Source organism: Scomber scombrus, chromosome 1 (assembly GCF_963691925.1).
Source record: "Scomber scombrus chromosome 1, fScoSco1.1, whole genome shotgun sequence".
In the NCBI taxonomy this organism is placed as follows: Eukaryota; Metazoa; Chordata; class Actinopteri; order Scombriformes; family Scombridae; genus Scomber; species Scomber scombrus.
In genome coordinates, this window is record NC_084970.1 from 15,777,417 (window position 1) to 15,829,981 (window position 52,565).

General features: G+C 40.8%; 3 protein-coding genes across 4 annotated transcripts; 1 reads left to right on the forward strand and 2 right to left on the reverse strand.

The window, feature by feature from the left end:
- Positions 1 to 7,724: 7,724 nt before the first annotated feature.
- On the reverse strand, positions 7,725 to 16,551 carry ppm1g (protein phosphatase, Mg2+/Mn2+ dependent, 1G). 2 transcript variants are annotated; one of them, XM_062421671.1, is made up of 14 exons: positions 16,450 to 16,551; positions 16,084 to 16,222; positions 15,418 to 15,487; positions 14,896 to 14,981; positions 14,479 to 14,608; positions 14,109 to 14,220; positions 13,729 to 13,922; positions 12,572 to 12,750; positions 12,319 to 12,450; positions 11,621 to 11,723; positions 10,947 to 11,078; positions 10,467 to 10,596; positions 10,101 to 10,200; positions 7,725 to 9,746 (listed from the first exon to the last, which is right to left on the reverse strand). In XM_062421671.1, the coding sequence occupies exons 2-14, from the start codon at positions 16,192 to 16,194 to the stop codon at positions 9,540 to 9,542; spliced, it is 1,686 nt and encodes a 561-aa protein (XP_062277655.1). In that variant the 5' UTR covers positions 16,195 to 16,222; positions 16,450 to 16,551; the 3' UTR covers positions 7,725 to 9,539. The 2 variants fall into 2 exon arrangements, with proteins under 2 accessions (XP_062277655.1, XP_062277654.1); XM_062421670.1 differs by having other exon boundaries at positions 12,572 to 12,753.
- A 4,159-nt stretch (positions 16,552 to 20,710) lies between these two features.
- Positions 20,711 to 22,778, forward strand: mis12 (MIS12 kinetochore complex component). The gene is made up of 2 exons (XM_062418483.1): positions 20,711 to 21,110; positions 21,935 to 22,778. The coding sequence occupies exons 1-2, from the start codon at positions 20,721 to 20,723 to the stop codon at positions 22,202 to 22,204; spliced, it is 660 nt and encodes a 219-aa protein (XP_062274467.1). The 5' UTR covers positions 20,711 to 20,720; the 3' UTR covers positions 22,205 to 22,778.
- A 19,992-nt stretch (positions 22,779 to 42,770) lies between these two features.
- dld (deltaD) lies at positions 42,771 to 49,449 on the reverse strand. The gene is made up of 12 exons (XM_062428071.1): positions 49,396 to 49,449; positions 48,915 to 49,217; positions 48,075 to 48,135; positions 46,900 to 47,157; positions 45,340 to 45,400; positions 45,079 to 45,209; positions 44,787 to 44,956; positions 44,454 to 44,670; positions 44,174 to 44,350; positions 43,330 to 44,065; positions 42,891 to 43,170; positions 42,771 to 42,776 (listed from the first exon to the last, which is right to left on the reverse strand). The coding sequence occupies exons 1-12, from the start codon at positions 49,447 to 49,449 to the stop codon at positions 42,771 to 42,773; spliced, it is 2,454 nt and encodes an 817-aa protein (XP_062284055.1).
- Between the last annotated feature and the right edge of the window lie 3,116 nt (positions 49,450 to 52,565).

A 52,565-nucleotide genomic window follows, 5' to 3' on the forward strand; every position in this document is an offset into this window, starting at 1 on the left:
CTGCAACATTATGGTTTGAATAAAACGTATCTTGCATTTTACTTATTTTTGTTCATTAATAGTTGTAAGTGATCTGAAAATGTGTTATTAGTTAACTTTTCTTGGTTGACTAATTATCATCGGTGGGTTTAGACCAGCCGTCATGAGATATCAGACAACAGTTCATATGATCCAGAGCTGAGTGCTACATATAGACCACTGCTGCTGTTACTTACTACAGTGTTTTTTTTAATCTAGTCACAAGATGATTCAGCTGTGAGGAGAAGCAAGATATATCACAAGATCTTTAGAGAATCTACAAAATGGTCTGCTTCTAATATTAAAATATGTTTCTCTTAGTAAGATGTTGTATGGTTTAGTCTTGTTTCAGACAGTCGTTCAGCAGTGTTTTGCAGTGCACAAAGCCTTCATTTCACATACAACACTTGATAGTAGCAGGAAGAAACAGTCCCTCTCTGCCATAATGCATGTGACAGCAGAACAGCATCTCTTTCATTGACAGACTGCAGACATATAGGTAACAGGAAGCTTTTACAGCCGCATTATCTCTGACGGCTCAATAATGAAACCTCACAGTCAAGAAATACTCTCAGCAACAGCTCTAAACGTCCTCAGTGTGGACGCTCACGCAGTAATGTTCAAATGATGTCATAGTTAAAGCTTTTGCCGTCATACACAACCAGTGTGTTATACTGAACAATAATGTCTATATTATATCCTCTAAAATCATGCTCTTCCATCCAACGTTTTTTCTAATAAATAACAAATCTCTGAATATAATTTAGAGAAAAAGTGAACAGTTTGCAGAATTTCATGCAGTTGCAGCCTAAAATGTTTGTGTGGCAGTTTTTTCACCAGCAACCCATGACCCCGTGACCTGCTCCATAACAGCCTAAATAAATGAGATAAAGAGGAGACAAAAGCTGTGACAATACCATGTGTCAAAATGATTAAAGAGTCAAAGGGAAAGAAAAAGTAGTCAAGAGTTAGAGAGAAAAAAGCAAAGGAGCACGCAAAATGATTAGTTAAAAAAAAAAAAATTCTTCAAGGGAAAGAGCTCAATTTTACTGCATTAATTTATAGAAACTTCACTGCATAATCTACTTTTGTTGTTGTCAGTTGCTATCTTTTAATATGTTTTGGCCAAATACATGAATGAATAGACTCATCTCTATCTTTGCTCTCTATGTTGCCAAGCTAAAGACAAAAGCAACATGTCGGTTTGCACATGTTGGAGCACCAGCCTTCTTTTTAAAACGTTTTCTTTGCACATTTTGATACTAATTGTGTATGTCAATATTTGCGTTGTTACTATTGTAATCATGGAGCCAAGTTGACCACTGCTGCTTTTCTCCATGAGGGATGATGTGTCTTGAAAATATATTTTTAAGGCTCAAAGGACTTCAGAAGAAGAAGAAATCAAAGGTTTCACAAATGGTTTATAAAATAGCAACAGTGTTTTTGGCTCCAGTGCAGTTGCTTCTCTTTTGATTTGATTTGATTAATTGACTTAGGGCCATGAGGTAGGGCAAGCTTCAAAAAGGCACCTAATTTACAAATACATCTGGGCTAATTCAATTGCACAAAATTAATTTCAACATAGATTGATGTTTTATTTACTTTGTCAAGTACTTATCCCCATAATTCATTATGCTTACATTCTGTGATTCTGATGTATTTGGGTTATTGTTGAAGCATAAATGAAGCATTGATTCTCTGTTAGTTGTACACCTTACAGCACTCTTTAGTAATACTGTACTTTACTCTGTGAAGGAGAACAAGAAAACACAACAGAGAAAGCAGAACAAAGCAGAGATCAAATTTATGTTTGTAGGAAAAGGGCAAATATGCAGAATAAACACAAAAATGTAGTCGCTCAGTTTGAGTCAGAAAAGAAGTAAATCTGTGGCAGAGAAAGACTGAAAGAATGAGACAGTGAAGAAATGTGAGGTGATGATGTCAGAGCAGCAGTATGTCCGCTGATCAGACAGCTGCTTGTTTCCATTTCTCTCTTATCTCTGACCGCACCCTGTGTGTGTGTGTGTGTGTGTGTGTGTGTGTGTGTGTGTGTGTGTGTGTGTGTGTGTGTGTGTGTGTGTGTGTGTGTGTGTGTGTGTGTGTGTGTGTGTGTGTGTTTGCCTACTGTACATGTCCTGATACGTGTGTATGCAGGCTCATGTTTGTGTGTACAGGTGTGTTTGTGAACGATCGTCTGTGTCTGTATTCCAGGTGTTGGAATGTGTTGCCCTGATGAACCCTCATGTAGTTGAGTTCATGCATTTATTTGAACCTACAGACTAAAAATACAGTTTTTACGTTTACTTACATTTAAAAGTTGCCCGTCCACACACACACACACACACACACACACACACACACACACACACACACACACACACACACACACACACACACACACACACACACACACACACACACACACACACACACACACACACACACACACACACACACAGCTGATAGGAAAGAAACACAAAATAATGTTAATCACAAAACTTAAAACAATGAAAGGCTATAAACTGGAGTTGTTAAAAAATGCACAAATAAATAACTATAAACAGACGTGAAAAAATACTTTTAATGGCCTGTCTTCTTTAGAAGATCACTCATTTGATTAGATGTCTCATATTTTATCCCAAATACTCTCTGTCATCTAGATCAGACCACTAAAACCAACACTAAAACAACGTATATTACAGTGGTATGATCCAGTCATTTTAACCCTATTGTATTACCTTCGTAAATTTGCCTTCTCTTTACCTCAAAGTAGAATAAACATGTTTTACAAGTATCAAGTAAACAAATAGAAAAAATATGCCAAAGAAAAAAAGTATTGTTGCAATGGTTACCAGTAGCTTACGAATACGTCTTCCACACTACAGTGAGCAGATCTGTGTCATATGACTGCAAATCAGAAAGGAGGAGGCTGTTGTCTGTGGTAATGATGTAAGCAGATTAAATCATGACAGAACATATCAGACACTGTCAAAAGACAAAACTGACAACACTGACACTGATTCAGCTGATCATATGTTTTGTAAAGGACACTTCCACCATCTCAAAATGCAACCTCAGGATCACCAACGTCCCTGAATCGCATTTATATGTAATAATTACATATAAATCAGTAAATCACGACTGACGTCTGAGATGCACCTTGGAAATGGTTGGAGGATGGAGAAGAAGGAGGAAGGACAGGAACAGAGAGGATGAGGCCAGACAAAGTGATCAGAAAAGACGGAAATAGAAAAGAAAGAAGGGAAAATATCCAAAAACAAAGAGAGATTTTGTTGTAAAAGAAGGAGGGAAAAAAAGAGAGGAAGTAGAGAGAAGAGGTGAAAGGAAGTGACAGTGGGTGGAGAAGAAAAATGGGAGGTGGAGGGGCAGAAGAGAGGAGAAAAGAAGAGAGGACGTGGGGAGTTTTCCTGTTTTTGTGCATCAGTTTATGCAACATGCTTAGTTTGATCCTGATGAACTACAGATGAAGGCAACACACACGCATGCACGCACGCACCCACGCACACACACCCACGCACGCACGCACGCACGCACACACACACACACACAAACAGAGGATGTGCCTGGAACTGACATCCTGCCAGAAACAGAACAGCTGACTGAGACATCCTCCTATTTCCAGTGTGTGTGTGTGTGTGTGTGTGTGCGCGTGCGTGAGTGTGCGTGTGTAGCAGTATATGGTCATGTTCATCTTTATGAAGTCCAATTGGACCTTTAGACCTTAACTGTGATGACATTTTTGGAAAGTGAGGATATTTCCTCACTGCTTCAAAGGACTGTTAAGACTTGGTTTTAGGCAGTGGTCCTTTACTTAAGTAAAAGTATCAATACAGCAATGTGAAAATATTCCATTACAAGTTGTGCAGGAAAAAGTGGTTTGGTCCCTCTGACTGATATATTATTATATATGACATCAATAGATTATTAATAGTGAAGCATCAGTGTTAGAGCAGCATGTTACTGTTGTAGCTGCTGGAGGTGGAGCTAGTTTGAAACTATTTTTTATACAGTCAGCTAGTTTAGTCCAGTGGTTCTGAAACTAGGGGTCGGGCCCCTCTAACGGGTCAGCAGATAAATGTGAGGGGCCGTATTATGATTAATGGGAGAGGAAAGAAGGAAAAAAAAGTTCTGGTACACAAATCTATTTTCAGTATTTGGACTTTTTCTCGTCTTTGGTTTTTAGTGTTAAGAGGGAAAAATCACTATTTGGTGGAACTGTTAACAACTCATAGACATCTGAAATGTGACCCCATCTACACACTGCTTTGTGCAAGATGTTAAAAGCCCAAAAGGTTGGAAACCAATGGTTTCATCTTTAACAATGTGTTGTATTTTAAAAGCTTGTTATATTATCCATTGTGTCAAATCTTAATCTGAAAAGTAACTAAAGCTGTCAAATAAACTGTGGAAGGAAATCCACAGAGGCACTGAGAAAACATACAAACTCTGCACAGAAAGACCTCAGCCACCTTTAACATATAGCTGTACTTAAACCTGCATTAAACTGTTTTGGTCATTTAGAGGCAGTGCTATTTACACATCTGGTACGGAGCAACATTGGCATTCATGTGAAGTCATGTTTGTGTCCACCTGACAAATTTCATAACCACTCTTGTTTTAGCTGTGTTTTGGTCTGCACCGACTCACCTCAAGGAAACATCTCTTTAGCTGCTTTTCCTCTGTGTTCACCAGTTAGTTGCTAATTTTGTCTGTTCGCAGTTTGGTACTGGGATAGGATCTTACTATATGAGCCTGTGATGTGTTGATATAATAATCCTTTATAACAACAACTACTAGTGCAAATCACAACATCAGTGACAGAAACCCAGATTAGAGGTGTGCGACTCTGAAAACAACCTTATAGTAAACCACAGCTCGTATTTAAACTGCACTACTGTGACCGCTGGAATGTGTATGTGTGTGTGTGTGTGTGTATGTGTGTGTGTGTGTGTGTGTGTGTGTGTGTGTGTGTGTGTTGGGACATTGCTGAACTTTGCAATGTGAGGGAAACGGGGCCAGTACAGTTTGAGGAACGAGAGCAGCAGAAAAAGACTGTGCGAGTCTTGATGAATGCCTACAGTGTCTGACTACAACCTGCTATTGTGGTCTAGCTTTCTATATAAGACCTGTTGACTAGACGGCACACACACACATATCAGACCATGGTCACTTTTGGGGACATTACATAGACTTTCATTCATTTACTGTAGTTTTATTGTAACTCTAACCTTAATCACTGACCCATTTTTTTTACCATTTAGGGACACGGCTTTGTCTCCAGTTGGACAACCGTCCCCACTTATCTGGTCCTAAGTGTGAAATTTGTCCCCGAAAGTAGCCTATGACAGACAGACACACACACACACACACACACACACACACACACACACACACACACACACACACACACACACACACACACACACACACACACACACACACACACACACACACACGTTCTATATGTACAATTGCAGGTCTAGCTGGACTCCTGTGGTTCTCCACAGTCATCAGTCAGATTTAAGAGCCTTGAGACAGAAGTAACTCCCCCAACACACACAGCTGGACAAGGCAGCCATTGAGTTCCATCGTAGTAGCCCTTTGGAAACATTTTTACAGCTACTGCAGTGAAAATCTGCGTGGAAGAGCTACCTGCAGTGGCCTTACTGTTTGAGAAACTGCTAAACATTTCCTCCAAGAAAACCGTTAGCTCAGAAATCAAAATATTATTGGTGATAACTGATTTTTTGGTAGCTGGAACAGGCCTTAAAGCTGTCATTCAGGACCTTGTTTAGGCTGGTAAAGAGGCAGCAGTGCTTCTTATTTTGGGGATGGTAGTCTGTCTGAGAACAGAGTAGTTTTAATCATATTCATTCCACAAGGCCAAGGACCAAACGGTCACGTTCACACAGATACAAACACAAACCAGAGTGTGTTTTGGCCTGTATTTCTGTCTCTGTTAGAATGAGAATGACCACCCAGACTAACAAACTTTGCACGCACTCACTGCGTCCACACACACCGCTGAACCACTAATCTACACTATGAGAACAAAAAACATCCTGCCCGTTAAAGACGGGGGAAATGTGTGTATGCTTCTGTGCGTGTGTCTACGGTGACATTTTTAGATTCCAAGGACAGTGTGTTTCCTCTCTCGCTTTCTATTGTTCCTGCAGCAACAGTGATCCTCAGGGAGCAGAGCAACCACCAGGACGTTAGGGCAGCAGCCAATGGCAGGGTAGCACAGAGAGGCCCGAAGCTGATGGGGACTAATGTATGTCCTCTTTTGCTTTGCTGTTTCTACGGAGATTTAAAGTACAACTAACACACTGTGGCTTTGTGAGAGGGATTTTGTGCCATGGAGGTTTTTCATTTCATTCCCTGGTTGAAGATGTGTGTGATCAGCAGTTGCACTCTCTGCTCAGGATGACTCTTTCCTTTGCTTTGCTTTATTGGGTGATAATAAACTGTATGTAAGTGGTCCAAATATCGTTGCTGCCATCTGCAGGAATGTATGTGTATATGAGCTGGGAAGAGTAACATCAACAGAGTTGTGTCGCCTTTAACCGTCATCATCTAAATTATTCTTTTCTCTTTTTTGTTCTGTAAAATGGACAACTTAATTATATCCTATAACAATCCCCTAAACAAATTGTTAAAGGTCCTGAGGCAGGATTTTGCTGACACCTCCCCTCCTGGCCTCTGAGCAGTGTGTGTGTGTGTGTGTATATTGCCATTAATCCAGCAACTATTAATCTTATGCTGGAATACTTCATTTGTGTTGATGACGCGTTGTGGTAATTTCACTCAATATTCAAGAAAACATTAAGAATATGCATGACATGAGCACAATTACAAAAAAATTAATGACTCAATAAACAATTTAGTCTTTTTTGGTTAAACATACTAACAGGCTAACAATGCTGTAGTTTATTATTATTATTATTTTTCTCAAAATTGTTCTCTTTGTAAAGGCTCTGCACACCTGTTGAACCTACACCGTACTGCCTCTTGCACACACAAACATAAACCCACCTCTGTTAAAATACATTTAAACCTCACAATAGCTCATTGTCGAGAGCACATATACACTATGTGATGTGTTGTTTTAACAGTAATTGTCTTTTCCATTCCCATTAAATCACCATTTTCAATATATAACCAAATAACAGCATGGACAGATGAACATTAATATGCTTAGTAATTGCTACAAGGACAAAAATCACACATGACTTTGGATTTCTGCATATTGTAAGAATGAGATAACATTAATAGCAACACTGTCAAAAATCAGTTAAACATAGTGTGAGATTTGCCATGTCACATTATAAAAAAGGGCCAAAAGATATATATTTATTACTTTGTTTTAAGTTGACATTTGTCCATATAATTATTCTCGTGACATTTAAACTCTTGTGTTTTGAGACTGAGGTAACCAAACACTGATAATTCAGACTTCAAACTGGTACCGTGTTCCCATTTATAGTCAAAAAGGATCCTCACTCTGATCAAGCTCAGTTGTGCCTGATAAAAAAATGTGTTGGTCAATTCAAATTATTCACCAGAAATTAATATAAAACCAGATGTTCACAGTATGTACTCTATGAAACCTTGAACACTAGTTCTGAAAGAAAGACAGAAATACAGTCATCTCATTATTTAAAAAAATGTATTTGTATGTACTTACATACTGGTGTCAAAAGAGTATGCACCAAAAATGTTACATTGACTCACAATTACAAAGAAAAAGCCTTTTCTCTTTCTTCACTTACAAGTATTGAAAAAACTATGTACAGAAAAAAGGGCATGGTGACGAGATACACTAGAAAAAAAAGTTAGTCACAATATGGTTTAAATGAGGCTTCTGCAAATAAAGAAAAAAAAAATTCAACAGTTACACTGTCTTCGTGCTCAGAACTTCAAATTGTATTTCCAATCAAAAAATCTAACTCGTTGCATCCTCTCCACAGTCCAGCGTCAGAGCGTCTCCACAATGTGCACGCAAAAAGGATTTTTAAAAAACTGCCAGAGGACTGATTCATCAAAAATGAAAGAAAAAAAAAAACCATTTGAGTGGAAATACTTTTTTTTTTTTTTTTTTTTACTTAAAACATGTCCTAGATTAAATCTTAAAAAGATGTTACGATGGAAAAAATACAGGGAGTCAATGAGGTGGAGGAAGGTTGAGTCCAGGAGACGAGCTGCATGTGGTGGGCCAGCCCGGGACCTCCTGCTGCAGCAGCAGTTACATCACAGACTCTCTGGATGGACATACTTTGCTTGTCTTGTTTTCCTGCTCTCACATCTTACAGAGATGAAAATACACTAGATCCTCAAAAACCCTGACATTGTTTGTTTTTTTTTATCCCTCTGGACATTTAAAGATATTGATCAAGACGAGACACAAAGCAGGAATGAAAAAAAGGCAGGATGATGGCGACGCATTTCATCATGTGACCAGCAAGACAGAAAAAAAAAAAATCATAATTACTTGTAAATGAGTCCTAATGGGGGAAAATAAGACCGCAAACTAGAGCAACTGGACTCTTACCCCAAACCCTTCAGTTTCCCTCTTTGGGAGAATGGAGTCTAATTGCTAACTGACTCACACAAAATCCCCTTGAAGAAACTCTGGGTGAGAAATCAGCATCAGGGCACCAACACATTCAGTGCTACACATGACGAGCACACATTCTCACTGCATCGTGAATCATAAATTTGGGTATCACAGGACAATTGTGTTTCCTCTCATTACTCAGAGAAAATACACTTCTTCTAATGTGATGTCAATCATTCTGCAGCCATTTCAGGTCCCTTCACTGGTTCAGTTAATATGAAGATGGGAAATGGTGCATACGAAAGGAATTCATGGTTTTTAATGGCACTTGGTTAAGATACAATGACTGGCTTGTAATTTGGGCACAACACCAGCAGAGCATTGTGCAACTTCATGTTGGAAATGTAACATTTCATATCGCAAAACTGCGTCAGGCTGTAAAATATGAACAGCAATCAGACACCGGTAGCTACAGCTCCCACAAAAGCAACAGTTTGACATTAACATATGAATGCAGTGCATTTCTAAAAAGTGTTTAGAAATACACACTGGTCTCTAATGACTAGTTCCTCCTCCATCTTCCTTCGAGCTACAAATAATTGGAAAATGATGAGCGTGGCATGCCTGTGAGTCTGCCCCGTCTGAATTTAGGAAATAAAAATGTGTCCAGCTTCTTTTCAACAAGACCAAACAAAATAAAGAACTGGAGGGGACTGTTAGAGTGAGAATGAGAATCCACCTAAAACAGAGGACAAAAAACCACTATCCTGATGGATCTTAGTTGAGCTAAACCTGGAGCATTATGTACAGTGTTTGTAAATTCTGTTTTAGGGTGAACTTGATGTCTGTGAGGTAAGGATTTAATTTTGAAGAGAATGTGTCTCTGATGTAGCTGGGGTAGTCTGGGACCAGCTGCTCCCTGCGGGACAGTTTCTCTTTCTCTTTAGTCACTTTTAGCCTTTTTGCTGTCGTTTCCATTCTTCTCCGGCTCGGCCTGGTCTGCCTCCTCCTCATGCTTTCTCTTCTTTGTGTCGTCTGACTGGTTGTGAGCAGCCGAGGGGTGTGCCCGCAAGGTGATGATGATGCAGGTCATGTTGTCGCATCCTGTGCCGTCTCCAGATGTGTCGGGGGCCAAACAATGTTCCAGCAGCTGTCAGTAGGACACATGGGAATTGAAATTAAAGATGCACACTGCAATCCCCCTTATCAAAGAGATGATGTATCTTAAGAGACCTCTTGGCTAACTAAAGTTGAAATAAGAAAAAGGCACTGACACACTTACGGCAGGTATTAAAAATGTACAAATAATAGATATTATAATAATATTTCTTGCACTTCAGTCTGAATAAAACATTAAGATATCATTTTTACTCCATTGATGAAAACTGTAAAAACATGTGACATTTTACTTCATGAGTGATTCCTAGGAATTAACAGAAACTTAAGTATTTTAACCTTCTGATGATGATGTTGTGTAACGTCTAAAACAGGAGCTTTCTCTCACCTCTTCCACTATGGATGAGAGGGGTCTGACTTTGCCACTCTGATCTGGTTTGATCCTCTCACTGATGAAGTCCACCACCTCCTGACTGCTTAGCACATTCCTACACACACACACACACACACACACACACACACACACACACACACACACACACACACACACACACACACACACACACACACACACACACACACACACACACACACACACACACACACACACACACACACACACACACACACACACACACACACACACACACACAGAGAGAGAGAATTGGCATGAATGAGAATAGTGCCTGAATAGTGCCTGAATATTAAATCATGACTAAATAAATAATACATTACAGTGACAAATGTTACTCACCAGATGCCATCGCAGGCAATGACCATAAAGTCGTGGTCCTCGTTGAGCGTCAGAACTTTGACGTCCGGCATCGCAGAAATCATCTGCTCCTCTGGGGGCAGAACCTTGTTCCTCTTGTAGAAGTGGTCACCTGAGAGTCAGAGTCCAAGTTAACGGCATTTCAGTCTGCTTACAAATGTGTTCATCTCAAAACAGAAGACCTCTTCAACCCACAACAGAAAATTTGTGATTTTCTGAACTCAACTGACCACAAACTCATGTTTAGTTTTGATGCATTCATGTACTCCAAACAGTTTTTTACCCGAAAATATAATCAGTCTCTTTAACTAATGCTGCAAAAAATGTATAAATGCATACAAATACATGACAAATGAGATCACTTCACAATGACTAATTACAGTGAGCTTATTTAATCCACAATCATCATGAACCAAAATCTCAAATTTTAAATAGAGTTTGATAAATAGAGTATTTAGATACCAATAGCTCTGGAGAGGTTCAGTCCACCGTTTACCCGTCCGTCCATGGTCACCTTTCCTCCAGCATTCTTAATGCGAGCCAGTTCCACCTCGTCCTCTGGCTTGTGGTCGTACGACATATCAACAGCTTTGCCTACAGTCACACACATTTCACACTTCATGATTACAGCAAAGCCCTTAAATAAAAAATCTGGGTCACTGTGCTTTTCTGTTGCAATCCTTTGAGAGCCACACATTTGCTGTAACTGGGCAACAGGCCACATCAATAACATGAATATACCACCTGGTTAAGAGGGGAAATGGGAATTATTGCAATAAAATAAAAGATTTACCTCAAAGGAGAAAGGGAAGGTAGTTTGAAAACTGTAATAGCATCTCTTCAAACTAACAATGCCAAACTTAAAATCAGCTTTTCGGTTTAAAAAAAGAAACAATCTTGAAATCTTTAGAAGAATTAGCACGTCCACATTATCTACAATCATCATGTGCTTAAAAAACTTAAGCATATGATGATATAAGGGGTCACAGACAACTAGCTGAGGGTCCTGAGTTTAACTGATTGACATTTTGATTTCACACAATAATGTCACAATTTAATATTTAGAGTTACAATTGAATGTTTTTTTTTTGTTAAAAAAAAGAAAAAAAAAAGGGTACTAAATGTTTTACACCTACCACGCTCTGACACCACGCAGCGAGAGTCTCCAGCGTTGGCCACGATGAGCTGCTTTCCTCGGATCAGAGCCACAACAGCTGTGGTGCCACTGTCCGAGCCAGGCTGGAAATACAAACATGACAGATTTCATACAATGGTAAAAACAATGTCCTACACCAACAGAAAACGACTAAAACCCATTTATATAAAAACAATCTAAAGCATTTGTGAAATTACTCCAATGTATTACACCCAATGACTAAATGTCATTGAATGAGAAGACATTCAAACATTTTTCTGCTGAGAAAAGGATTTTACTCAAGCTACTCAAGTTTCTTTTATTTACAAAAAGTTGTCACAAATCATTTCATTTGGCTTCTGCTGCAATGTGGCAGAGAATCCAATACATCCAGTATGTATGCGTGGGCACTGGGCACTACTCATTGACACTACCCATGACTGGACTGGAAAGACGACAGAGAGCTAAATGCTCAAGGCTTTAAGACAATGTGGATAGTAGTTCATCAGTACATTTAAACTGTAAGCACTGCATTATTGTTCTCACTGTCGAGGTGACTGAATCACTCTCAACACTCACATCATTTCTCTATAAATCACTGTCATAGTGGCGGTGGATTATAATTTATCCATGAAATGTTGTGTTACACTGTTGATTAGTCAGTTGCATCATGCTAGTACAACACCTCTCTGTACACACCTCCTCCTTGCCGTCCATTCCAGGTAGGCACATTTCCTCCTCTTCTTCATCCTCAGAGTCTTCCTCCCCCTCCTCTGTATCCTCCTCTTCTTCCATCTCACTGCTGTCTCCTTCCTCCTCTTCGCTGCCATCCTGATAAAAAACCCAAAACACAACAGTGCGGTATTGAAGGTCAGTCTGAGTGAATGAACCGCAACAGCCAAACAGAGTTAAGTTTACTACTAGCCAGAAATGATTGTTTCTGCTTCCTCACCTCTTCGTCGCTGCCCTCCTCCTCTTCTCCCTCCTCAGACTCCTCACTGTCATCAAAGAACCTGGACTTGGAGTCTCCTGCAGCCTTGGAGGACAAAGAAGAGCAGGAGGGACCTGCATCTCCTTCTGCCTTTCCAGCCCTTTCTTCTCCATTTGAGCTTCCTGATCCACCACAACCTGCTGCTTTTAAGGAGAAGTCACAAAATGAAGAAGATGATTAATAGGTGCTCAGATTTATCTTTTAGTGAAGCTGCATGTAAGTGATTTGAGATAATTGTTATACATAGATTAAAGAAACAAAAACTGCTTCGAATTTTGAAATGAATCCAAAATGCCAAGAACTGGTGTACTTACAAACTGTCCAATGCATCAATTTATGAGTAAAGACCCTATTTGTACTACTGTAGAAGTTTAATTACAATCTAGGCATTATTAGTGGAGTAATTTACGAGATACACTTTTGGCTATTAGCGCCTGTACTAGGCAATTCGGCTGATGGCTCTAACTCCACTAATTTGCGACCAAATGAAAAAAAGGGCTGAGGCGGTGTTTAGATAGACTTAATGGTGCATATGATGCTAGGTCAAAATTACGCCGGACCATCGCTTTAAAGGCTGATCCGAAAAACACTGCACAGCAGTTTGTAATACTCAACTCTGGAAAGTTATCATGCAGCAAATCTGTTTACTAGTGTGCACATGTGGGGTGCATCTGTGTCCATGGAGCTCCAAAAAAGTATTTCTGCAACCGTGTGCAAAGTATGAAGTGGACTTTACAGCGTCTGTGATACTATGTCACTGAGGGAAAGATGAGAGAAAGCACTCAAAACAAAAGCAGAATATTCAGTCAAAAACACTGAATTTACTTATTTTAATGAAACGAAAGTCAAAGCAAACTCTTAAAAGAATTAAGATATTTTGTTATCTAAAGATCCGACCTTTTTTTTTACCGTATTGGCATTGAAACTGGGAATTGATAAAATTCAAATGATACACAGCCCCAGTAATGCATGAAAAAAAACAATTCACATATTTTTTGGTAATTTAAAAAGCTATATCACTCTGATATTTTGCATTAAAGGAAACTCACTTCAAAATTGAAATTAGCTTGAACTAAAAAACTAAAAGGTTTTGTTGTTCCTTAATTTCAGCTCCATACCTGCATCACTACTTTCACCTCCTGTTCTCCGACAGGCTCGCAGCTTAGACCCACATGTTGCTGCTCCTTCGGCCTCCTTCACCTTTCCATTGCGCTCCTCCTCCACCTCTCCATTCAGCACCTCCTTCTCCTGTCCTTCCCCTTTCTCTCCCGAGCCCCCGGGGTGCGGGCAGGCTGCCTTCTTAGCTGCCGCACTGGGAAGAGGGGACAAAATGCTTCAAACTCAAGGACAGAAATCATCCAAGATTGTATTGGTGTACATGTAAACTGCCGCAGAGGCCACCACTGAGGATATGCCGTTTTCAATAAGTTAGATTCAGGGCTCAACGTACTTCATCACTAGCACAGAGTGTTTGTCCCTGTATGAAAAGTCAAACTACCTGAGAGCAGCAGCATGCTTCACAGCGTTGCGGTTCTGGCCGTAGCGTATGAGCAGCTCTTCTATGGTCATTGTGGCCTCCTCATGGAGCAAAGTTGCCTCTTCGTTGTCCACTGGACCAAGATCAGAGAGAGAGGAGGTCATCAGTATGATTGTATATCCATTTCTAATCTACCAGCAGTGTACACACAAAACTTAAACTGTTCTTCCTGTTTTATTACACTAATGTCAATATGGAGGTGTCCTGTCACTAAAAACAACTGTAACAACCATTCACCGATTTTAATTAATCACAATCATCCACTAAATAACTTGGACCTTAATTTCCTGATATCAAATATTGCTACATAAATAGTTTTGGGAATACTCACAATCATCCTCCTCTGCCACCTTTTCAGCAGGTGGCTCCTCTGTGGGCCGTCCAGCGATCTGGACTAGCTCCTTGATGACTTCCTCTGTGGTCATTCTGCTGTCGATGGCCAGGAAGGCATCTTCCAGAGCCTGGAAACAACACAGAGAAAGGTCTGTCAGTAAAAATCAAGATTGTTGAGATTCATGTTGCATATGTGTTCAGAGAGTGTTTCGATTTGGTCTGTGGAAGAAAGTCTGCCCCTTTAATGGAAAAGAGACCACACACACACACACACTCATGACACATGGCTTTTTACTTCAACCTAATGTGTAACTATGTTCCAGTTGTCCAGCACACATCTGTTCATGAAGATCTCTGCTCTGTCCTCTTTGTTTAACACAAATAGATCATGACCACAGCTTATGAAGTTTCTCACCTTTTGCAGTTTGCCATCTTTGTAGGTTTTCTGCTCCTTGATGATGTCAGGAAGGTACTTTGAACAGTACAGGGCCACCTCTTCACCTAAATGGGAATAGCAGGTTATATAAATTCTCTGGATAGGCGTGTACACATAGTACTCATAAAAAGTTTGATAAACAAATAATAAAAAGGAGGAAACAATGGAAAACGCATGACAATACGGGTGTGCTGTGATCCAGAAATCAGGAACAGAAACACTTATGTCTCTGGCTACTGCTTTTAAGAGCAAATGTGAGCCATGGGCATGTTTTTTTTAACATAGAAGGATTTGTGGACAGCACATGCTGTGAATTCACATTTGAAGGATTAGGTAGGACAAAAGAAATGTGAAGTGTTATAAGTGGATCCCAATAATAATAATATATAGTGCATTTTTTTGCATACACTGCAAACCAGTTTCCCTCTGGGATAATAAAGGTAATCTTAATAATAGAAATGCTGCACTGTGTGAACTTAAGACTGCATGTGTCTGTGTTACCTCCATGTCCATCATACACAGAAAACATGGCTGTGTCCTCATCAAACTCTAGGATACAGTTGTGAGCATCCTGTGACATAGCAAACACAAAAATACACATTAGCACAGAGACAACTGCTACATAACATGGCAATCTTGGGGAAAAAGGCATTACATCTTCTTGGACAGGTTAGTGAGATGGGATACAGGAGATTCTTGCACCAACATCATCTGCTGCTGATCAACTGTACATGTTCATATTGACACATTGCTTCTCTGTGGAGAGGTGATTTGTTATGGCCAATTGATTTACACCAGATTTTCGCAATCAATGTCTGATTTTCACAATAGAAGTAACCAAATGAGACAAAGACACTTGAGCTCCACATGCTGTCTGCAGCAGGGAGGTACTTTCCTCGTAGACAAGAAAGGCCACGAAAAGCAGACATAAGTTACTCAGTACGATTGAATAAAATACATTATTGATTATTCACACATCACTCCAGCTGATGCCAGAGGGAAAAGATAGTTGAGGAGTCATTGTCGACGGCACAACTCTGGAAAGAGACTAGCCACCGGCCCACTCCAAACAGCCCTGTACTTAGAGAGAGAAAAAAACTCCCATCGCGCCATTCACATCTGTAGAAACACCAGAGAGGCAACATGGTTGTCTCTGTTCCGTCTCACCTCCATGGAGACTCGCCAGCCCTGCATGGCAGAGAAGCCGTAGCTCATGTTGCTGTTGCCGCCATCGAAAGAGCTCTTGGTGGTGTTCGGTTGCGACAGATAAGCCCCCATGGTCAGTCGGTTTCTTATGGCTTTACACCTGAAGAGAAGACGTTGAGAAGTAAAAAAGAGCTTCACAGACACACGTATATCTCCGAATATATGTTACTCGGAGCTGCGTTATCTAGCTCTGACTAGTTACGGTTGCTAGCTGGCTAACATTAGCGGCACAACAACAAAGCTAACTAACGTCACCGTGCTAACAGGAGCAAACCCGGCTAAACTTCAGCCGTCACCCCTCAATGCCCCTTGTAAAAAAAAAAATACCTATTTTGGCTGCGGGATGAGCTTATGAACGGGTCCCGTAGAGAGAGAGCTTCACATAGAAGTGACCACACGTGTGGAAGAAGAAGCCGCTAACAACACAGACCGAGGAGCACCAGCAGGAGCCGCGCAGGAAGAAGCTGCGCACGCAGCCTCCCGGCCAGGGGGCGTGTCCTCCGTGTGCGTCATACGTCAAGGCCAGGTGTTTCATGTATGTAGATAATTATAATAAATAATAATTATAATACATATGTAAGACAATACAGTGTAATGACTATGACGAAGTATTAGGGCCACAATGAGAGGGGAAATAACCCTACAGATTTCAAGAATAAAGTCGTAACATTAAGATAAGATAAGATAAGATAAAATAAGATGAGATGAGATAAGATGTTTAGCCCTTTGTTGAAATTCACACAAGCAGTACAGTGGAAAAAAAGTATTAAAAAAAAGATATAAAATTAAATTAAATACTATATACAGTAAACAATCTCTGTGTAAATACATCTGCAATATATACATGTGCAATATTCAGAAGTTCTTGAGATTATCTAGCCTGCATGTGTGCAATGTTCCTTGGATTTACGTAGTAAAGACAGCATCAGTCTTTTCAGTGGGAGTGGGAGGTACTGGGAGCTGTGGTGTTTACAGTCTGATGGCTGATGGTATGAAAGAGCCCCCTAAGTGCTTTGAGGCACATTGCTGGATGTGTCTGTGGCTGAACGTGCTCCTGACTCCTGAGCTGCCTCCGCTCGGCATAGAAAAGACAAGAGGGACTGTCCATGATAGCTTCTAGCTTTCTTCTCAACCTCTTCTCTGTCACTGCCTCCACACTATCCACTTCCATCCCCACTATGGAGCTGGCTTTCCTCACCAGCTTATTCAGTTTATTTGCACCATAGCTCCTGATACCACCTTGCCAGCACACTGCGGCAAAGAAGATGACACTGGCCACCACAAACTGGTAGAACATCTGGAGCAGTCTGCTGCCTGTGTTAAAATGAGTATGGAGATGTGGAGCATCTTGTGGAGTTATACCTTAGTAAAGGTTTCACGAAATAACTAAGTGTTAATAGGAGCCGACCGATACTGGATTTTTGGTGCCGAAGCCGATACCGATATTAAGGAATAAAACAATTCTGATATCGATATGTCAGTCGATAATTTTATATTATACATGAACATACATTTTTTGCAATGATCCCTTGAATGAAGTTATCAAACACTTGTGACAAAGATATGTAAAGAAACATGTACATATATATTAAACTTGAATTAAGTAAAGGATCAAATATACATTAATTGCTGCCTATATAACATGAAAAAATATCAGCACATATCGGACAGCATATATGCCGATACTGATATATCTGTGATAGGCCAATATCGGCCGGTAATATCGGCTGACCGATATATCAGTCAGGCTGTAGTGCTTAATCTTTTGGCACATAAGCACCAGATTCTTTATTATATGTATCATATGAACTAATTTTATCTACTCCGAAGAAAGAACGGACTTGGAAGAAATTGCCTCTTTTGTGGAAGAGTTAACCCTCATGCTATAACAAAAAACAAAAACAAGCAAACAAGCAGCAGCAGCAGCAGCAGCAGCAGCAAAAACAACAAAAACAACAACAACAACAATAATAACTTCTCTTCAAAACTTGACTCTTCACATCATTCACATCCTTTATCTTGGAAATATCCTGTAAGGACTGTGTAAAAATGACACTTATCTTCTAAAGGTCTTACTGGCAACAAGCAAAAAGGCCATCACAAAATACAGGCTCCAGAAAAACTGTCCCACTATAGGCATTTTTGTTGATATTGTTAAACATGTACATGTTTTAGAGCAAAACAGTTTCTGTATTTAAAATGTGAATAATGTCTATAAATAAAAAAGTTTAAAAAACAAAGAAGGTTGTAAAAATATTTTCTTTTTTATAATTATGTGATATGTTAATAATCAGATGTTTGTAGTGTTATTACTTTTAAGCTAAATTTCATTTAAACAAATGATTCAGAGACCGTGAGAAAACAACTTTAACTATGATTTACTTTTTTTTTTCTTTTTTTACAAAGACATTCAGGAAATAAATGCTATATTTTTTTCCCAGTATCTAATCTGTTTGAATGGATACGATAATTAATTTCATTCATTTATTTAGAACAGGGGTGTCCAAACTTTTTTCACTGAGGGCCATATACGGCAAAATATACGAGGGGCTGGGCCACTTACTAGAGGTGAGTTATATAGCCTCACATCTATTGTATTAAAGTAAGAAAAATCCTTTAAAAGTTGGTCAAATTTGCTATATTGTTGAATATATTTACAGAAAAAATCAGCCGTCATCAAAGCTTTCCATAAATGGATTTTTATTGTTTTTTTCAGAAAAAGGGTTGGTAGCTAATTCTCAGAACAGCAGCCTCAGATTTCTTCTTAGACAGGATGGTGATCCCATTCACAGTACAGAGAAAGAACAATAAAGGGGAAAATGGGATGGGTACCAGGGTTTCCCACACAAAATGTGTTTGTTAAGGTGGTGGGGAGCAGTGAAACGGAGGGGGGGGGGGGGGTTATACATTTTTAGTTTTTGTTGACATTGTCAAAAATGTGATAATTCCACTTAGTTTATTACTGAGGTCGTACTAAGAGGTGGTGGTGTACTTAGGTGCATTATATTGAAAGGTGTTCCTAATATTTTGCCCTCCTCATGTATGTTGATGGAATGGACAAAATATTAAGAACACCATTCAATATAATGCATCCTAATACACCTCAATCACTCAATAATGAACATAAAGCAGAATTTTCACCTTCTTGTTAAAAAATGTAGTATAAGCTTCATAAATGTAGAATTTATAGCAGAGCTGCTGTATTGGATTAAATTAGATTGCACAGGTTAGGCCAGTGAGTCTATCTTATATAGTTAACTTATTCTCTTAACTTTATTTTATAGTAATTACAAGTTATATAGTATTTTACAGTTAAGTAGTGATATTCAGCTTCAGTAGCATCACATTTTTGTTGAATCTGCCTCACTCTCTCTCTTCAGGACTGCTGAATGAGAAAACCTGAAACGTGTTGCTATAGTAACGTCACAGTTACCTGTCTGAGGATTAACGTTGTTAATGATGACATCACATGGCGCTGTTTTCATTAGTTTTTCTGAGCAGGTTCTGCCTCAGATGATGTAGATTTATGTTTTAACCAGCGGTCTGTGTTTGTTTCCTTAAACTTAATATCACTGTTAGCTTGTCTGTGTTATGCTAGCGGGAGGTACAGCGAGAGCTACAGGTGTGTTCAGGGTCGAAGTCAGACAGTCGGACACAGCGGTTCCGGCCAGTCGTCCTGCAGTAAACACCGCTGCAGACGTTGGTTGAACATTAATATACATCGCTGTAAATGTGTGCAGGAATATAAGTGTTGGATTTGCGGGAATCAATTAAATTGTGCGCAATACCTGCAATCCCACGCTGAAATTCAGGCCCTGATCATATATATATATATTTATTTTTGTTTTTTATTTTTTATTTTTTTAAGACGTTAGTTAAGGCGGCAGGCGTGTGTTGCTAAGGCGGCCGCCTTAACTGTAAAGTGCTGTGGGAAACCCTGGGTACATTTCAAGCGTGTTATTTAAGTTATTATGCTTAATAACACACGGATACTGTGTAATATATTTTTAACTCACCTAAAACGGGAACGGCATTGCACTCAGTGGGAGCATTGATGCTGCGTTTTGGACTCAAGGATGGCTGGAAGGTCAGGAGTAAACTTGGTGGTTGAGATGCAAAGCAGTGCGGGCCATATTCTATTCTAATTATAAAATTTCCTGCGGGCCAATTAAAAATGGACTGCGGGCCGCAGTTGGCCCGCGGGCCGTAGTTTGGACACCCCTGATTTAGAACATACATTAAGTACCGACTGGTGGCGGTAAAGCACCATCTCATTGTTTACCGACCACCAAAAGACACCAGGAAGAAGGAGAGGCCTGCGTAGATGGTAACGCTAGATTTATAAACCTCTCGCGAGATTTACGCACAGTTTGCTCATTGTGTGTGCTCTACACAATAATTATGTTTTATGATGTGACAGTGCTGTGGCTACGTATCGTCCATTTAGGTTGAGGCACAAAAAAGTTTGGTTAGGGTTGGAAAAAGCTCGTGGTGTGGGTTAAAATGATCCCTCTCGCGAGATCTTTCGTTGCCATGTAGACAGGAACCAAAACACCGGCGGTTCAAAGTGAAGCGGGAAACCTGGGGAGGAGACAGTAATGGATGGACGTACAGAAGTGAACGTAGAGGCGGAAAGTCTCTCTCCGTCCACTTTAAAACTGTACGAGTCGCAGTTCTTCGGCTTCAGCCCGCAGACCTGCATGCTGCGGGTCTACAGTGCCTTCCAGGACTGCTTGCAGGACGTGCTACTGGTCGTGGAGAAGGTGTGCGTGAGGCAGCTGAGTAAAGGCGAGTCGGACGGGGCCGAGGAGCTGCTCCGGTGCCGGGCCCGGGAGTGCAGCCGGGAGCTGCAGCAGGTCCTCTTAGACCGGTTCAAGCAGCTGTCTGAGCGGATGGAGTCGCTGCTCGTTACCCGCTGCTTCACTGTGCCGCCAAACGTCCTGCTGCCCGAGGACCAGATACACCGAGACCAGCCGCAGGACCTGCAGGTAGGAAGGGAGGAGGAGGAGGGAGTGTTTGTGGTTCAGTATCAACAAGCCACTGTTTCATTCATTTACTCACAGCAGCGATGTAGTATGTAAGGTTGTCCCTTTTATACCTAAAACCTTTTCATTTTTATCAGTGCAGAAGGACAATTACAGGCACAATAGAGCTGGTCGATATATTGTAGGGATGACTATTGGTGCTTTCACAAAATGTTTACACAATGAGATTTTTGATAAATAATTATCACTAATATGGATATTATGACAACGTGGGTAAAGACCAATAATAGAACAGCTAGAACAGTGTGGTAAGTTCAATCATCAATCGAATGATAATGATTGATGATCTGTAATGCAGCCTTTAAAACCAGGAAAAGACAACACTCATGCTATATCACGATATTACAACATCCAAACATCCATCTAAGAAGAAATCTAGACTCATGTCAGTCACTATATCAATATAATATAGGCAAGGCAAGGCAAGGCAGTTTTATTTATATAGCGCATTTCATACACAGTGGCAACTCAATGTGCTTTACATAAAAAACATTTAACAGAAAAAATTGGGGAAAAAAAAAAAAAAAGTTTAGATGTATTGTCGCTGCCCAGGCCTAGGTATAGTCTGAAACTACTAAAGTAATGTGGTTATAAACACTTTAAAGTAAAATATTTACTGATACGATGCATCATATTCCTGTGATATAACTGTACATACTTACCTGTAAAGTATCTCAGTTACCAGTTTATTTGGTACATCAAGCTAAAATGAATGCAGTCGAATTAGACTGGACTGAAAAAATGGATATGTGATTTGTTGGTTTCAGGAGGTGATCAGACTGGAGTCGTCTGTGGCAGACTTGCAGAGGGCCTACAAAGCAGAAGTCTGTGCCAGACAGGCCCTGTTGGACGAGGTGGAGGAGCAGAAGGAGGTGCAGAAGCAGCTGGATGGGATCCTGACGTGGGTCCGAGAGCTACAGGCGGCCTGGGTGAAGGAAGGAAATGGCAGCTTCCATGAAAATTTTCGCCTGTTGATGGAGTCCATAAAGAATCTGCAGGAAGCTGTCTGGGAGGTCTGCAGCAAAGCCCCTCACTGAACTCACATTTGTGCTATTTCACCTTGGTGCAATGAATACGTGGACAATGGAGCTCTGCAGGGTGCGAGTTGATTATTTGTTTATTCCATGATCTGCTCACTATCAGCTCAGCTCCTGCTCTCTGTGGTTTGGATGTGTCCATTCTCCTGTTTGATATTTCATAACAGACATTACTCCAGAGCTTGTATAATATTTTCTGTTTTAAACTCTTCCTGATCGAGATTAGAGGATTTATAAGACATCTGTAGCAGCAAGATAGGACAGTGAAGACCCTGCAGACAATAACGTTAATGTAGATAATGTGTTGTTGTCTTCATCACTCTCTGAATATTAACAACATTGTTTTCACAGACAGTTTTTGTCTTGTTTGGAGATAATAAATCACCAATGAATTAATGCTACAACATGTAACTGCTGACATTTCTGCTTCATGAGAGCAAAGCTTCTCTTCTACACTTTTTCCAAAGTAACATTAATAAAAGATTCAAATATACTGTTGTACAATGAGGTGCAGGTTAGTACTGTGAAGCGTAAGGAAGACAAAACATTACATTGGCAGGGAGGTGTGCTTGAAATAAGCAGCTATTTATTTGCATTCTCCAAAAAACAACATCCACAATAAAACAAAACATACAAAAAACATGGAGGGAAAAAAATGTATGTCCTTTAAACTGCTCAATACAGTGTAGATGCTGCTCTTCAAAATCAGTCTTTTCTCCATATCTCTCCCATTACACTCATATATTGATATGTGGCATGAGCGTCCACCTTCCCAGTTCAAACCATGGTTCAAACTGTCCTATCAGGTCAGACCTGTAGAAGAGTTGATAGTGTAAACAACAAACACATTTTCAATATTTTTTTCAATTTTTCTCTTAACAACAAAGCCTAAATTAATTCCTCAACATGTACATTACGTAGTATTGATCCTAATTACTATTAATTAGTCATTTTGTCACACATACACTGTCTAATAAATCTAAGGACGCAGATGCCTCAAACTGACAGGTTATGACTTTGACAGCAGCATGTCTTTTAATATATTTTCAAGACAAAAATTGGGTCTTTCTTTTATTTGTCTTTGGCGACTGATACTTGAACTATAAACTTAATAGAGAGAACTGAGGGAGTGTAATGATAAAGCAGATAAATGTTCATACCCTCATCTTCAGTGCCTCATGGAGCAGATTATAATGTCAACACAATGCACAGACTACAGCATCAAATAGTAAACTCTTTATAACTTAACTTTAAATGTAAGTTCACAGCAGTAGTGTTTGTTTTATGGTAATTAAACTGATTGTAATAGATAACAGTTGTTTATGATCATCTATACTTTCAATACCTGAGCTATGTACAGTTTAAGATCCTGTGATTACCAGCAGAGGGCGCACTCTGCTTGTTAATGTCCCCTGACCAGTGTCATCCATCCACATATACATTTTGGGCCTGTTTTATGTTCAATACAAACACAACACGATAAGTATTGAACATTTTAAAGAGATACAGAGTGATTCCAAGATTCAGTGTGATTTGCAATTGGAGAAGGGAGCTAGAAAATTACAATTCTGGAGAAAATAGTTCCCAAAGTGTCAAATTCTTTTTTAGCTTAAATTTAAGGTGGTGTCATAATTTAATTAAATGTATTTTCATAGAATTAGCTCACACTTGCTGTACATTGTGCAAAAAATGAGTTTGGGAATTTTATGTCAATGCACACAGAGAGAGCATCCTGCATCCTGCACAGTGAAGCTCAAACATCCAATAATCACATTTTTGAGTTAAGGGACACTTTAACCCAAATGAAAAAATAGTCACCCCAGGTAGGAGAACATGATGATGAAACTTACAACATTTGAACCTTAGTACAACAACTAATACTCAACAGATTTCATAGACAGTCTCTCTACTAATTTCTCTACAACTCAGCTAAAGGCACAGCTTCTGTGTCATGCTGTTGCCTCTTTATAGTCACATAAGTTGTGATTTATTGGTATATCAATGGATCAATAGTAGATTTTTTGCTGTGAGGCTTTTGCATAAATTCAGGCTGACAGCAGCTGCTATCCCGCACTTCAGGAGGTGAAGATGTGACTCTTAAAGGGATATTCTCACACTTTCTGTTCAATCTTCATTAGACATTTATCACATCAGAGAAGTAAGTTGTAGATTCTAATGAGTTAATGTGATTATTTGTTAAGTTCATTTGAGCTCATTTTGGATGAAATGTGTCTTGTAAAAACATATTCGTGCTTTGTAACCAGCAGGCGGCAGCATTCGCATATCATAATTTATAGTGTCATTTATAGTGACACAGTGGGAACCATAATTTGTATTTTCACATCAATGACACACTGTTATTTTTGGTTTGATAAATGTGTTTTTGCTTCCCCACTAATAATAATACATGTTACATGAATCAGACCATCAGGGTACCCACTCACTTCTTTTTCAGTTGATTTGTTTGTCTTTATTGTGCAATATGATGCATCTTACCTCTTCATCACAGCAGTTTCAACATTTACCTTTAAAGTTTGCTTACATGGTTCATTTTTAAAACATGGATACTATGTGCATATGTGTATAAATCACAGGGTGTTGATATAATTGCAGATATGGCTGCTAAAAATGATTTAAATTAATCACTGCCTCTGAACTTTAGATGCAGAGAAGGCAAGTGAGAAGGGGACGGCATTATTTATCATTATTACAATCACACAGTGTTCAGCTATTGTAGCTGCAGGACAGAAGCTATGTTGTTGTTGCTGAAGTCTGATTTACAGCCACAACAACATCAACAATTGGAAGTGGGTGAAAGTACACAAACAACAACAGGTCCAAACAGTAAACATTTGTTTTAGCCACAACATTCCTCAAATACTGGTGTGTGAGTGTTTGTGTAAGTGTTTGTGTCCCACCTGCCTGTTGTGACTGACTGAGAAAATGATCAGTCCAAATGGGGAGGTGCGAGAACTAGTGAATGTTACTGTTTGTGTGTTTGTAAATTAAGTCATCTTTATTGATTAATGAGGTAATCAGACCAGTAACTCTTCAGCAGCAACAATAATGATCTTACAGCGTGTGCATTTGGCCTGGAACGAGTTTAAGATTCAGACATCATCACTTTATCACATTTTCATTATTCATGCCATCATTTCATCCAATTCAGTTCCAAAAAGCTTGTTTTTTTCTGCTGTTTAAATTGAGCCAAAATGGATAAAAACACTGCTCAGTGTTGTCAGAGCAATGTGGTGAAGCTATTGTATTTCTTGTTTCTTTTGGCTTGGCGATATTATTTAAAGACCCACTCCAGAGGCACTGGTCAGTGGTTTCTATGATAGAGCTGTTTCACATAGAAAACTTTCAAAAACCTCAGTATACCAGACTTTAATATCGGAAGAATTGGAAAAGGTAAAAGGTAAGTATATGGGTGCTTTATAAAAGTTAATTTTAGATTATTTTGTGGTAATGTACTGATGAGTTTTTTTTTAAATCAGTCTGCATGTACAGCTGTGTTATTACAGACTGTGAACTATATAAATAATAAACCCTTACATATTGTTCATATTCTGATATTCATATTTATTCTCTGTGCCACATCTCTGAACCACAAATGTATTTGTCATTCAGATATACCTAATCAGTGATTGATAAATTAGCTTTCAGAGAGCAAAGAGAGCATTCTTTAGGTTTTAAACTATTTGTTAAAAAGTTATCACACTATTTATGGTCTAATGTTACTAAAAACAGTGGTTTCAGTGAAGGGGGTTTCAGATTGTTCCCAGTAAAAAGGGGAATACTTTATTTTCACCAAAATTGTATCCATAAATAAGCCAATGACAGACTGAATGATTCTTTTTTTCCTTTATGGGTGTCATACACTTTATGTAATAAAACATCTAAAAGCAAACATTTTAATAATTGGGGGTCTATGATCTAATTTGTGTCAGTTCAGGGTCCTTGACGTGAAAAAGTTTGAGAACCACTGACTTCAAACATGAGCACATAACAGCCATCATGATAAATTTAACACAAAACACCTTCTACGTATGAATTAAAACTTTAAATATTCAGTTTTTGTATATTCTTTGTCACAATTTCAGAATGTATTTTTGAGCAGTATTCGGTGGTTAAAGCAAACACAGAGCAAGGTCTTAAAGATTAAGAAAGTAAAAATATTAATAATCAACTTTAAAGTATATGTTGTGGAATATAATGTATGTGTATGTGTGCAACATTTCCTCTCTCCATTGATCACACTTTTTATTGATTAATGACAAATTTACATCTTGGAGTTGTTATTGTGGGATGGTTTCCTATTAATTGGATCAATATGAGATACTGTAAGTTGGACATCTTGTAGAGTGCTTTTCAATTGATCTCATGTGGACAAACAGGAAATGAGTACTTGGAGCTGCACACACAACAGTTTCTTTGCTGGCAGCCATCATGGCAGAGAAGCAACAGTTTCTCTACAGATTATAATGTGTGATAATAGATTCAGTTTAAAAGACTTGTAGATACTCTGTAGGTCCTCTTCACTAGTTCCTTCAGAAAAGTGTGTTTGAATTTCTGTATGCTTGAATTGTGACAAGGCGTGTATATGTGTGTGTGTGTGTGTGTGTGTGTGTGTGTGTGTGTGTGTGTGTGTGTGTGTGTGTGTGTGTGTGTGTGTGGTGTGTGTCCCACAGCTGTCCTCTGTTCCTCTCTCTGTGTGTTTGAATCTACAATAAATCCTAAACTCTGCCCCCCTCGTGTGTGTGTAATACCCTGTAAAGCCTATAAAAGATGTTGTCAAACACATCGAGGACACAGCTGTATGCAGCTGTCGGTTGGCTGAACACGCTTGCGTATGTCTGGAGCCTGTTGCCATAGAGAGAAAATAAAGTAATCTGAAAGGAAAAGAAGCAACAGCTCAGTGGGAGAAAGAGACAAACAAGTGTCAGCGAGGGGGTTAAAAAAATGAGAAGTGTTTGTATTTCAGAAGATGGGAGACAAAATGAGTCAAAACACGGAGGAAGAAAAGTGTCTTCAGTTTGCAGCAGAGTTCCAAACTTTCACACTGCTGTCCTAAACAGCTTCGGCACTGAGACGACATCCACGCTGTGCTGGCTATCTGAAAACACTGTTTACATGTGAAAACCACACGTGGCCACATTAACATTTTTATGCTGTTTTCAAAAAGATCTCTGCCTAAAACAAAAGGAAAATATTGAAATCTCTTCTTCTGACAACAAAACTTCACACGTCACAGCCAACATCTGGTGAATAGTGCGACAGACACAGCACAGTGACTTTAAACAGTCCGTCCTGCTCTCCATCATCACCTGCACTCTGTTCTTTTGCAGCTGAACACATGATCAGTTGCTCTCATCTACGTTACTGTCAGTTTTCAGTCAGATAACTGAGCCAGCGTAAAGATTTAATTGCAGGATATAAGTGCAGTAAAATATGAATAAACAAGTAAAAAAGAATACATTAGTAAAACATCTGTACAACTTTTTTAATGAGTGATCACAGATATAGTGAGAGGTAACTTTACTAACACACAACCTTGACTAGGCCTAAAGTCGCTAAAGATCCACTTACTAGCTTTTTCCAGAGCTTTCACCTGCATTGTATAGTGATTTTCAGTTGCCGCCACATGATCCAAATATGGAACCTTGATCAACTTTGGTTGACTTGAGTAAAAATAGGTGCATTGACACAATGAACGTTCTATTTTGTTTAAAACCTGAGGCCTTTATAACACCATTTTCTTCATACACATTAAAATGCAAAGCTGATGATTTCAGATGTATCCACCCCGGAGACTGTTTTGGGTAGATAGACTGAGCCTTTGTGTTTATTTGTGCATGTGTGTTGATGTTTATGTGGTATACAAGAGCACATGTTTGCGTGTTGAAGAGAAAGAGCATTTACACATGTATGAGTGTGTCAGTGAGTATGTGTTTTAGCGCTATAATCTGTGTGTTCTTGTTTCAGTGTGCGAGTACGAGTGTATCAGTGTGTGAGTGTGTGTGAGCTCATGCATGTACCTGTTGGAATATGTGACTACCAGACTGTATGCTGTGTGAGCGTGTGAATCTATACGTGTGTGTGAGTGAAGACAGCATATGGACAGTGCCCTCCCTTCCTGTTGGGAGGGGAACAACGTGGCTCTCTGTGAACCACAGCTTGACCTCTGACCTCTCAGGATCACACGTACAAAGACAGAGACACACACACACACACATACACACTCGAACCCAGATACCTACACACACACACACACACACACACACATACCCAGATATACATCCAGAGTCAGCCGGCCAGCTGTCCTCGCTGACTGACTGTCCCAGATAGAGGTGGAGAGGAGAGAGGAGGAGAGAGTGACAGCCAGGCAGGCAGACAGGATTGTTTTCTCAGGCTGTGTGAGCAAGTCGGATTTTTTTAAACCCACGTGTCACCCAGCAGGGAAACCAACACACCACAGCAGACAGACCCTCTTTTCCCTTTTCTAACATCTTTCCCCACTGTAGATCACTTAGGAGAGAAGAACATCTTGTCAGCTAAAACAGCTGTGAGGTGCTTCACGTGCCTGAAGCAAACACCAATAGTATACTTTAAAATGTCTTTTCTAAAGTCTGTGACATTTTTGCTTTACTGCTGTGTGGTGTTAACCCTCTTTAGAAATGTTTCCATCTAAATGCAGAGCACATTTTAGGAGAACTGCCAAGACAGTAGTGTTTATCTACCTTTATGTTAGTCTATGAGAGGACATGACAACATTATGTAACCAAAAGAGGACCTGTAACTTTTTTAGTAAGTTGTAGAGATAAATAATAGTTACTGCTGCTTCCAATCCAATATGTTGCTTCTGTTTTTTGGTGTATTAGAGCTCCAAAACTGCCATATAGATGAGAGGAAGAAGCAAATCCTGCTTAGTGTCTGTTCCCATCACCTCTCTCTGCGACTTAAATCAATATATCGACTTTTCCACTTTTTATCTTGAGTGCCTTTTCTTGAGTTTCTGATCAGGTTTTAATATGAGAAAAGTTTAATTGATTTGTTTATGTGAAATGTTGTATATTATTACTGTAATCTCCATCACTGAGACTTATTTAAACTTTAATCCCAAACAATAGCTGAAATCGCTGAAATTCCAAAACCACAACAAAATCAGCCAACAGCTTTCTGCTGTTTTTGGCAGCATTGTTATTTGTTTACAGAGCAAACTAACATTTCTAGAGCGTCAAGAATTGCCCAAAACAGGTCAAACACCAGTGATCATGTGACCATCAAATCTCAGCATTTTTGTAAAGCTGTTTTTTTCCTTTTTTTGTCTCATTGCACTGCTGCACTGTTTTCAAGTTCATTACTTTGAAGAAGCATCTGGTTTATGTTGTTGAAAATATGAACTTAACATGGATAGCAGACCAAAACATGACAAAATAATTTTTGTAATATTTCACATGTATACATTTGTGTGGAAATGGCTTCCCTTTTGTGCTTCCGTTTTTGTGTTCTTCTCAAATCTTAAAATCATAAACATCATAAAATCAGTCATGCAAATCACTTTATATACAATACCAGCTGAAGAATATGTGTGAATATAGATTTGACCTGTAACACCTGAATGAATCACCCAGATGTCCTGAAAACAGCACTCCGCCCTCCTCCCAGCTCAACTATTTGATCCTCTCAGTGTCTTTTCAGTGAATAGCGGCTAAAAGTAGAGGACACAAAGGAAAAAAAGAGTAGTGAGAAGAACAGAGAGGGAGAAGGGGAGAAGAGGATAGAAAAGGAAAGAGTTAAGGTGAGAGGAGAAGGAAAAAGAAGAAAAGAGGTGAAGAGGAGCAGAGCAGCAGCTGGCAGGTGTCAGGAGTCACAAAGGACCATCTGTCCATCGAGTGCCATCTCCACACACACACACACACACACACACACACACACACACACACACACACACACACACACACACACTGCATTAAACTTTCCTCGTCACAGAGCAACATGCCGACAGAAAGGAGCCACTTAACCTCATTTGCCCATGTTCGTCTTCTTTTAGTTTTCATCTTCGTTCAACTGATTGTCTGAGTAAAACACAACCTTGTTCCTAGCATTCCAGTTTTAGTTTTTTTGTTGTTGTTTTTTTTTTTTTTTTTTTAAATCTAATCTAATCTCCACCTGTCTTTAGTGACTGAGTGACAGCAGGGAGTGAGTCCAGAGAAGCCACGATGGTGCCAAAACAGAGTCAGTGTTGCACAACTGGACTCTTTGTGTTATTGTGTGTGTGTGTGGTATGTTGCTCTTGCTCTGAACTCAAACTTCCTCAACTACTTACCAATACAGGCATGTATTCAGGCGCACGCACACACACACACACACACACACACACACACACACACACACACACACACACACACACACACACACACACACACACACACACACACACACACACACACACACACACACACACACACTGTGTTGACCTCCGACCTTTCACCTCAAATGATCTCTCTCTTGGGAGTTTTTAAGAGTGTGACGAGCGCCTGATGACACATGTTAAAACTACCATACATGCAGCGACTGAATTCTTGAGATGGAGTTGACAGTGGAGTCTGAATTTGTGGAGCCTGAACTGGACATAGACGTCTTTTTGTACACTTTGTAGTTTACATCATGCATTAATACCTGAACATCACACCTGTGTAATGCAAGGGGTGTCCCTTGGTTTTAATATATGTTTATACAGTATATAGTATCAGGCCACTTTTACTTACTTTTGGCCATATGGTGTACCTGACAATCATCAGGTCTCCTACTAGGAAGCTTAACCAAAGTCTATATGTATGATAGTACAGTGACAGACACTTAAAAAACAATATGACAAAATGTAATTTTAGACATTTTTATACATTTATCTATAATTGTATTCCTATATTGTGCTACTTGTGTGAACTTAAGACTTTGATAAATCAATTTCAAGCACCAAAGCAATTCATCCACATGAATAAAGGTCTGTTTTCAGGAGATATGAAGAATTTCAGAATTTGGAAATCAAATGTTCATGTTTTGGGCCAAATGATCTATATGGATAGTGCTCTAAGTCAAAATTGAAAAGCTGAGATAGTTGTTAACTTTATTTTATGAAACACTTGAGTATTATTTTTATAGGCAAGTGCTTTAAATTTAAATTTAAATTTAAAGTAAAATTAAAAATTAAAAAATGTAAGATAAAATTCAAGAAAATACCCTTAGACCCTTATGAATTCTGTCAAAGGGACTATCTAGGAGTGTGGTGTATGAAAGGTAATGATGATACACTTGTCAGACAGACAATGTATAAAAGAAATCCGACCGCTCTGCTGAAGACAACAGTAGAGATCTGTTGTTTTTAGGGCAGCTCGGACGTCATTTGGATGACGCTCTGTGGCTCCCTCGCTTCTTCCTAAAACACATCTTTATTTCACTCGGTCTCTCTTTCTCTTTTTCACTCTCACCACCACCTCTGCCGCAACCTCTCTCCTTCCTTCCCCATCCAGCAGACAGAGGGCGGATGCTGGCAAACACATCCTCTCTCCACGAAGTTACTTCCTGTCTCTGGGAATCCGTTTCCTGTCCGCAGCTACTACAACAGCACTAAGAGCATTCCTCAGGAGTCTCTCTATCACACACACACACACACACACACACACACACACACACACACACACACACACACACACACACACACACACACACACACACACACACACACACACACACACACACACACACACACAATACATGTATATGTATATGTACATGCATTTAAGTGTTTGGCTAGCTCACATTATGTGTGTGAGTGTGATATGTTTCCCTTTGACTCGGGGCCATCAGTGTGTGTGTGTGTGTGTGTGTGTGTGTGGGGGGGGGGGGGGTCTTCTCCTGTAATGCAGATGTTTGTCTCATAGGCCACTCTTTCATTATAAGCGTTTTTCTTCTGCTATATGTAGGTTAATGTTTAGATCATTTTGAGGTGAGAAAAAACTGTCTGGGACTTCGTAAGGGGGGCTTCGATACTGTAACATCATTTAATTTCAGTTTTTGTGTGCTGTTCGGAGAATGATGCTGTACAGGTAAGTGGGCCAGAGAGATTATCCGTAGAGTCTGATTTGAAGAAAAAGAAAATTTGAATCACATTAAAAACAAAAAAACTGACATTCAAGAGAAGAGGAATCAAGAACTTACGATGAAATGAAGAGAATATTTGAAGACTGGAATAATATAAAGAATTCTTGGCAGGAAACAGGCATGGTTTCCTGTGGCGTTAACGCTGCTAGCCTGCTAGCCTATACATACACAAGGAACTCCCCCAAAACACACACACACACACACACACACACACACACACACACACACACACACACACACACACACACACACACACACACACACACACACACACACACACACACACACACACAGTCTTGTTTCTAATCAGTGGAAGTATTATCTGGCTTTACAAGGGAGAAGTGTTTATATTTGTCTAGAAGCCTGGACCGCAACTCAGGGCCTGAAGTGACACACACACACACACACACACACACACACACACACACACACACAAAGGTATTGTAGAGTGCCACTAATACAAAAAGACATACAGACATTAACGTACACATACATGCTCTTTATCCCTCTTACACCCTCCCCACCTCTCTCATATTTTCTATCGTTTTTTCTTTTTCTCCTCTTTCTCTGGATCTCTCCTTCCCCTTCCTACTAACACACACACTCGATTTATATCCAAGTTGTGTAAATAGATAAAGATTTTCCATAGCTGCACTTTAGCTGATTTGGCCTCGATGGCACAAAAAGCTAAACAAATATTTGGTTTGAATCTGAAGCTCTGCTGAAGTGCAGCGTCAGACAGGAAACTGTCTTCTGTAGGGAATTATTACTCTGCCTCAGTGACATGTTGAGGGATAATGCAGGCAGAGTATGTGCATGCCATCCCCATTGTCTTTCCATTAAATGTAAAAATATGTATACATGTGTTCAAATAAAAACAACATACTTGATAATGATTTTCTCAAGTCAAGATTAAGCTCTTCTTTTGATGCATATTCATTCTCTGCCATGAATTAGCAAATGTAAAGCATTTCAGAGAATGTCAGAGATTGCTTTGACCTCAAATTAATTTGGCATGACATGAAAGACTTGTGCTCAACTATCACCAGATGGAGAAAACATTTTGTTAATATTGGACCAAGCAATTGTTTTTTTTATTGCACACACACAAAAAATGACTGTGTGAAAAATGGGTTTTTTCAACTGGAACAGACTGTACAAGCCAAGACTTTTACAGAACATCACAGTTATTACCAGTAAAAATTCTGAAAATATGTTGTTAGAGACTCTTGAAAGCCTGAATGTTTTCCTTTGTCTGCCTCACTCTCCATTTTCCAGGATACTCTTTGCCTACTTATCAAAAAGGTTACGCAGAGGATAAAACAGGAGCTGGTTGGAGATGCATAACTGCTTTACATAGCATGTGACATGACTATATGAAAACAGGCTTACATGATTATGAAAAGTGATTATGATTGTATCCAGGACAGAGTTGAGAATATTCAGTGTTTACCTGCTCAGACTGATAAGCATAAAAGTGTAATATCAGAGTATTTGGGCCCGAGGAAACGTACCCTACAGGAGGGTCTGTTTGGCCTTTCTATGTTGTATGGTTGCTGGTGTGTTTGTTCATTGTTGGTCCAGCCTCCTCTCTCCCATCTGCTGCTACTCATTAGCATGGAAACAGGACCGGGAGCGTTTTCACACATACACACACTGGCCATTAATCAACCAAGTCAGACCAGGGTCCATTCCCACACATACACACCACACAGATGAAGACAAAGACCATACACATAGACACAGCACCTAATCACAGGAATATACACACTTTACTAGACCTCGACCACACCTCTCGTCTCAGTGGATTAGACCTGGCAATCCAAATTGTTGTCTCTTCGACTCTTATGACTCTGAGGGATGACTGTTCCCCCAAGGCAGTGAACACAAGGAGACTTGTTCCCATCAGCTGTTCTCTTTTTTTTATTGTGTGAATCTGGTGTCTAGTTGGTCTAGCCGCCATGAATGGCCACATTGAAGATTAGAGGGTATCTACTAAAACTCACTACCTCATGTAAATTTGTGCATGTTCTAACTCTGAATTTAATATAAAAACAGAATGCAAAACAACAAAAAGCTAAGACACACTGAGGTGAGATCAGAAACAACACAAATCTCAACTTCTACCATCTAAAGTCTTGACTGTGATGTTTACCTCAGAGAAGATCTCCAGTCAGATGTGTATTAACCATGACTAATGTAATTTTACAGTCCTCTTGGTAAATAGACAAGATGAAATTGGTGATACAGTATTTTTTCATTGTTTTTTTGTGGAATTTCATGCCTTTATTGGACATATGTTGGTGGAGATTTTTCAGGATATGACGGCAGAGAGAGATGACAAACAAAGATCCTCGCTTAGATTCAAACCAGATTTGTTGTGGTTCATGGCAACATGAACATGTGGCCAAGAATAAATAAAGGCAGATTTTTGACGTGTTCCTCTGTTGTAACAAGACTGAAAGAGTTTCCTTGCCTGCCAATGGGGAAACTTAAAATCACCCTTTGCCAACACCTCTAATGTCAAATCAGCTCAGAGAGAGTAACGCAGAGGAAACTCACTACATGAAGACAGTGTTGGTCTACAAATGAAATATCACAGGCTCAATAACAATGTAAGCCTGTGGTGTTATAATTTCGATATTCCTATATTTTTTCTGCAGGACAGAAAAGGTAATGAGACAACAGACACTGCAGGTCAATCAGTTTGCGACCCTTATGGATGAACCATCCCAACTAAACCTCGCTCTGTGTAAAATCCAGCAGGTGTTTGGGCAAAGCAGTGACATCTTTACTTTAGATGTTGACAGGTAAACTTCTCACTTTTCCATATCAGCATGTGAGTTATTGTTTCATCTTGAGCCACATACCCATAAATCTTACTGTTACTTTGGTCATATTCACAAAATATAAATACACTAAATGTGTCAAAGTTGTACGTTGTAAAAAAAAACTATTATCAAAGTTAGAGCTTTTTCAGCTGTGGAGAATTGTTGCTCTAATGCACAGAACTTGATGTTAATAATATAATATTTAAAGATGCCAAATGTGTGAGAAATGCAGGAAAATGTGTGTAAAATTACACACAGACATCAAAATTCCCACCATGGACATTCCCATTCCCAGCCTCCAGAACAACTTCAATGCTCTTTGTTATAGATTCTTCAAGTCTCTGGATCTCAACTGGAGAGATGAAAAGTATTTTTTCCCCTAATGTGGTGTTGATAATGATGATGATGGTGTTGGAGAGTCCTGTCTTTAACATCTGCTAAAAGTCTCCCACAGGTGTCAGCTAAGTTGAGATCCTCAAACTCATCAATGCTGAAGCTTAAAATATCTGCATTTAACTCACTTTTGTCACCCATCTCTGTGTGATAATGCCATATAGTGTGGTAAACCTGTTTCTGCTCATGTTAAAGAAAAAGGTGAGATGTAATGAAGAAATCAAAAGTGCAAGAGGTCAATTTAAAAAGGAAAAATAGAAACATTGTGGTTGTGAGGCAGAAGTCTGATCTCGACACTGTCAGGACATATCCCACACCACTGCACCAGAGTGACTGGACCACAATAGAGAAGTGCAAAGGTCGGACAAACCTGCTGTGCTCTGGACTTTATCCTACTGAGCAAAGCAGCAGCATCATTCTGCCAAAAGCAGGTGAAGCTGTTGTGTCTTCTCACCTGCTGCTAAAAAGTAAAAACACAAACCAAACATATCCAGAGACAGAGAGAGAGAGAGAGAGAGATATAGAGTCGTCTGCTGTCTGTGTATCTTTATCTCTCTCTCTCTTCTCCTGTGTGTCCTCTGTGACAACATCTGCTTCCTCCGCTGATTTTTCCCATCATGCAGTGGGCGTGTCCTTTGTGTTGCCCCGAGCTTCATTGTTCTAGCCAATCATTGTCCCCGCCAAGCTGTTCCCACGATGCACCAGTAATGACCAGAAGGCGCTGATGGGAGCTGGTGTCTCTGAAGGAATGACTCTGGCTTTACAACCACTTTAACCCCCAGGGACAGATGACAATAAACAAAATAAAAATAAAAACAATGCTCCAACATCTAGTCGAAGAGAACCAAAAAATGTACTCGGTTGTAATTGCATTTGACATCCAATTACAGCACCAACACTATGATTTTGATAAAAGACATACATACATTCATGGTAGAAAAGGACAAAGAAATTTAATCGAGTCATGTTCTGCAGATATTAAGAGTCAGAGGAAAGAGGAAGAAGGAGGAAAAGGGGGAAAGGAGGGGGAAAACCAGAAAGAGAGAGATGGAGCTCTGGGAAAAGATCAGAGCCTGGTCCCTGGGGAGCTGCGACAGATGAAGTAGCTGAATAAGCTGTCTGTCATTGTGTGACTTTGGCTGCTGTGGTCACTTCGTTTGTTCAAACTCAACAATGGAGGATGGCTGAGAGAGAAATCTCTGTTTTCCCACAAGATTTAGCCCCAAAAATCTCTAGTCAGTGATGCTCTGTGTGGATATTTGGACCTGGTGACAAATTGTAATGCTAATAAAATACAGAGAGGAGAGAGGTTTGGAGTCAGTGTTATGATGCTGCTTCTTTTGTCGCAACCGAAACGACAAATCAGCAAAAAAGACCAAGGAAAAGGAAAGAAGAATAGGCTTGAATTTTACTGTGTGATCACATAAACTGAAAAAGACTTTCATTGAATTAGAAACGTTGGTAGAGAAAGCAAATACAACACATCAGTCAATCAGACAAATAATCACTTTTCTCTCAAAAAATCACAAATTAAATGGAGGAATATCATACATACTGTTTACTGAACTGCATATTATATAGACGTCTGACTATATACAGTAATGCTGACAACTGTGAACATTAACGATTACCGTTATTGTACAGAAAACTTCCACTAACCCTGGTAGTTTGATCTATAAAGTAGAGTGAAGTACAAGTAGAAGTAGAGTTTAGAAAGCTACATTAAATACTTTGTTGTCATTTATTCAAACTAGCAGGATGTCCATAAAGCGCTTCTGTGACACCTGATAGCCTTATAAACCACTCTTACTAATTCATACAAACCGCAGACACAATCATTACAGTGAACACTGTGTAAGTGTCTGTATATGTTTGGATGATATACTGCCCATTTTATCATGATCATGTTAAACATAACTGGAAATGTCTGCTGGGCATCCCAGTCTAAGTGACATGATGGTTACAGCACCTTTAGGCATGTGACATAACTCAGCTGTTGTTGCAGTAAATATGTACAATCAACATATGAGAGCGTTGTGTCATTAATTTAAGTTTATATCTGATATAATAACTGTAGAACACGTGTACATGTATCAACTTGCTTTCCTTTTGTTTTGTCTCGTCTCTGTAGCTGATGTCTTGTAAACCCATGTGAGCTTGAACTTGAATATTCTCACATGTCAATTGGGCTTATTTTAAGTTCCCACAATAAACGCTTTGTCATGTGCATATATGTGCATGTTTGTGTGTGTGTTTGACAGGTGACCAGTTTGTGGACAAAGGAAGGGTCAGTAGGCAAGTGTGAACTTCTTTCTTCCCCCCTTGTCACCCTCCCTCTGTCGCACACACACACACACACACACACACACACACACACACACACACACACACACACACACACCAACGGACATTGATATGCATGTTTACATACATGTACACACTGATGCACACACACATATATTCACCCAGCTCTGTGAGAGGAGAAGAGAGGAGAGGAGAGGAGAGGAGAGGAGAGGAGAGGAGAGGAGAGGAGAGGAGAGGAGAGGAGAGGAGAGGAGAGGAGAGGAGAGGAGAGGAGAGGAGAGGAGAGGAGAGGAGAGGAGAGTATGAATGGACAGATTAATCAGATTATAGCACAGACACACTTAAACAGCCTGTTCTTTGGATTAGCTACGGTCCTGCCTACTCCCTGTCAGAATAAAAAGTGTGTGTGTGTAGAGAGGGAGAGGAGAAGAGAGTCAAAGAGACAACATATTTTCAACATACACGGTCGCCCATAAAGTTGGAATAATTTTGTTTTCAGACACATTCCTCTTTTTATTTTCTATTTATACACATCAGTAATCACCTTTGACCAGGTGCAATGAGATTGATCAATACAATTTTAAGAATATATGCACTTTATCTATTAAGAATAAATCACATTGTCACAATCATTTCATGAGAAGAAGTAAAAAATGTTTTATTCCAACTTTATGGGCGACAGTGTATATATCCTGCAAGTGTTCACTACTGATGTTTTTATTGCTGTTGTTAACATGAACACTGTCCATGTTTGTGTAACCTTATGACGGGCGTCTTAAATCCTGTAATGTATAGGAGTTTGGTGAATGATGGAATAAGTTAGATATTTGAAAGAATTAACAAGATGAAAACAAAATGGTTAGTGTTTGGCTAGTATAATAAGTATAAGTACCCTATGAAACTAAAAAACAAGTCCATATACACTTCTATAATGTATATTTTCACCATGAAGAAGTTTCGATTTCTCCCTCAGAAGTTCAAAGAGTTCTGTTCTTTATGTGCAGCAGGGAAGCATATGGCAGCCCGTGACCAGGGCTTTGTCTGACTATTGACACCAGAGAGATGCAGAGAGGGAGGATGCGAGTGTGTGTGACTGTTCGGGGCCGGAGGACAGCCTAACAACAACAATGGACCAGCTTTAAGCCTGTCTCCTGTGATTTTCCAACTCAGCGAAAAGCTATTGTGGCGCTGAAAAAAAGTTAAGTTAAAAAGCTTAGCATGGTATGTGCTAACAACTGCCTGCCGCTTGTGTAATACAAGCAAATAGTTTTTGAGCAGTCACAGTCGCAGTCTTTGGAGGGGCGACCATCCCTCTGCTTACAACTACTGGGCAGGTCCCTGCTTCTCTCTGATGGTCTGTGCAGATAATTTACATATATGTCTTTGTAGCAATTCATAAAGCAATAAATTAACTTATTTCATAACTATACTGGTCATTATTGACTCTAACTTGTGTGTGTGTGTGTGTGTAATGTGCTCCATGTCGACACTTAATACAGTTTGTCGTCTGTAATTGAAGTAAAATTCTGATCATCTGTCATCCAATTTCTCTGTCTTGTGTGTGTTTATATGAGACTGCAAACCAGATGAGTTTCTTTGATGACTGCTTCTACACTCCCAGTGGTCGCTAAATGACACACACACACACACACACACACACACACACACACACACACACACACACACACACACACACACACACACACACACGCACACACGCACACACACACACACACACACTCAATGTAGTCAGGCAGGGGCAACCAGGACTAAACCCAGACTGGTGGTTTTTCTCTCCAGCTATAAATAACCCTCTGCTTAAAATACGATCACACACACATAAAACACACACAAGCACTGATAGTCATGTACAGAGGCTCATAGAAAAAACATTCATTCGCAAGAAGTTTGTAATATATACAAACATATGGAGTCATGCACATATAGACACACACTCTCTCTCTCTCTCTCTCTCTCTCTCTCTCTCTCTCTCGCTCTCTCACACACACACACACACACTCTCACACACACACAAATACTCACACACAAAGAGATGCCTCTGGCCTCAGAGTAGGCTAGCTAAGCGGTCTATGATTATGGGGTGTGTCTTTGTCTCATTTAGTGGTTCCATGAGGAGACAGTCTTCTGCTGCGTCAGACGAATACACGCGCGTAGACACACACACACACATGCAAATACCAAATACACTATCACTTAACACAAACCCCTCAGCTTGAATTTGTTAGGTTGTCCTTTAGAGGAACTGCAAATGTAAAAGTGTCTCTGTACAAGGATAATCTTTTGGCACATGGCTTACTCTGTCAGCCACAACTTGTGCATTGTAGAAAAGAAAACTCAGAACATCGAAAAGGTGAAACAGAGAGATGAATCAAGTGCTATTTTTGTCATAATCAATGTTTTAAGTTCTTTACTACATGCCCAATCAGACATTAGCAAAATGCACACACAAACACACACACACAATTTGCTGACAGTCTTCCTTACATACTCACCTACTATAAGTTAGAGCATGAAAAATTTTCCAGACGTACTACAAGTGATGTTGCAGTGCTGTGTCTGAGTGTGTGAGATGTTTATAAATGCACCAGACAGAGCAGAGGGCCAGACAGCTGCTGAGTACTGGGAGCTCTGGAGGAGAGAGCTGGGAGCAGAGCCGGAGTTTCAAGACAAACAACACCTGCCTGTCACACCGGATTCTGCTCTGATACCGGAGTTGTTTATTGACAGAAAAAAAGTTCACTCTATTTTCTTAATTTTGAGCAGCAGCAATAGTGAGTGCCATGTCTATTTCTGTGGCTACAGATTAGGCAGATTATAACGGTTTATATGTAACAAAGTTATCATGTCGTCATATTAGGTCATGTGAGAGAAGGTTTGGGAAAGGAGCTTGGGAAAATAGCATTTTGAGACTAAACGTACTTCTACCAAAATTAAAATTTTCGGATTTGAATGTATATGGAACAAGCTGAAGCTACAGAGTGACATAAAACCTAAGAAAAACAGGCAAACAAAAAAGTGGACTCACCCTTGAGGAAAAAAACCAAAACAAATGTAATTATGACACACCAGATGTCCTATATTTCATTCCTTTTTTTTATTTTGGAAAAATATTGCGCTTTCCAGTAATAAAAATGACAGGCTCTGTACATACGACTTCTCTCTTAAATACAACACAGTCACAGTGGTCTCAAGTGCCTAACACATACATGCATACATACTTACTTACATACATTATCTGCCAAATAAAAACAATCCAAATTAAATTACGACAGGTTTAACAAAAAAATCACAACAAAATGGGAACACAAATAATTACGTAATTAAGTTAAAAGAATACATCTTTCTTTAGATAACAAATAAAATAAAAACAGGAAACAATTATCCTAACCAATGGCAGGCAGGGTGATGGTGTCCTTCAATTGGCTAATAGTGGAAGACTGGGGGGGTGAGGGGGTTGAAGGGAGTGGAAGTGGGCAGTGCATACATTGACACCACACACAAGCATCACCTCCTCTGTACACACACACACGCACACACACACATGCACACGCACGCACGCACGCACGCACGTACACACACACACACACACACACACACACACACACACACACACACACACACACACACACACACACACACACACCTCCATAGTGCAATGATGTCTTGGCAGTTAAGACTAATCCTTTATATCTCGACTTGGAAACCCAACAGCATCAGAGGTTGGTACAATTTTGCAAACTATGCAGCAATTTAGACAATTTTGTCAAGCAATGGAGTTGGAGAAAAACTGAACTGATTTCAAACAATGAATCCAGGAAAGTCTGTAATTGTAAAAGCAGCCAAGAAATGAACCTAAATTAACTGATAAATTTATGATAACACTTCCCTTACATTTTGTTTGATTAATTTCACTGACTTCCCCATTGTTTGCTCTCTAATGTTGAATGTTTCCTAAGTCGGACTGCCCAAAACATTGCCCTGTGTATCACAACCTTCAGGGGTCAGGGGCCACTATGGCCCAACAGGATCCATGTTGGATCGATCTGCAGTCAATACTGGAGTCTTCAGTTCTCTTATTTTCTGCTGAGAACCAGCTCAGCCAACACTGTCTCTGTCAGTGCTGCAGAGTTAAAGATGTACAGCTGCTGTTCAACTGCTTTTTTAAATTTTCTTGAAGTGAGATTTGAGGACTTCTATAGTTGATACTACTTCATCCTCTACTCTGCAGCACTGCGCAGAACATGAACTGTCCAATACCTACAGCTTTTACACTGCATTGTAAAACCACAGCACATAACAGTACTACAACAGTACTAAAAAAGTTCTCAGTACTCCAATGGTACTACACTGTTCATTCACTCAGTACTCCATGGTACTACAATATCATCTGTCAATACTCCATTGTTTATTAGGAGAGAAGAGTTCATAGGAATTTAATCGATCCTGATGCGAGCAGTAAATCTTCTGTTCTTCAGCTGACAGACACAAGTTTTTCTTGAGCAATCATCATTTGACTGCATGAGTACACGATCAGCACTGTTTCTGTACAAAGTTTTGTACTAGTGCGAGTGCTAGTACTAAGTCTCCTGGTACTGGAGTCAGCATTAGACCTACATCCATTGAAGGTCAAATGTCCAGTATCTTCACCCGTAGTACTACTGTAGTACTAAGTCTGTGCCAAGTGGGTGCTGACTCTGCGTTGGCTCAGTAGCACCTTGGCTCAAAGTCCTCCGGTGAATCCCAGGGAACAGCAGCAAACAGCAGGAGTAAAACCTCCCGGAGACTAGCTGAGCTCTACTGCTCAGGGCTGGTGGGGACCGCCATCAACCAGGGGAAACTGGTCTGGACTGGTATCATACCTACAAAACAGAAAAAAAGGTAATTATTAAGTGTGTTTTTATATACATTCTCATTAATATTCTATTTATGACATCATATTTATTAAGTAGTTCTATTAATGTGTTGATTCTCACCTCTGTGGCGATGATGCACTCATCTTTCTGGTCCGACATGACGTAGACGGACTGGTATTTGGTGTCGGTGGTACTCTGATACTTACTGTCACTGGGACAGTGGTATTCAGCATCACTGGTTGACTGATATTTGACGTCACTGGTTGACTGGTATTTGACGTCACTGGTTGACTGGTATTTGAGATCACTTTCTGCATGATAGTTCAACTCGTTGGATGACTGATACTTTGCTTCGCTGCAGCTTGGTGACTCTTCAGCTTGGTGCTTTTCTGATGCGTCACTGTGGGACAAAGAACGCAAACAGATTCAGAAATGCTGTCCTGACAGTTGCTTACAGTGTACTTAAGGCAAAACATTTGTATTTTTACACCTGCATTTCTCACAAGCTTACTTTCTAGGCAGTATAGATTTGTAAGTATTTATTTTGGCAGCTTTGTACCTGTTTTGTCTCTTCCTATATCTTTCCTCTGTGTCAGACTCATCCAGCATTTCACATTTAACCTCTGGCTCGTTGTGCTCGTCCTCTTTACACAGCGACAGCTCCTCTGGCCGGAGCTCATGGACCAGGTTATACTCCACGCTGGGGTAGCGAGTCTTAAAACCATTCTTTTCTGATCCGTTGAGTCCATTGAGCCCACTGATCCCACTCAGACCACCCAGTGACCCAGTGAGCTCTGGATGGTAATCCGCCTTCTTATTGGTGTTTTTAATTGACATTGTCATCATAGCACCCAGCTCCTTGTCGCTGCGGAGACAATTGTTGGTGGTCGTCAGGTTGTTCATCGTTTCGTGGCTGTCACTATGGACGCTGTCACCGTGGTGACTGTGCCGCTCCTGCAGTTTGACCCGAATGTAGACCACCAGCACGGAGCAGCCGATCAGGATCACAAGAACAAGGAAGACGCCAGCGCACACAGCCGTCCAGGGGAATCCACTGTCATCATCTCCCTCTTCTTCAGCAATTTCATTGTCTGGGGAATATCGCCTGTCCGGTCCATCCACCACCGGCTGACCCCTGGGGACCTCTGGCAAAAGGAACTGGCAGTTGTGACCACCATAGCCAGGCACACAGGCGCACACATAGCGGCCACCACGCTCATGGCAGGTGGCTCCGTTATGGCAGGGGTTGTGAGAGCAGCGAGAGATGGGGTAGCTGCAGTTTTTGCCAGTATAACCTGCAGAAGAAGTAAAGTTTAGGAGTCTAGAAAAAAACTTCTTGAAAACTGCATAAATTACAGTAACATAATCCCAAAAGGCCAATTTTGTGTTCAGCACTGACATACCTGGAGGGCAGGTGCAGGTGTAGCTGTTCACTCCCTCCTGGCATGTCCCACCGTTCTGACAAGGGAAGGACAGGCAGTATCCGGAGATGCTGCTGCTGCTGTCCTCACAGTTCAGACCTGAAAATCCATCAGGACATTGACAGAGGTAGGAGTTCACCAGATCCACACATTCTGCGCCTACACAGGGAAAAGGAGAAGATACAAACAGGTTAGTCCCTGGATATTTTGATTCTAGGTTTAAGTTTAATAGGTGAAGGTACAAACACAGAGGACAACCTACCATTTAAACAAGGGTTGGACGCACAGTGATCGATTTTTTTCTCACAGTTGAAGCCAGCGTATCCCATTGGGCACTGACAGAAGTAGCCACCTTCTGGGTTGTCGACACACTGGCCACCATTGAAACAAGGCCCATCTGCACAGGTATTGGCACTCAACTCACAGTTGTTGCCATAGAAACCAGGTGGGCAGGTGCACTTATAGCCATTGTCATTGTCCTATATTGGAAAAAAATGTAAACAGCGGTTACTTACAAGCCCATCTCCATGAACATACTTTATTTTTATTTACACACTGCCTCTCTCTCACTCATCTTCTCTTAATTGATACTCACAGTGCAGCTGCCTCCATTGCGACAGGGATTTCCAGAGCATTCATTGACCTGGACCTCACAGCTGGCACCTGTATATCCAGGTAGACAGGAGCAAGTGTAGCTGCCCTGGCCGGTGTTGGTACAGGTGGCTCCATTAAGACAGGGTTTATGGTGTGTACAGTAGTTCAGATCTGGAAACAGCAATAATAACGAATATTAATTAAAATACTATGACACACATTTAAATTGTGAATGTATGAAACAATTAGGGCTGATTGAGTCCTGACAAAGTAGTAACACTCAGTAAACTCACCCTGGTTGCAGAAGAGCCCGCCCCATCCCTCCTGGCAGTTGCACTGCCAAGGTTGTTGGCAGGTGCCATGGAGGCAGCCTGGGTAACGGATACAGTCATCACAGTAACGCCCACTGAAGCCCACACGACACCTGGGAACACAACATTAATTAAATCCTGTTAATACCAAACAAAGCCACAGATCAGTAAAATTAATTTCATGAACATATCTGAGTAACATGTAAGTTGTGGGAAATTAATTTTCATTGTTTCATGACTTACTTGCACTCTCCGGGTTTATCACAGAAGCCGTGTTCTTCATCACAGCCAGGAAGACAGATTGCTGCAGAGAGGGAAAAATAACAGGTGAGTCATGGGAAAGCTAGAGTTGGAAACATACGTTTGCACTCCATCAATCTCCCATTCACACAGAGACTTTTCAAACTGCCACCTGCCTTTCTGGTTGGCGGCCCAGCCTCCTTATCTGTTTGTCTGACATTCAGGCTGTCTGGCAGCTTTCCTGTCTGTGCATTTTCTTTACTTGCCCACCCGTCTGTCTGTCAGTCTGTCAGCAGTCACTTTCATTCTCTGTCTCTAGTTTAACCCAGTGATACAGGCCCAATAAAAAAAAAAATAGTACTTCTGATGTGTGGGCCGGTGACTCATGTTTGGTGCTTAAAGACACTCAAAGACCAAACTGGAAACTGATTTGGGATTTTGGGGGATAATCAGGGTCATCAGGTCATTCCTGATTCAGATCAATACAACAGGCTGTTGTTGGGTTCTTCACAGCTGCACATGTTTCTGGACTTTTTACCTTCCAGACTTAGCAGCTATGGCAGCTTTGGACACCAAAGGGGGAACCAGCCAACAAGCCCTCTCCATTAACATGGTTGCTCTCCAACACAAAAGCGTCCCACACAAAGCCTTCTTTCTCCCCTTGACTGTGGGTCAGAAGTCCCTTTTCTCACCCTTGGCCCCTCTCCTCCTCTTCCCTCCTCCCTCTGATCCTCCTCTTCTCCCTTCCTCTTCCATCCTCCTATCTGCTCCCTGCTCCTCCTCTCTTCTTCTTCTCCTCTTCACCATTTTCCTTTCCTCCTTTTCCCTCCTATGCTCCTCCCGTCTCTCCTCACTCCCCTTCTCCTTCCCCCCAGGGCCAGCTGGTCTGTGTGGAGCTAACCACCAGACAGCTGCTCCATTGTCTCCTCTCACAGAGCAGCTGCCCCCTCCACAACAATACACAACCCCGCTCGGCCAATCACCAGCCCAAGTCACAACAATACAGGACCCCCACTTGGCCAATCGGGGAGGAGGTTTGGGGCGAGGAGGCCCTATAGGTCTAATGGAAGGCACGCGGCGTGTGAATTACTGAGGAGCCACTGCGGCTCATTAGAATGGAGGCCTCTGGTGCTATGGGATAACTAACTGACGCCTGTTGCACACGGGCCCCGCATTAAGAGGTGGAAAAAGTCTCTAAACAATAAAGATAGGCAAGTGACTGTTGGGGAAACTGTTGGGGGAACTTTGAAACTTCAAACTCTCTTTAGTTTTGACAGTTAGATAATGACTTTTTAATCTCTCAAAGACAAAACTAATGCAATGCATGCATTTATTGAGGCAGTTTACTGGGATCAGACACTCTATGTAAACACCATCACCTATTACTCATGGGCTGCTTTAGCTTATCTATTTCAAAAGCAGCTGTCAGTGAATTTAAAAATTAACTAGTGTAATACTACTAAGGTGAAGCAGGTGTGTTTTGTCTCTTTTATCCCCAAATGTATGCCCTTCTTCCCAGTGTTAGATCAATAAACAAAACAAACAAACAAGCAAAAAACGTACGTTCAGTGCAGTACTGTCCCTTCCAGCCAGAGTTGCATATGATCTCTCCACGCTCGCCACAAGTAAAGTGTCCGAAGGCATCATCTCGGGGCCGACAGAAGACAGAGCATCCATCCCCATAGTAGTGCTCGTCACACAGGAAGCGGTAGGCGTAACGCAGCTCTGTCCTGCCAGCCGTCTGCATGTCCTTGGACCATTCCTCTCCCACAGTCAGGTGACGCTGAGTGGTGATCCTACTGATCAGACGCTCTGGATTGTCTGGAAAAGTCAACCACACAGCTTATTATAAGACCTATGCTATTATTGTTGGTGTTGTGCTGCAGAGTAAGGTGCACATTAGACCCTGTAATTGTCATAAACTATTAGTTGTATCCTTCTTTTAACTTTGGATTTCCAATCTTTACATTCTCTTTGATGCTTGACCTTCTATAAAAAGACAACACACACACACATGGTGATATTTTTGGAAGCATGTCAAGACATAGAGGCCATGTGACATTTTGTTTTGGGAAGACGGTATTAAAAAAAACTTTGCAGTGGTTCCAATGCAAATCAGACGTGTATGCTCTCTGAATTAAAAAATAATAAATAAGTTTTGAAGTGTGCCCTCATTCTAGAGTTTTTTTTTTAGCTTTCCATTATCTCCACCACACACAGACACATTCCTGTGCTGTGGTCAGTTAGTCATCATTAGTGCCATGATAAGAGCAGGACATAAAGATAACGACAGCAAATATCCCACCACAGGAACAGATTTCAAGTGACACCTGCAAAAAGTATGGGTGGCCTTTGAAGAAACCTGCAGGTGGGTTTGTTTAGTATTGTGACATAGAGAAACTGATAAAAGGTAATGCCCAGATAATGACAGGTTGCTTGAATTTTTGTAGAATGTTGAATTTTGCAGACCACATACCTGAATGTACAGCTCAATTAACATTTCATCTCTTTTGGAAAGCATGTTTATGTGTGGAAAAGAAGTAAATATAATTTTCTCTTTAGAAGATCTTCAGCTTAATGCCCTAACATACAAGTATACTTTGTGTTTCCTTGTTTAACACTAATGACTGAGCACTAAGTGAAAAACATGCTACTGAAAGAAAACAAGGCCACCACCAGCCTTCTGGCCTGTCTTTGAGTTACACTGCTGCCTTTCTGCTTCTCTGGCTGTCACCCACCTGTTGTCAGGTCGTCCAGGGAGTCAGTGTGCAGAGCTTCAATGATCAGTGAAAACGTCCCCTGAGGAGAGACAGAGAGAGAGAGTCAACAGCTGCTTGGCCTGAAGGTTTCCCTCCCTCCGCAGGGCAGCAGAGGGCCATTAGGAGGCCTCCCAATAAACTTCACAGCCTAATTCCCGTGTTGATTAGGGGCCTAATAAGGGCTACTACCTGCTCCCTTTTCACACCCCTGCTACTATCACACTCTGACACCGCCGTAAAACCAAACGAGGCGGAATTTCACGCTGCGCTGCCAATGATGTGCCAACTCAGTGGATGTTAAATTTCCCACCACGCCGGGTCGGAGGAGAGAGGCGTTTGGTGAAAACACCCCCTCACCCCACCCCCGCCACACACACACACACACACACACACACACACACACACACACACACACACACACACACACACACACACACACACACACACACACACACACACACACACACACTCCTCCCCTCCCGGTTTTATCCTACCAAAGAGCACAGAAATACTACAATAGCCCCTCTCACACACTGCTGACAAAGACCCTCACAAGTGTTGAGTTTGGGAGCATCTGTTGCGTTTTGCACTCTTCAAAGCTAATATGTCCCTCTGGAATAAGACTATAATAACTTCACAGTCTACCCTGGGTTTTCAGCAGCCACCCCTTAAAATGTGACATTAATCATAACACTCATAAAACTATTTAATAAATGCCCGATTTTACGTTGCTATTTATTAAGTGCCATTTGTCATCAATAAAGCGTTAATATTAAATAGACAGTACATGGGCCATAAAAGATGTCAATGAACACTTACCGGCCATGTGAAGCCGAAGTTAAAGCGGACAGGGTTGGTGAAGCTTTCCGCGTTGGTCTCCGGAACCTGGAAGGAGTTGGAGCCCAGGACGGGAGTCACAGCCCCGCCGTAGGTGCAGGGGGGCTCGGGGGAGACGCTGGCTTGGTAATGCTTCAGACAGATCCGAAAGAAAGTCTTGCATTCGCACTGCTGGTGGCCCTGTGAATGAGTCGAGCCTCCCGGGCAGCAATTGGCGTTCCCCGTCACCCCTTTCTTGTTGAGAAACTCCTGCAGCTTCAGCTCAAAGACTCCAGAGCACACAACCTGTGGAGTGGAGGTGACACATAACACAATCAGCCCCGCGTGTTTCCATACAGATACATTTAGGATACGTGTGGAAATGTAATGTGCAAAGTATTTGGAAAGTTTATACATCTACAACAGTATGAAAACACCTACAGAGTGCGTTTTAATACATCCAATTTACAATAATTAGACCTACCTGGCAGGTGAGTAGAGAGAGAGTGACAACCAGGAGCAGACACAGGCGTCCCATTGTGTTGACAGCCCTTCAACAAGCAGTGAAAGCTCCACAGGTCCGTGCAAGCCCGACTCAAACAATCATGGAGAAAGTTTAAAAAGCTTTCCGTTATGTCACAGTCAAGGTGAACTGTTAACGCGCAGGAGAGAAGATGGATTCACACAAACTTTCCCTTATAGGTGCGTCTGCCTTTTGCCCCTCTATTCTCCCATATACGAGGCACGAGTTTCTGACAGGATGGAGAGAAAAAAAGGTTTACAGTGTAAAGTAATCCTCAACAGAAGGATCCCCTTGAAGAAGCGTGAATGAAAATCCCCGATGGAAAAAAAGGACAGTTAATTCCAATCAATCGGCGTATCAGTGCGCAGGAGGAGAAAGAGGCAGCTCTCGATGGCCTTGTTTATTTTTCCACTTGATTGATAATGATATGCTGATCCGAAAAACAGAAAACAAGTCTCTGTCTCTCTCTGCCTCTCTCGGTTTAACAGTGCGTATGTCTGATGGGTGTCCTGTCCTGCACAGGGTTTTATACCGGGCCAGCAGGCGAAGGGTAATAAGATGCAAATGAGCCCCTCTGCTCCTCTTCTTCCCCTCCCTCCCTCCACCACCACCACAAGTCCGCCCCGGGGCCAGCACAAAGAAAGAGGAGGGGGGGGCACAACTTTTCTAAACCCCCCTCTCTTTCTCTCAAAGGGACAGACCAAATGGCTAGTGAGCTGTTAAATGTGCAACAACCCCTTGCTTCCCCTGATGCCTCCCTCCTCCACAACGCAACGCGCAGGGCCCAAATTTACATTCCGACAAATTCTTTAACCTCTGCACGAAATCCTCCACATCGCAGCATCAAGTGATTTATACGCACGGCAGCCAGTCAGACGATGGCTTCTCATATTTGGGGGTTAATGGTAAAAGCCTCGGCTGGCCTACTCCCTGTTGCCCAGCCGGCCAGCCAGCCGCCCCAACTGCGCTAAAACGACCATCTGCTCCGCCACATTCCTATGGTGTTACCCCTGCCGTGGGTTTCACATATTCACCCCCGCAAAACAGGTTGAACTGTTATTATGACCTTATCTTTATTTCTTGGTCTATGCCCTACACCTCACCACGAGTGCGCACTCATCATTCACATATTATGTCATCTAACATGATTAGAAACGACTAAAGTCTGTCATGTCTGGCATAAAATGCAAGACTTCTGATCAATCAATTCATGCGTTGTCACTTTAAAAATAAAATCCTATAACTTAATACTATCACTTTAAGGTAAATTTAGAGTCCCCCACGTGCCTTTGAACCGACTGTATGTTGGTAAGGCAATTACTTCCCAAATTCACATTGATGGTAAATGTTTTTACTCCTAAATTATATTTTGAACGGCTTTCAGTGGATGAATCCCTGCTGTACGTGCTAGTGAATTATTAACCAATCCGAGTGCGCAAAGAATAACTCTACATGGCCACAGGCGAACACACCTACAACGTTTTCATTGCATGCCTGTGTATTTCCCTTACTCGCTCTTTGGTAGAGGCAGTAAAAAAGACTTGGTGGTGTGTCACTCGCGTGGCTGTCATTAAGGGACTTTGTGAGGAGAGGGAGGGGGAGGAGGATGAGGAGGAGGGAAGGCATAGAGGGAATAAAGTTTTTTTCTTTGTGCTTTCAGCTGTATGGTAATTGGGCCGGCAGCACCTGCTCTCCCACAATAATACAACACTAGAGAGAGAGAGAGAGAGAGAGAGAGAGAGAGAGAGAGAGAGAGAGAGAGAGAGAGAGAGAGAGAGAGATAGAGAGAGAGAGAGAGAGAGAGAGAGAGAGAGAGAGAGAGAGAGCATGGCCTGTTGCGTAAACAGTAAACTTACAATATGTCTGATGATAAAATAGCACAGTTCCTGCGTACTGAATACAATCACAGCAAATAAACTGAAGCTACCACAGGCAGAGTCCCTATGGAGAAACATTACCCTGACTCTACACATGGCTCCACTGTCTTATCTACATATCTGTGTATCAACAGAAAAATGTGAGGGAGAATTCACACTTGTTGACACAATGCTATTATAAGCTTGTCTCAGGTTGCGAAGTCACTGAAGAAGTTAATATAACAAGATTAATTTCCACCTTTAACTAAACATAAACAGCTGCTATGGTCAAACCATTCCTCTCCTATAATGTGATTAATCTAAAGATATGAGATTATGATTTATAGCAGGTCATGGCAGTTAATGAAATTCTAATAATTCACAAATCTAAATGGATCTTTTACAGGCTTAAGGGAAGAATTTCATTAAAAAGAAACACTGAATGAATACATTACAATGCTAATGTGTTTACCTGCAGCTGCTTTTTCCCTGTGAGATTAATACTAGAAGTACTTAATAAGTACTTCACAAGAAGGAAATGACAGGCTAGAAGAGAGTTGCTGATTGGACAGGATAGTTAACTGACTTGGTGCCACTGTTGTCAATCAACTCATCCCCCAAAAAAGCTATGGGACCCAACTTCTTACTTAATGTGTTGGTGAAGGCAGTGATGCTTAATGTGCTTTATGAGAAACCAGTGGCTCTACTGCAGAATAACACAGATATTTATATATGTACACATTTAAGCACACTCATTCACAGGGGAGGGGGCTTAATTAACAACTCTAAATGAGGCTGCTGCCTTGTATCATTTGGCCTGCTGCTGTCCCCAAAACAAGGCCTTCATTCACAGCTCAAAGCTTTATCACTGAGGATAGACCTTCAGTCAATGACATCCTCATACAGTAATGATGCACTGTGCTCATTTATGCCTTGCTGTGTTTTAAACCTGGTACCACTGCAGAAGTTTTGGTGATCAACAGGTTGGCTGTAATTCTCCCTAGGTCAGTGTATGAAAGACCTTCGCCTAAGGTGGCTGCGTGTCCATGATGTGCTCTTTACACCCCTTGAGGCCGATTGAAGGGCCTTAACCTTAAGCTTTAACACTATTATCCTTGGCTGCCACGGTCTTTCCAGATACCCGTATGTGTGTTTAGCTATAGGACGCTGCTCATTTCATTTAACCAGTTGATTTCAGCCGCCTCTCAATAGCCTACAATGCTCCTATGTGGCGTGGCGTAAAATCCCTCTCTCGAAACCTTTTATTTACACTCA

What these genes read in the sequence shown, in the direction of transcription:
- ppm1g (XM_062421670.1), bottom strand. Translation starts at nt 16,194, where the DNA reads ATGGGGGCTTATCTGTCGCAACCGAACACCACCAAGAGCTCTTTCGAT. An exon ending in TGTGTATGATGGACATGGAG is followed by an intron (nt 14,982 to 15,417) that starts GTAACACAGACA and finishes ATTCCCATTTAG; the next exon opens with GTGAAGAGGTGGCCCTGTAC. An exon ending in GAATGGACGGCAAGGAGGAG is followed by an intron (nt 11,724 to 12,318) that starts GTGTGTACAGAG and finishes TTGTATTTCCAG; the next exon opens with CCTGGCTCGGACAGTGGCAC.
- mis12 (XM_062418483.1), top strand. Translation starts at nt 20,721, where the DNA reads ATGGATGGACGTACAGAAGTGAACGTAGAGGCGGAAAGTCTCTCTCCG. An exon ending in ACCAGCCGCAGGACCTGCAG is followed by an intron (nt 21,111 to 21,934) that starts GTAGGAAGGGAG and finishes TGTTGGTTTCAG; the next exon opens with GAGGTGATCAGACTGGAGTC.
- dld (XM_062428071.1), bottom strand. Translation starts at nt 49,449, where the DNA reads ATGGGACGCCTGTGTCTGCTCCTGGTTGTCACTCTCTCTCTACTCACC. An exon ending in ACTTCGGCTTCACATGGCCG is followed by an intron (nt 48,136 to 48,914) that starts GTAAGTGTTCAT and finishes GTCTCTCCTCAG; the next exon opens with GGGACGTTTTCACTGATCAT. An exon ending in TATAGGAAGAGACAAAACAG is followed by an intron (nt 43,171 to 43,329) that starts GTACAAAGCTGC and finishes TTTGTCCCACAG; the next exon opens with TGACGCATCAGAAAAGCACC.